Genomic DNA, 66,983 nt, shown 5'->3' with positions numbered 1-66,983 from the left:
CCCACGCCGGGCACGGCAGGGATGCGTGGAGCCGTTAGGAGAGGACCAGGAAGCCTGTGGTGCCTGAGCCCGGAGTCACGCCGCATCCCCAGCAGTGCGCTGCAGACGGAGGAACCCGGCTTCCCGGGGCAGGTGCCTGGAGAGGATGGGGTTTAGCTGAGGGACGTCCCAGAGAAAGGGGTGCAGGTGGCTGAGATACCCTTAAAGAGCTCTCAGGAAGAAATGACATCGATCTCTGGGATATCTTGCCAGGCCCATCCCCTCTCCTCCGTTCGGGTCTTATAGCACTGACGGAGAGCCCCTGCCGTCCTCCGCCCCCTCGCCGGACAGGGTGGGGATGCCGGGCGATGGCTGACGCTTGCTCCGCTCCCCTCCTGCCGAGCCCGAGGAGGAGCACAGGGTTTGGGCCATGCTCGGAGAGCAGAGGATGTTTGTTTGGTTTCCCTGGTTACCGCACTGCCGGCTTCAGTAATCACATTTTCCTTGTGCTGGCTGGGCCAAGAGCAGCCGAGAGGAAATCTGGAACAACCGAGGTCAAACACCGGCCTGGGAACAGCCAGGGCCACTGCTGAGACCGGCCACAGCCCCTCTGTGGCATTTAGGTCCTTGCTGTTGCAGTGCCCAACCCAAAAGGGACGTACCAGACGCGAGGATGCAGGCTCGGAGCTCACTTCGGCCACTGCCCGAGGGCTCCTGTCACACCTGCGTGGGTCGGGGATGCAGGGAGCAGTGTTCAACTGCAGGAGGAATTAAAGGAATGAAAATGTTTGTGCAGGCAGCAGCCAGGCTGGCTGCGGGAGCAGGGGATGCGAGCGGGGGAGCCTGCAAGCGTGGGTGCGGCTGTATTTATAGACGGGCTACAGCGGCGGCAGGGGGTGGCAGGGTTGCTAATGCCTCTTATTCCTCGAGCAGTTCTCAGCCCCAGTAACCGTAGAGCACTAATGCCAGTTCTGGTCCTTCTCCCTGGGAGAGTTTCTCCTGCATGTCAGTGCTCACAGACAGTCCTCTGTTTTGTAGCAACAGAATTCAAGTTCAACATGTGCAAACCATATCAAACTTGAATATCAAACTCATATCCCCTCTGACAATTCACTTCATGTAAAGTGAACGTAGCATTTAGCGCTTCCAGTTCCTGGCTGCCCTGCATCTTGAAAGAGAGATCTGAAGCTCCAACACGGCAAGCGCTGGTGGCACTGCTGCTTTAGCACGTAGTATCTATTCACGGCAACCAAATCAACGTGCACCAGTAAAGCAGAGCAGAAGAGAATCACCTACCCTCCAGCACAGCGGCACCACATGAGCTGGGATATGGAGAAGGGCTCGGAGAGCCCTGCCTGTCCTGACCCTCCTCTCCTTCCTCCCCAGCTGACATGGAGCAGGGGCAGCGCAGCCTGGATGCGGAGCAGATGCAGCAGCAGCTCAAACTGCGCGACCGGCAGAAGTTCTTTGAGGAGGTTTTCCAGCATGACGTGGATTTCTTCTTTCCAATGTCTCACCTGCAGATAGAGCATCGGAGACGTAAGTGCTGGGGGCACCAGCGTGGGAACTGGGGGCGTTTCAGGGAACAGTGACACAGGCCTTAGAGACTGGTGGGTTGCGGGTGTTGCCAGTCTAAAGGTGGCTGGGGACGCGTGTCTTGCACTGAGACAGCATCGCACAAACAGCATGTGGGTGTGCGCATGGATTACTCACGCCACTTAACTGCAGGCACTGAACCTGGGTTCCAAGGCTGGCTCCCTGCATAGTCACTGGATTGAGGCAGGCTTCTCCAGACAGCAGTTTGGAGCAGGAACAGGGATGACAGTGAGACAGCAGAGTCTTCCAAAAGGATGTTTTAAGGAAACACGATCCTCCTGGGGACCTCTTAACAGCAAGTGGAATTCAGCTCCCCGCAGCAAGGCTGGTCTCCCTCTTCCAGGTCCTGCCTGGAGTCCATGGACTGGACTGGCCTTGCCAGCACAGGGCTAATGGTGCCCTTTGCTTGGCAGGAGCACTCACCTTTTTGCTGGCCCCTGTTCTCTGCAGCCCCCTTAGGCAGCATTTCCTCCATGGAGGTGAACGTGGACATGCTGGAGCAGATGGACATGATGGACCTGTCAGACCAGGACACTGTGGATGTGTTTCTTGGCTGTGGGACAGAGGAGAGCAGCATTGCTGGGCCCCTGCCAGGTATGTGCAGTCTGAGCCCTTTGCAGGCTATGCTGGGAGCTCTTCCTGCCCCCACTGCACCCACCAGCTCGCTTGTTCTTCAGCCCGGGCCACCCTGCCTCATCCATCCCCAGTCCCAGGCTCAGCACGTGTGCATAAACACACACCCCCAGGCACAGGCAGCTGAGGACTGCAGGGCTGGGAAGACTTCACTCTGGGCTGGTCCATGGCAGCATCCACCTTCACTTGCAGAGCATCTAATCCCAGAGGGCAGCCCTGAGATACAGACGCCTGTAACTAGCTTCTGCTGCAGAAGACATTAGAGCAGAGGCCCTTTCCGAAGCCTGTGGGGCTGAATTCACATGTCCTAAAGCTTCTCTGGAGCAGCCAGTGTCTTGTCCTGATTTCCCAAGTCCCCACAACCCTGCAGAGCCCACTGTGCTGAGCAGGAAGGCTCCAGGACCCCTCCACCTCACAGTCCAGTCCCCGTGAGTCAGCAGCAGGCAGCTGGGCTTAGGTCCCCGCAGGGAAAGCCTGGGGTGCCAGGACCTTCCTCCCCATGCACACGCGCTGCAGTGATTCACTCCAAGGCCAAGCCAAACACCTCCCTCGCAGATCTCACGGGTTGCAGCCGATGGCCACACGCAGTTCTAAGCTGTGTTTCAGAGAAGACGGAAAAGGCTCCATTGCCAAAAATGGGGAAGGAATGTGAAACTGCCCAGAGCCAAGCCTGGGGTGAGATAGGGAACAGGCTAAGGCAGCCACATGCCTCCCGGTGGGCAGCGAAGTGGGGCGAAGGGGGCGGCAGTTGGGAGTGCCTGGGAAAGTGTATCCTGCAGAGGAGTAAGGTGGAAGGGGCTATGCATGAAGCTCAGGGAGCAAGAGACCTCCAAAAGCCTTTTACTTCCTCCTCTTACCTCTCTCTCCTCAGGGGCAGATGCCAGCCAGTGCCCAGAGGAAATCACCCTGCAAGTGCCCAGTGAAGCCGAGGCCAAGTCACGCATTTCCTCCACGTCCTCTGTCTCCACGGACCCGAACAGCTTGGACACCAGCGAGGACGGGGCTGAGACCCCCGTGGTGCAGTCAGATGAGGAGGACCTGCAGGAGGACAGTCCTAAAGAGCAGGTGGCAAGGAGCTAGCGGCCAGCTCTGCCCTGCTCCCGGCCTCCTCTGTACAGACCTGCCAGCGTGGAGAAAGGAAAGCTGCTGGCTCTGACTCCCACTCAGTACGCCCCATCCTGGACTGCTGCCCTGCAGGAGGGGAGAGATGGTTTTCCCCTCCTCTCCCGCTGTGCGTTCTCCAGGCAGCCAGGGGAGAAGGAAAGGGGTATCGTAGGCTCCCCAAATTAACTCTTCAGGCTTTGCTGCTAACACTCCCCGCTTCACTCACCCAAAGTGCTCAGCACCCCGCAGCCGTACTGTTCCCAGAAAGACCTCCCTCGGGATCCCAGCTCCCCCGTCCCATTGACAAGGATCCTGTCCGACAAGCATTTAACGGCAGCGCACAGAGAAATAACACTCCTCTCTAAACAAGCGGTGGCTGTGTGCGTTATTGGGAGAGAGCAGAGCGCCAGGGTCGGGGGCTAGGTGGGGGCTGCAGGAGGGAGAGGGGGGAGAGGTGCAAAGCCAGGGTGCTGAGGGTGCGACGCAGGAGCAGGTGAGCCCTCACGCTGCACGTCCCAGCCGCAGCACCGGGGCGGGCGCAGCCAGCGGGACCTCGGCTCGCTCCGCAGGGAAGGTCCGGCGCCCAGGGAGCAGCTCAGCGTGCTGCCCAGCGGCAGCGCTCCCCCGGGCGGGAGGCAGCCAGAGGCTGCGGCATGAGCCCAGCTCGTCGCGGGTGACCCAGGCAGGGCTGCTAGCGGCCCGCACCGACCCCGGCTGAGCACACCGGGGCGACTCCCCGCGCGAGTCAGCTGAGCGGAGCACGCGAACGCGCGCAGCGCCAGCAGCCTCGGCTGCCCCGCGCTCGGCCGCCCGCACAGCGTGACTGCCGCAGCCCCGGCCGGAGGCTGCTCGGGAGGAGCGGAGAAAGCCACGGAAGCGAAGCCACTCGCAGCCTGCCGCGCCAGCTGCCTGCATCCAGGCTGTTCCCCTGGGAGCGCCTGCCACGCTTCCCGGTGCCGCGGCCAACCCTGCTTGCTGGAGCGCCCGTGGCCCGGGAAGGGAGCAGGAACAGATCCCGCTCCCGCCCCTCAAGCAGTCGCGGCGAGGCTCCGGTTTCCCCCGGTTTCACCCCCGTGGAGGGCCAACAGCCGGCAGAAGCAGCTTCCAGCTGGATCCGGGGCCGCAGACAGACCTCGTGCTCCGAAAGGACACGTCAAACGGAGAGGGAGACCAGAAAAGAGAACGGAAGCCTGAGGAGAGGAAGCTCCTCTGGGGACCGGGAACCCCGCGGGGCTCGAGCAGCCCCCGCGGCGCCTCAGCGCGTGGCGGAGCCGCAGGCAAAACCTCTCGCGGGGGAAACCAGGCTCCGCTGCCCGCGAGCCTCCCCCGCGACCCCGCTTTTAGCGGCCGAGGGAGGGAGGGAGCCTGGAGGAACCGCGGGGTCGAGCTCGGGAGCCCGGGCACGGCGGCCGCGGGACGCTTCCGCCAGGAGCCAGGCGCCGGCCGCCCCCGCTGCGCCCCGCGGGCCGGAGAACACGGAGCGGCGGCTCCCCCACCCCAGGGCCCCCCCGGCCGGGAGGCGCCGCCGCCGGGAGAGCGGGCCCCGCCCCGCGCGCCCCGCCCCGCGCCGCCATTGGGCGAGCGACCGGAAGCGGAAGTGGCGGCGGGATGCTGGCGGCGGCGGCGCTGCTGCTGCAGCTGCTGCTGCTGGGGGCGGCGGGCGCGGGGCGGCCCCCGGCGGGCCGCGACGCGCTGCGGGAGGAGCTGCTGCTGAGCCCGCTGCCCGCGGGCGGCCTCGCCGCCACCTTCCAGTTCCGCACGCGCTGGGACTCGGCGCCGCAGCGGGGCGCAGGTAGGGGCGGGGCCGCGCGCCTACGGGCTTCGGGGGTGACGTCGGGGCGGGGCCTGGGCATTACGTAGGGGGAGGGACGAGTGACGACATGAGCGGGGGCTGAAGGCTGTAATGGCTCGGGTGGGGCGGGGCTTAGGGCGATGGCGCAGGGGGCGGGGCCTGTGATGGCATGGGGGCTGAGTGACGACATAAGTGGGGGGCTGAAGGCTGCGATGACATGAGCGAGGCGGGGCTTGGGGTGATGACGTGAGCAGGGCAGGCCCAGCCGATGAGGCTATTGGATTGGGTGCAATGACGCGAGCAGAGGGCGGGGCCAGCTGATGATGTCAGTAGGGGACGGAGGGGGCGATGGCTTCAGCAGGGGCAGGGCCGCGTGGCGACGAGGGTCGTGATGCCGTAAGCCAGGCAGGGCTCGTGCGCGATGATGCAAGCAGGGTGCGCGATGACCCGCGCGGGGTAAAGCGACGAGGCGGCCGGGCTGGGCCGGGCCGGGCGCGACGACGCGAGGGGGCAGCCGGCCCCGGCTGACGCCGCCCCAGTCTCTCACTACAGGCTCTTCCCCAAGGCGCTGGGGCAGCTGGTGTCGGCACAGGGCGTGCGGGAGCTGCACCTCGCCCTCACCCAGGGCTTCTGGCGGACGCGGGCCTGGGGGCAGCCGCCGCTGCAGGCGCCCGCCGGCGCCGAGCTCTGGGTCTGGTTCCAGGACACCGTCGCCGAGTAGGTACCCGACGGGCTGGGCGCTGCCGCGGGGGCCCCCAGCAGCTCCGCCACGGGGCTGCTGCGGGCACGACCCGACGTGGCGCCTGTGACGGCGCCCGGGAGCTGCTCCGCTATCGGAGCACTTAGTTTGAAAATGTAAAAGTCCCCAACACCAAGAACAGCTCTCAGGAGAAGCAGAACGTGCTGCTGCTCAACGGGAAGGGCAGGATGCGGTGCTGCGAGATAAAGCCTCATTCACTGAAGGAACACAGTAATTCCCTTATGGGCTCTGCGATGACAAAGCTCTTGCTGTGGCTGTAGTATGAGGTTATAAATTAAACTCTCAACCCTGACTCACTTCCTTAGGCTCCCTTCCAAGATCTGTCACCATCTGCCCTAGCACATTTCCTCTGGTTCAGCTGCAGTAGCTCTGTCTGTATTTGCAGAGCTCCCTCCGTCCCGCAAACGGCCCGTCTCGGGGGGTTGCCAGTTTGGTTAGCGTCAGGAGCTGCGCTCAAGCGTTGCCATTGCTTTGTCTCCACAGACCCCATCCCCACATGCTTCACATCACCTCCTGCCCACTCCCTGCTTCCCAAGCCTGTCTCCTCACATACCAGTTGCATCCACCTCCAAACCCCGTCTGTAGGAAGCCCTGCTAGTCCAGTGACTGCCCCGGCAATAAGCGCAGCAAGACCAAAGCTTGAGGCCAAGACTGCCACAGCAGAGAAAGGCACACCTCGCGTACCTGCTGGGCCACGTCCTTCCACCTGCTCAGTGACCGAGGGTGCCACATGCAGCTGGTTGCTGCGATTTGTCTCCTGCTGCCACCAGGCCAGCACATGCAGAGGCTCGTGCTTGAAGCCGTTTCATGGGAAGGTGCTTGCCCTGGCTTGCAGCCCTGTCCCGTGATCCTGCCTGCCACGTGAGAGGTGATGGCATCTCCCAGTCCCCCAGATCTCACGCATTAGAATAAAATACCAAGAGAGCTGGAAAGCAAATAACCAACTCTGTAGCTCTGCCTACAGCAGCTGTAACCTCCTTGCAGCACCTGAAGCCCAGTGTGGTCACCCCAGTATTTATTGATTGTTACTGACTTGAGACTTGTTACTCTGAGGGTCAGGACTGCTGAGTAATCTGCAGTGTCTTTTGTTACACAGTGTAGACAAAGCCTGGAAAGAACTGAGTAACATCCTCTCAGGGATATTCTGTGCTTCTCTGAACTTCATCGACTCCACCAACACCGTCACGCCAACAGCGTCCTTCAAACCCCTGGGCTTGGCCAACGGTGAGACAGACCGGTGCTTGTCTGGAGGGCTGGCTTTGTGCTCTGACTCGTCTCTAGCTTTAGCTCTGCTTCATGCCACCGCAGAGAGCTTGGGTACAGGTCTGGCAAGGACTCTTGGTCTTTCTGCGTTTTCTCCTGAGTTCACCTGTCACTGTGATGAGATGTCCCCAGAAGGGGAAAACCTGTCCCCAGAACAACTACTACTGGGGCTGCTGTGCTAGCTGGCTCCCATGGAGGGGCAGGAGAGCGAGCGTGCGCATTCTGTCTCCTCTGTCAGCTAATTCCGCTGTCAGGAGGGTCAGTTAATGCCAGCTGCAGTATTAGGTATCAGGCCATGGGCATACGTACAACAGGAACTGACTGAACTCCCATGTTAACTTCTTTTTGGAAGCGTTTCCTCTCTCTACTAATGAGGCTTAGATTTGAACAGAGGAAACCCACAAGCAGTATGTGGCAGATACTCCCTGGCCCTCAACTCTCTCTGAAAAGCTTTTTACAAAATAGCTGGTGAAGACTGGAGGATTTAAAGCTCTCAAAAAAAAAAAAAAAAAAACCCTGCTAGGAGATGCCATTACCTGTTCACTCCAAATCTCTCTGAACAGAGTGAGGATCTGTTCTTCACAGAGCTCATGGCATTTCAGGTGTATTCAGAGGGTGGGGTGCTCTGGGGTACACTGGAGGATGGGGCAGGTCTGCTTCAGCTCTCATGCCCGTAGCAGTACCAGCCCATTAACCCTCCACCTCCCTGCCCAGGGACAGATCACCACCTCCTGCGATATGCTGTCCTGCCCCGGGAGATCGTCTGTACAGAAAACCTTACACCTTGGAAGAAGCTGCTACCATGTGGCTCAAAGGTAAGGGCAAGTCCTGCTGCCACTGTACGGAGCTGGGTTCCCGACAGCAAGCCACTAACATTTGCTAGGAGGCCGCAGTAGGGTCTTGCTCTCTCCCAGCAGGGACAGAGAACAGACTGTGGACTGAAATTTTTCCTTTTCCTTCTGCAGGCTGGTCTTGCTGTGCTGCTCAAGGCTGAGCGTTTATTCCACAGCAGCTACCACTCGCAGGCCGTGCACATCCGCCCCATCTGCAGGGTAAGCGTGAGGCTCAGTGGCTCCCTCCTGTGCCTGTCCCTCGCTCCAGGAGCTGGGAAGAGAGGTGGTGTCAGTCCACCTGGCGGAGTTCCTCATGCTTTAGGAATGGAATAAAGGCTGAATATTAGGAAGCTTTTCCCGGTGCTGAGTCACTGGCAGATTTAACACACCCCAAGAGAAAACCAGAAGCATTGTTGCTGTGACACTGCAAGGTGACAGCAAGGTGACATGCTGTGTCACCCAGCTCCCCTGCAGTAGGTTCAGTTTGTCTAATAGAGGTGCTGTCCTGCTTCTCCAGTCTTACCTGGGCCCTGGCGGGATTTGTGCAATCCTGCTGTAGCTCTAGCTCCCTCCTGGTTCCTTGCCCCTCTAGTAGCGATCAGAACAGCCCCTTGTTCTCTTCTCCAGGATGCTTCCTGTCTGGCCATTTCCTGGGAGCTCAGGCAGACTCTCACTGTGGTCTTTGAGACCTTTTCCAGCGGCCAAGGAAAGAAAGGTAAGCTCACTGCTAGTGCGCTGTGCTCCCTGCGTGCCCGTAGCCTGCTTTTCTCCGTCTGACACTGACTTTGCCTCCTGCAGACTGGTCCCTCTTTAAGATGTTCTCTCGCACACTCACTGAGGCATGTCCTCTGGCATCGCAGAGCAAGATCTACGTTGACATCTCCGCTAAGGACAAGGTAACACTCGTGAATGAGAGAATATGCTCTGCTCTCTCTGTTCAGCCGCTTCTGCGTAACTCTGGAGCAGTCCTACCTCTGCCCAGACTGGTCCTTCTGGGAGACCTCCCTGGGCTAATGAAGGGATGTGGCTGCAGTTACTTTCTTCCTCCAAGCAGGGCTGTCAGAAGTGGTCAGGATTAGTGCAGTGATGTTAGCAAGAGTGCAGAGCAGGCCGTTGGGTGGTAAAGCTCGGGGCTAGCCACTTCCAAGACAGGCACTGCCCAGCTCTTACTACTGGGAGGATTTTTCCTTTTATGGTCCACTTGCTTTCTCAGGAAAAGGAGTTGCTGGAGGTGACCCCTTCTCCAGCATCTGTACATGAAGCGATTGTCCAGGGAGAAAAGAGAACCTATGCAGTCTATGACCTGCTGAGTCCCTCACTCTTCAATACATCTCGCAGCCTCAATGTGCAGCTGAAGTGGAAACGGCCCCAAGACAGCTGTGAGTCACCAGAACTTTATTCCACCTGCACCTTCGCTGAGGGCTCCAGGCACCAGCCTGTGCAGGGGATAGTTGGATTACTTGGGCCTTGGGAAAGAAGACAGTTCTTGCTGGGGAGGAGGACTGTAACAACAGGCAACAGACTGTCCTGCCTTTTCCTCTTCCACCTCAGCTGGCGTGGTAGGGTCTCTGCCCAGGGGAAGTGCTGCTCTTTTAGCGCCAGACCGATGCCTGGCAGAGCTACAGGCTGGCATCGGCTCCTGACTCCTGTTTGCTTTTCCCTTTTGCAGCGGAACTGTCAACACCCGTACTCCATGCTCAGCGCTATGTGAGTGGATACGGGCTGCAGACCGGCGAAATCAGCACTCTCATCTACAACACTCACCCGTACCGGGCTTTCCCCGTGATCCTGCTGGAAACTGTGCCGTGGTATCTGCGGCTCTATGTGCACACTCTGACCATCATCACTAAGGGGAAGGAGAACAAGCCAAGTGAGTAGACCCTCCCAGGAACACATGCCATCCGATTCCCTTGGCACAAGCAGCTCATTCCAGAGATGATTAAGTTCCTCCCTTGGGCCCCAGTGATGAGTGGGAAACTGGACATGGGAGTAGAGCTAGTATAAAGAAAACAACCTTCAGTTCAGCACTCACAACTGCTGAGACTTAAGAGAGTCTATTTTAAAAGGGCCAAATAGACAGTGTTTCATAATCCAATAAGGCTCTAAAACAAAGTCAGTTGACTTCTTTAGTAAAGGAACCTTGATTTGACACTGATGACTTAATCTGGTTTTGCATTTGTACCTCCTGTCATGAACACTTGACTTTCATGGATCATCAGCTGTTAAGACCTAGCTATTAAGCTATTAAGGCCAGATTTAACTTTTACTCATGCTTTTTGCTACCTGCGCATCTTTGCTCACCTAGAAAACTTCTCCCAGGACAGTGAAAGCAAGATTATTCACCTAGTGGGAGACCTCTAGGCAATCTGAGACTGGGCAAGGTCCCCTCACTGTCACTGACATGTGTCTTTGGGGTTAGGTTATATCCACTACCAGCCAGCTCAGGACCGGAGACGGCCTCACCTATTGGAAATGCTGATCCAGCTTCCGGCCAACTCTGTCACCAAGATCACAATCCAGTTTGAGCGGGCCTTACTGAAGTGGACAGAGTACACGCCTGACCCTAATCACGGCTTTTACGTGAGGTAAAGACACACCTCAGCATGAGCCAGGATTCTTGTCTCCTTCTGGGCCTTGTGCAGGACTTGCTGCCCAGGACTCTGGGGATGGGAACATTTTCCGCTGTTTCTTTGCTGGCAGGACTGACACTAATAACAACCTTTGCCTCCTTAGCCCATCTGTACTGAGTGCCCTGGTGCCCAGTGTCGTCGCAATGAAGGAGGTGGATATGGAGCAGAGTCCTCTCTTCACCTCGCTGTGAGTGTGCCTTTCTCCCGGGGAGAGCGGTTGTACTGCAGTGCACACGAGTGGGCTGCAGCTACCATCCTATCTGGGCTTTGCCAGCCTGGAGAGACACTTGAGTCCCTGGGGAGTTGCTGGAGGATGTTCTCAGCGTGCCAGGAAAGAGCAGCACTCACAAGGGGCCCTCGCAAGGGGAGCTGCCAAGAGGGAGCTGCTAGTTTAACTCCCTGCACCCTCCGCCCTTGGGCTGGGATAGCCGTGTGCCTGAACCGCGTTCCTCCTGCAGGTGCTCTTCTTTCCCAGCACTGGCAGCCTCTCCTGTGGATCTCCTGAGAGATTCAGAGGTCCTGGACTGAGCCTGACCTCTAAGGGGCTATAAGCACCTCCAGAGGTTCGTGTAGCTCCAGGGTGGTTAGCACTGAGCAGTGGTCTTGTGTGGGCTCACGCTCCCCCTCCTGCCTCCAGGTTTCCTTCCTCTGACGGCTCCAGCTATTTTGTGCGCCTCTACACAGAGCCACTGCTGGTGAACTTGCCGACGCCAGACTTCAGCATGCCCTATAACGTCATCTGCCTGACCTGCACCGTGGTGGCAGTGTGCTATGGCTCCTTCTACAACCTGCTGACCAGGACATTTCACGTGGAAGAACCAAGCAGGGGAGGGCTGGCCAAGCGGCTGGCCAACATCATCCGCAAATTCAGGGGTGTGCCGCCCCTCTGAGAGAAACCAGGGCGGCCAGCACTGAGCGCAGGGCTCAGCGAGAGCCTGAGAGCTTGGAGAGGAGGCCAAGGGAGCAGAACACTGCTACCTCTCATCTTTGCTGGAAGCAGGCTGCTCCATTTTGCTGCCTGGATCTCTTTTTTGGTCTCTGCAAGCTGAGAGATCACTTCCAGTTAAGAGGCTGCTGGGGAAACTGCTCCAAGCCCATTGATTACTGAACTGCATGTCTATGGGATTAAGAAAGGTGCAAGTCTTCTGTTCTGGAGAGGGGTAACTTATGTGATGGGAATAACATTAAAAATAAACTTGAGCTGTTTTGTACATCTGTGCTGCTCCATGTTGGTTTTCCTTTCTTGACTCTGCAGACCCAGCTTCTGTCATTGCAGCCACTTTCCACACACCAGCTGAGGACTGACGGTCAGAGCTAAATTGTCATTTGAATGCTGGAGGCATTTGCCTTCTTGGCGTGTCTGTTAACCAGCCACTAGGCACAAGCGCTTAGTTTCTGAGATCATCCAGGCAGAGCTGGCCCTGTAAGACCCAGTAAGTCTATAGAAAACTACCTAAGTCAGCTGCAGAGGAAATGTAGAGGAGTGTGAAGGGGGAAGGAATACGATTTGCAGGGCAGAGAGATGGTTTCATCTGCTCTACTGTCTTACCCTCCACAAGTGCCACGATTCACAGTGGCCTCAGCCAAGCAGCACCACTTCCAGGGACAGGGTCTCCCCTCTTCCAGTCTTTACTCACGCTTGATCCAGTTGGCAAATTAATTGTCGTTCTCAGTCTGCAAACTACCTGCCTGCTGCCTAATCCATACCAAGGGCTTATTTCCTTTCTTGACAAAGCTCTGCTTGCTCCCAGCTTGTATTCGCGGCACACTGAAAGCTCTCCACCTGCTCACCCCTATGCTGCAGCACAGGATCCTCCTCTGTTTCCCCAGGGGCAGCAGTTGCACTGCCTCACCTGTAGCATTTCTGCACGGCTGCTGCTGGCTCCCCTGTGCCGCAAGGCATCCCCAAAGCTTAGAGGAGCGCCTGGGCTCAGCCACCACGCCAAGCACCGAGCTGCCCGGTCTCAGCCAGGCTCTGCTGGGTGGCTGCAGCCTGAGCCCTCCCCAAGACCTGGGCTCTGAATGCAGCAGCACTGCAACAACTGCTCTTTTTAGTTCTTTTCATACAATATAAAGTAGCACTTTGCTGTTATTTGCACACTGCAATAAGAAGACTTTGACAGTACTGCTCAGCCTAAGAACACCTCCTGCTACCTGGGGACCAGCTGTGCTGCAGGTGCAGGGCACAGGCCTGAGGCGGGTGCCGCAGGTGCAGCCTGCTTCACACAGGGCCACCAAAGCACCCGCGTCCTGCCTCTGCCGCGCAGCACCAGGCAGCTGAGTGAGCAATGGGTGGTGCACAGGGCTCCTGCAGTGTGGAAAACTGGGGCCCCTTGCATCACAAGCAGAGTGCAAGAAAGCGTATGCTGCAGCATGCAAAACACCCGCCACGCAGTACAAAGAAGCGTACAAACGGAATGCAAAAGCAGCGCGCAGTGTGCAACCACGCGTGCCGCCCAGTGCAAGCAAGCGTGCAAAGCACATGCAAGAAAGCGCGCGCACCGCGTGCCACAGCAGCCGGCGCGCAAAGGCGCACCAAGGCGCAAGGCAGCGTGCGGAGCGCGCGCCAGCACCGCGCAAAGCGCGCCGGGAGCCCGCCCGCGCGTGCCCCGCCCCGCCCCGCGCGTGGCACCCGCGAAACGAGCGCGAACGGGAACAAAGCGCCCCCGCCCCGTCCCGCCGCTCTGCATAGGCGCGGCCCCGCGCATGCGCCCCGTGCCGCCGCCGCGCGCACGCGCACCGCTCCGCACACGCGCACTGCCCCGCACGCCCCCCTCCCCCCCCCCCCCGCGCGGGCTGCCCGCGGCGCGCCTGACGCGAGCGGCGCCACCCGCCGGCCCCGAGCCGCCGCCTCAGCGCGAGTCTGCGGCGGAGCCGGTGCGCGGCGGGGCCGGGCCGGGCCGGGCCGGGCGGGCGGGCGGCAGCGGGGCAGCCGCGCGGGGTCCTGGGCGGCGGCGGCGCCATGGCGGGGGCCGCGGGTGGCAGGCGGGGCGCCCTCGGCGGCGGCGGGGCGCGGCGGCGCGGCCGCGTCTGAGCGCGGCCTCCCCTTTCCCCCCTCAGGGCGCGGCGGAGGCGGCCCCGGCCCCGACCCCGGGATGGCGGCGTGAGGCGGCAGCTCCGCGGCGTGAGTACGGGCCGCGCCGCGGGGGGGGGGGCAGCGCCGGGCCGGGCCGGGCCGCGGAAGGGGGGGTGGGGGGGTGTCGGCAGCGCCGGGCCGGGCCGGGCCGAGGGCTGCCCCGGGCCCGCGGGAGACGCTCCAGCCTAACACGAAAACACCAGAATTACCCGCTTTTCTTCCCAGCCCATTTCCTCCTCTCCGTAGCCCTCTTTTCAGAGCCAGGCACGCATCACAGCTGGCAGCAAAACCTTTCAAAAGCCAGCTCAGGCCCGTGACTGCCCCGAGGAGGACAGCTTTTGGACAGCCTTTGCCCAGCCGCGCGTCCCCGCGGGACCCTGCCGCCTGGGCGGCTTGGGCCAGGTACCGGGAAGGCTGCGAGCAGTCCTGCTGTGTGCACGGGCTCACACCACCCTGAACACGCAAGCACAACAAAATGTTTAACGTGGAGCTCTACGTGCGGGCCCTAACAAACGGACTTCTGTATTTCTTTACCCCATACTGAAACATTATAGTCAGTCTTGCAAATACTGTCATGGTGAAAAAACTTTCGCATGTTCAGTCTCATATAGACACACACATTTATCTATATACATACAGAGAGAGAGCGAGAGAGATATGAAAACTTGCCAGAACTGTTTTCTGAAATTGCATTCTTTGCCTCTCTTTACTTGAAATGCAGAAAACTGGCCTTTGTCAGGCAGTATTTGCACCTCCTGAAGCGTGATATTGAAGGCAGAAAGGGTTGTAAAGAGATCCAAAATAGAAACTAAAAATAATGAAATGTATTTCAGGACACTTGAAATGGGCCTGGAATTTCTGATCTTTGGCAATTAAAAAAAAAGGGGGTGGGGTGGGGATCACTGAGGATAGATTGGCAAATAAATACAAATGAAAATAGTGTTACTCCAGATGACAGGTGTCCCTGTTTACATCTCTTCCCACCATAGAGCTGACAGACTTAAGATTCTGCTCCTGTGACTTACTGTTCTGAGAAACAGCGATAGTGCTGTAGTCTTACTGCTCATAGCTGGAGGTTTGTCGGCTCTGACTTTGATGGGTGCACTGCAGTCCAAAAGGACCTGGACCCAGGGCTAAGGGGAAAGGTGTGGCTAATCAATTCACTGATCAAAAAAACAAAATTCAGAGAGCAGCTATGAAAATGATGAAAAGAATGATTCACCAGAAAGCCTCCACTAGAAATTTTCATAAAATAAGACTTTAATGCTTAAGATGTCTCTAGCTTGAGAAGACAGAACACTTCATAACCCTGAGCCTCAGTTAGTCAAGGATTTGCTGCTCTTTTTGGAAGAAGTTTGCAATTATATCACACCATTTCTGAATCTACATCCAGTGTTCCAAGGTATGGACTGGACTTTTCAAAGGATGGGATAAAGCCTTTGCCAGAAATTGAAGACTCACTTTTTCCAGCTGAGTCATAGTGACAGATAAACCCCCAAAAAAATGACAGAAAAGATAGTGGCAAGGATGATATGGAAAAAAAACCAAGCTGAAGAACTTAAATCCCAGATACTGCACACATGCCTTTCAAAGTTTGAGCAGTTATAGTTCTTATATTTTTCAAGAAATAGTGTTGAATGCTAGAAAACTGGTCTATTGTTGTCTTAGTTGAACTCCTTAAACTTGTCATTTGATAGCTCTTTCATTTTTTTTTTAAACAATGCTTTTGATATTGTGCTTTTTTTTAGCAGCTGTTTTAGATGCTATGTGGTATTTCAGAGTTGGTTTTAAAGACATTCTGACAGGCCAGGGTGATATAAAGCACTGCCCACACACATAACTTAGTTATGTGGCTGTGACAAGGCTTTTGACTTAAACAAAATTTTAAGCAAACTATACTGTAGGTGAACCTTACAGAAAAGAAACTCAGTGCAAGACCCTGAGGCTTACTCTATGTACACTGTGAAACTTGGGAGAGTTCTGTCTAGAAGTGTGGCTCTTAATTCCCCAAGTAGAAACTCAGGCTTCTGGGAAAGGGGAAGATTGGCATCAGACACCCACCCACCCCCCAAAAAACCCAGTCAGTTATTCAGTCTTCTGTTGCAAGCCTTTCAACTGCTTGACACTGTTTGTGTACCACATGCTGAGCAAGTTCTGTCTTCCTTTTGGAAGGTACCTGCTTATCAGCTAGCTCAGTAAGGTCTGAACAAACTTATCTCTAAATAGCTCTTTGAGTGCTTAGTGAAAGCCAGCGGATGATTCTCTCCTGTCAAGATAAATGGACTGTTAAAGAATTGAGAAAGGTACAGGCTTGGTGTTGGCATACTAATGTATAAAACATGGCATATGAACATCTGCCAGTCTTTTAGTTGCTGAGTTAACTTGTGAAATACCAGGGAAGAGCTTGCTAGTTCCTCACATGGGTTTATTCTAAAATCTGAATAGTCCGTTACAAAACACTGCACACTTGAGCTGTGCTGTTCACTTTTGACCTGTCTTAAATGACAAGGTTTTGCTTCTGTTCCTGAGTGGGAAAGGTGTGCCAGTACACATGCACTGGAATTTGAAAATCCTTCCCATATGCCAATAAGACATGCTGATTTTGAGGCTCTTGAAAGGGAGGAGAGATGATGACAAAAGGAAAGACTGAACATGATGGAAGCTGATTAATAAGGATGTGGAAAAGTATCAGTGTTTGCTTAGTAATGAGGCATGTGGGTAACCTCCCCCAGGTGTTCCTCTGCCTGCAGGAATTCACAGGGAGGAGACTCCAGCACGGTCTTTGGAGATCAGAAGGGAACCACAGCATGCTGACTGCAGGGAGAACAGCGGGAGCATCACGGGCTCTCTGCAGCTGAGGGGTTTGAAGTAAGTTCAAGTGGCTCTAATAGCTGCAGAGGAGCGAGAGGAGGCAGTGCTGGTGCGATGAATAGGAACGGTCTGGTAAACATGAGTGGCTGCCAAGTCAGATGACTGAGCAGAAGGACTAGAGCACTCTGAGGAGAACAGGACACCACGTTAGCTAGAGAGGTGAGTCATCTTTGAGGAGAACAAGAGCAACAGGTTGAGGAAAAGCAGGATGCGACTGTGCAACAAGAAGCCAGTAGCAATACCGTTGGGTGACAACTAATTATTCTGGGACATGGTAATCTCTTGCTTTGGATCATGAGGAGGGAATAGAGAAAACAAGGTAGGAATTTCTTACTTGCAAGTTTCTCCTTCACACTCTTGCTTTAGAATCTAGGCAGATTTGAATATTATTACAGCCTCAAGAAGAGCCTTCCGATCCTGGACACTAAGGAAAGCAGTATTTTTCTGTTTAGTAAAGAACTGATAGCAGGAAACCCTATTATCCCTGTAGAAAACCTAAGTCATGTTAGGATTGACAGCTTGGAAAGAGAACTCAGTCTTGTTGCTCACTGTATAGAGGAACCAGTGATGAGCTAGGAAGACTACATATATTAATAGTGGAAAGTCCCTTAAGGAAGATAGAGCAGTGAAAGTCTTGAATACTAGGTACATTATCTAATATCTGTTATCAGGTATAGTAGACAGTAGTTTCACAACCTCTAACTGTTGGATAGTTAAGGGGCATATGAAAATAAAAAGGGCAAACTGACTACAAATAGAGACATTGTTCAAACAATTGCATTTGTCAGAAGTTTAAGAGATTTACAGATTGAAAGGCATTGACATAGAAGAAATTTCATAGTTAAAATGATCAGTATTAAATGTTTCTTTATTCTACAGAGTGGTTGTATTGTATTGATTGCTCCAAGCAACTGGCTCTTCCAGGAAATATCAATATTTACAAATGGATAACTTGTTCTGAGATCAATTTATATTTGTAGGAAGTGTTTAGGTAATGCTTGCATACTTAGAATCAATTCAGTGTTTATAGCCTTATCTCTAAGTCTTTGCTGTGATGAGGAGGCCCGAGTGTCCTGTTAAATGCAGCTATGTCATGAGTTATAATTACACTCTTCAACTGTAGTCCATTGCAAAGTTCAGAGGCTGCAGACTCGGTGGCTAAACATGGCATGTTACAGCTGAGAGTGTTATGACATAGTCCTAAAGCAGTCTAGAGCTTTCTTCCAGCCTTGTGATCCTTTGACAGGTAGAAAAACAACTTGAGAAGACCTGTCTGTTTCTTTACCCAAGAGACAGAAACCTCAATGCAATTGTCTCTAGGCACTTAAAATTATAGCGTAAAGAATTAGTGACCCAAAGACTGCAGTGTGTCCTGCAACATAAGTCAAGCTGACATGGTCTCAGGAGTGGCTCTAGCAAAAATATTACATGATATTTATGCAATGATTTGTACTGCACAGTGTTTGAGGCAGTTGGGACAGAAAGACTGTATGAAACTTGGAGGAGGGAACACTTTAGGAGGGTTAAGGAAAAGGCTGCAGAACACTTAGGATGGTTTTGTTGTATTTAAAACCTGCTTTGCCTAAGCAGGATAGGCAGTAAAGTGTTGGATGGCAGGGGTTTAGTTACTTAGCTTGTTAAATCATTTCTCTGAGTACTTCCCCTTGGAAAAAAAAAATTACCTAATACTTAACTTCTAGGTTACTTTTACTCCAGAAAACTCAAAGTGATTTACAGAGGCTAGCAGACAACATCTACTGCTATGAAATAAGTATCATTATTCCCAGTTTACAAATGGGGAAACTGGCATGGGACTAGACTTGACCTTAAAGAAATGAGTGAGCTGCATAAAACAGGACTAACTTTGAGAGTTTTATTCCTTTGACTTGACTCTAGGCATATTGCAGCATAAAATAGCTTCCTTCCTATTCTTTGGCTGCCTAACTGCAGCTTAGTTTTACTAATTGAACCCCAGCTGTCCTCTCTGCTGGAGAATATTCTCTTGCAGGAGAGCTTTCTCCAAATACTCTTAATCTGTTTGCCCCGATGGAGATTTTGGCCTCCATTCTTTTTCACTAATATTAAAATAGATCCTGCTGCTAAGAACACAGAGGATGGCAACATGCTTCCTGCTTCTGACAACAGATTTGGTACCTAGGAGCTTACAAAGCTGTAAGACACATGTCTGACCTCAGTGCTTTTTGGAAGAGAACCATGTGTGGTCTTGGCTTCTCCATGCAATCCCTCATTCCCCCTCCCTTAGCCAGGAAATCCCATCCCCTGCCAGGAGGAGTCAAAGGAATGTGCTGTTTGTTTACCTTCTCACTTCATCCTACTAACCTTCCCACCCCCGACTTCTAATCCTAACAGTCCCAGCTCAGCCCTTCATCCTTCTGACAGAGTACTACTCAGTTGAGTATTTTCAGATAAAAGGATTGCTGGAAAAAGCTGTTCTGACCAGGGTCTGCCTGCTCTAGGTGAGGCCATGGCATTTGGTAAGACTGTTTGGGTCTGTCCTCATGCCTGTCCTTCTGTGCCTTGGCTGGCTGCTGCTTCATTCGGTGTTGGTGCATGTCACCACAGCATGCTACAGGATCCCAGGGAAGAACACTCTTCCCAAGCTGTTCCCTTTCCCAGCATTGCCCTGTGTGATTTTGCCTTTTTGGGGTAGTAAGCTCGGAGCCTGGATGTACCCTATTCTCACTGTTTCCTTGCTGCACACACTCAACGAAGTATTGCCAGTTATTCCCCTCATCACATTGATGCCTTCTGGCCTGACCTGCTATCCCAGACTGTTAAACTCCATTCTTCTGCCCCCTTTCAACAGTTCTGGCTCTATAAAAGCAAGTGTAAGGTTTTTTTTTTTTGATGGTGGTGGTGGTTGTTTTTAAGCCCTCTGAAATTCTTGGATGAAAGTGTTTCAGCTGCTTTGAACCCCCCACACATTTAACATGGTTGATATGGTTGCTAAAGGTAGACATGTATTTTCTGGACCTGTAGTCAGCTGCTTTGTCTGATGAGAGAAGCCCTTAAAGGGCACTGTTTCCAGAGTTTTATAATAATCCATATGAGGAAATCCTGTGTTTACAGTGCTTACCAAAGTTGCTATTTTGAGACAGTCCCCTCTTTGATGCATTCACATACTTTGTCTTATCTGACTTTAGCCAATTGGCAAGGATTATAGATTCCTTAAGTAGGGACTGTCCTTCCCTTTGTTTTGTAGTACGGATACTATCAGTGCTTTCCTGGTTAGCTACATGTAGCTTGAATTTTGTGTGGTCCCAGTGGAATTCCATTCCATTTTTTTCAGATGGCAAGCTGGAAGACTTTATAATGGGTCTGTGTCTGGGGAGGAAGCAATCTGTAGGCTTAAGACTTCCTAGAAGTGTGGCTAAATATCAAACCTAAGTGCTTCCAACCCTTCTTGTCTTGCACTTCTTCCTTTGTAGCACTGATGAGTTCACCTCTATCAGTTCTGTTGTCATTCAAGTCTGTTGAAAGCTTGCTTTCCTTTCTGTTGTTTCCCCCTCTGCCTTTCTGTTCTGCACTATGCTAAAGGATCTGACAGCTTTTAGCCTGAGTAGAAAGCTGAGAAAGAACACATAAAGGATGCTCCTCCACATTAGCAGTAGATAATCATATCTCTAGTTGAAGTGCTTCAGAAAGCAGGAAAGCTTCCACCAGCTCTGAGACAGAAACTTTAGTATTAGGAGTTTAAGCATCAGCACACCATGCTTGGGAATAAATGAAGCTGCTCAAGAACTGCTGTGAATCTTTTTGCTGTGTTTCTCCAACAGTCTGACATGTTACCCCTCTCCACAGAACAGCCTGAAAGCCTGCCGACTGGAGGAGTTGCTGGAGACTGTTCCGAGAGCACCTCTGACCACTGCTGCCCCAGGGCCCCTGCCAGCCAGACACAATGTACTGCCTTCAGTGGTTGCTACCTGTCCTCCTCATACCCAAGCCCCTCAACCCAGCCTTGTGGTTCAGTCACTCAATGTTTATGGGCTTCTACCTGCTCAGTTTCCTCCTGGAACGGAAGCCTTGCACAATTTGTGCCTTGGTCTTCCTGGCAGCCTTATTCCTCATCTGCTACAGCTGCTGGGGGAACTGCTTCTTGTATCACTGCACAGGATCCCAGTTGCCGGAATCAGCTCATGATCCCAGCATAGTAGGCACCTAAAAAACAATCTTCCGGTCTGCTGACAGCTCTGGTTTTTGCTTTTAAAAAGGGGGGGGGGGGCTAGGGAGGAGGGAGGGGGTGTTAGGCATGTGACTGGAGTACAAACAGCCTGTTTCCTGTAATGTAGGTGTGGACTAGAGTGGTAAATTCCTGACCAGCCCTCCCACTCTGCCTGTGAAATTGGACTTGTTTACTGTGTGAACTCTGGCAGTGCCACCTGCTTTTTTTTAGAAGCAGAAATCTTTTTTTCCTTCCCATATCATTGGGAATGGACACCAGCCCTCCTAACTGAGAACTGGTGGAGGAAAGAGCTGTTGCCTGTCCAACTGTTGCATGGTGGAGTTCTGTGTCACTCACTTGTCTGCATTAGGCCATGGTGGTCTAACTTAGGGCTCTCAGCCCACTGATTCTGCTCAAGTATAAAAGATTCTCTCCATCTTTCTGTTTGCGGGGAGCCAGCCTTCCCACCTTGCTGATCAAGGGAAAGCTCAACAGCTAACAGGTGCACTTGGCCAAAAGCTGCTGGAGCCAGAGGCAGTTGAGTCATCTCCTCCTGCTCATCCTGCCAAAGAGAGATGTATGCACTGCCCAAGTGCTTTCTGAACTACTTATGCTCCAAGATCATAGCCTGAAAGCCTCAGTTATGTTGCTGCTTTTACAAAGACTCACATGCAGTGGAGACTGCTTCTTCCCCTCCTAGATTTCTAGGCTTTACTGAGGTATTGACTGTTGGGATAAAGAACGGTTATGGTGCAAGATGTGGGGTTTTCAAAGCCACTCTATAAATCTCACCCTGAAAAATTCATGCTAGCTCAAAAGGCCAGGTGAGGATCCTGAGGTGGAGCATGGTTTGAAGTAATAAGTAACTTCAGCCATTTTCAGTGACAAGTGTTTGCAGGCCACAGGTGGCAGAAGTTGCTGGTACTACAGAATGGAGAAGGGAAGAGACTGGAGAAGTGTCCAGTGTCTCCTTTTTCCCTGGCAGAAGGACATCAGGAAGCCTGGGTGGTGGAGAGTAAGATCTTATGTGGCCACTGCTGTGCAGACCTCCTCACAGCACATGTCACTTCAGTCTCATAGTGGAGAGCGGCAGAAATGGCTGTCGTTGTCCTGCGGAAGTTCAAGCTATGAGATTGTGAAACTTCCAGAGTATTGTTTGTTCATTGCACAGCTGTTCAAAATGTTTAATAAAGCTTTATAAACTTTGGTCTATGGACTCCTGCCCAGTGTGATACATTTGCTGCTCAGCCCAGATGCCTTAGCCCAGCAATCATGCGTTCTCTGTGTTCTTATGTTCCCAGCACAGTAACCCCAGAGTCTCTAGCAAAAGGCAGAGCCTGTTTGCTCTGTAGCTGCCATACTGACTTCTCATTAACTGTTTAACCTAGTCCTGGGCAGGCTGTGAAGTGTGCTAGTGACTCCTAAAACAAACAGGAGGTAGCTTCCAGTTGTACCACTTGTCTGACAGATTCCTCTTTTCCATACTGCTTAAGAACTTAAACCACAGAGCCAGGTCCGGAAAGCCTGCTAATCCCTAACACCAGCAGTAAAAGCGCTATCTGCCAAGTGTACAGACTGTGTAAACCCATCGCGTGGTGCTCTGTCTTCCAGACCTGTCACCCTGCTGTAGGCAGGAACCAGGCTGTAACTCAACTACTGGGAGTCATTCAGAGGATCAGGGTCGATCAGTTGTGTCAGCCCTCACCCAGCTATAGGATATGACCATTTGGGGTGGAGAGAGAGGGGAAAAAAGGCACGATGCGGCCAGAAGCTAGGCTATATCTACCTGCATCCGGGAGCAGCTTACAGAATTAAATGTACATAGGGGAGGAGGCTGCTTCTGAGACAGGAGTTGTTTCAAAGAGGTCACAACATGGAGCTCTCGTTTCTAATTAGATAGCTTTACTGATTTACCAGAGTAGTCTCTAAGGCAAGTTTGGATATTTCATAAATCTTTATGGACATGCTTTTTTTTGTGGTACTTTTACCAGTCTGAAACAACTCGAGGAGACTTGAATATTGTCCCTTTAAAGGTAACTTCCTCTACTTTGAGGTAAAAGCACAACTGGCATAAAGGAGTTTGTAACACTTGCAGGAAAGCTGCAGACAAGTCAGGGGCCTCTTTCCTCAAGGTGGTAGAGTCCAAATACACTGATACCACATTCCTCTGCATTAACACAGGATGTCACAGCATGAGCTTTCTGTACCAGCGCCTGGGCACTCTGCTCGACTGATACGAAGGCTCCAGGAGCACTGCCTGCTCAGGCAGGAGCACTGCCGCCCTTCCCCATACTGCAGGCTGGGTCAACTTCATGCTCAACAGAGCACTGCAAGTAGCATTTCATGCTCCGCCCCTGTGAACTGCTGGAACTGAAACTGGCTTCTTTTACCCCTCTTGCTAAGCCCTGGCAACTAAGTCTAAGCTGTCAAGAGTTTAAGGCAGATCAGTGTTGGTGTGTTTTTTAAAAAATAAATAAATAATACGTCATCTAGAACAGATACGACAGACAGCTCTATCACCTGTCAAGCTGAAGCAAGTCCCACGAGTTGTCATGATATTGGCTACAGCATAAGGAAAAAATATAAAGGAAACAGGTTTACTGGTACCAGAGGAAGGCCTCTCATTTGCAAGTTATGGCAACATTGTCTGCCCTGTGAGCAACTTAAGTAATTTAAGCTAATGCAGTCAATTCTTAAGAGTACATTTTTATTGCTAACTAGCCAAGTTCCAGTCTACTGTAATTTAAATAAAACTTAGTCACAAAGCCAGACAATCCTTTTGGATGAGAGCAAGCCCTTGCTCTGTACATCCAGTTCAACACATCCATTCTGCAAGACACACAACTGTAGCCTTTCCCTCCTAAGAGATCTGACTTGGAGGAAAACACTTCAAAGAGGGAAGCTGCCAGTGTAGCGACAGAAGAGATCTCAGCAAGCTGATGCCTAAGAAAAAAAAATTTTTTTTTTTTTACAGCATTCACATCTCAAGCATAGGAAAAGAGCACTCTTTGATATGCACATAGCATTACCAGAATACCATCTTAAAGTCTTCAGCACACTGAGATACTATCTCCATTTTAAGATGGAAAATTAAAGCAACTTCATTATGGTCAGACAGAAAGCCTCAGGCACAGTGGGGAATCCAGCCAGGTCTGACATCCCATGCTAACACCTTGCTCAGCAGACCATCCACCAGCAAAGAGACCATGAAGAACCAGCGTACAACTGCCAAACAGGTCAAACTCGATAGCTTTTGAAAAGCATCAGAGCTTCACTGCTTGTGCACAGCAAACTGGGTTGAGCCCATACAGCCCTAGTCTCTGTGCTCTCAGGTAAGCATTTGCTAGCTACACAGAAGTTAACCGAGCAGCGATATTTTGCCACATTCCCAAAGATTTGTCCTGCCAGAATGACAGTTGAGCAGTTCTGTCATTTGACACAAGATTATTACAGAAAAGGTAAGCCAGATAACTCAGGTGGACTGCAGTGATCCTGCATATCGTTCCAGAGGCACCAAGGGATCTCTTTTCTGGGAGAGGCTGGTCTTGTACTGCAGGGACCACAGATTTGCAGGCATTCCAGGTAGGTAGTTACAATAGTGACTATTAAAGCACTGGGATTTAAAACACAACTGCTTGTATCATGCCAGATCCTGTCTGACTTGGACATTGCCCAGAAGGGATTTGGCACAGAATAGGTCTCATAACCTTGTGTTATTACAAAGCATCCATCTGCCTTGTTGTTCCCTACATGCAGGGAGCAGGAGCTTTAAGCTGTTTCTTTGCCTTTCCATTTGTAGGGGAGATCATTTTCTTTTCTAGGTCACATAACAGAGCAGGAACAGGAAAGGAGAAAAACCGAGCTCAGATCCCTAGAAACAGAGATGCAGCACAGCTCAAGCAGGCCTTGGGCTTCTTGCTGCAGCCTCAGGGTCCTGGGGGCTTCTCCCACTCCCGCCTCCTCACCACCTCTCCTCTGGAAGAGAGGATACTTTTGCACTGCTTGCGAGTAGAGTGACAGGCACTGCAAGGTTTCCTGGAGAGAAGGGTTGGCCGTTACTGTCAGACTACCATGACTTTCTGAATGCTAGGTCTGCCAGGGATTCAGTCTCACATCCCCTCATCTGGGGGATGCTTTAGTCAAGTCCTCAGCTCTGACTCGCTCTTTCCCTCTTGCTTGGGCAGTAACCCCAGCTCAGCCGGCATCCAGCTCTGGGATGGGCTGGACCTATCACCCACCTGCTCACTCATCCGTCCCAGCTGACACATCTTGGCTAACACTGATTTGCTTTTTGGGCTTTGAAAACTAGGGGGATGGAAGAGAGAACAGAGCTGTCTTAGAGCCTGTAGAGGCTGGAGCAGGGGAAGCTCGAGATCTATGCTACTTTTACTTCCTCTCGACCTTCCCCCAGATGCAGAAAGGTGGTGCTGCCTACCCTTAGGAGAGGCTGGCTCTGCTTCTCCCTGCCGGGTGCTCCTCTCCCGGTTGGATATTGCTGAGCGATTAGTTCCTCCTGCCTGGATGCTCTCCCTGCTGATACAAGCCTGCAATGTGGCTGGCTGCCTTATTAACACAGGAGCAGCCAAAGGAGAGAGACATCCCAGCCAGGAATAATTTGAGCTGGAAGCAGCCAGCTCAGAGGGAGGCAGCCAAGTCCAGAGGTGCCCCAAGGCCTTCAAACTCATCCCATTACACTCAGGCTGGTCCAACCAAACCCCACTGCTCCAGGGAAGCAGTGAACAACGCTTTGGGCCACAGACAGCCCTGCCCTTGCCTGCTGGAGCACACTGATCTTGTGGTCTCTTGCTCCTTGCACAGAAAAAGCATTTTCCTTGCCATTAATGACTGTCAGGAACTAAGCAGCGCAGCAGGTAAGGACTTTAGCTCTTCCCCTGGAGCCCAGGGACTCACCCTTGGTGAGAAGCTTTGCTACAACTCTGAGCAAATGCAAATCCTCTAGGAGTATGACAAGGAAGGACAAACCATCCAGGTGCCACCCAGACCTCACAGAGCAGCACTGAGCACCGTGAAGTTCCACCTGTCCCTGCTGCTGGAGGGGCTGCTGCTTTATACAGACAGCAAAGACCCAGAGGGCAGAGTCCAACAGAGCCAGAGGCAGGCTTCACCCTCCGAGTCAGGGCACGCCAGGAGAATCCCATTTACTCATTGCCTCCAACAAACGAACAGACACAGCGGGTGCTGCATCACCACTGCCGGAGAGCCCCGGGAGCCCGGTGCTACGGCACAAAGCGGAGCCCAGAACAGGGCACAGCCTTTCTATGAACCAGCCCGTTAACAAACACCTCTCTGCTCCCGCATCAAACCCCTTTTTTAGTAGGTCTGGGCTATGGGAGAGACCGCAGACCCCCAGCGCAAGCCAGGGGCCAGGATTTACTCTGGGACACCCTCGGTACGTGGAGCAGCCAAGGCTGCCTCCCCACCACGAGCAGGTATTTTCCACCTTCAGCATCTCGGAGCCTAGATCCAGAGCCAGGACTCAATGCACTTCGGGGGCTTTGCACTGAGCTTTGGCAAAAATGAAGTGGACATTCAGGCCAAACAACAGCTCATCCTTGCCATTTAGAGGCTCCCTGCCCACGGCCACCCTGAAGGGCCCAGCACGTGTATGTGCTCAGCCGGCTTCCTCCAGCACCTACCGCATCCCCACTCCAACCCTGCCCACGGGGCAGCCGGCAGCCCCGACCTGCAGCCCTGGCCCCCCTCCGCCATTCGTGTAACACCCAGATCCTCTCCCTAGCTTACAGGGTGAAACAGGAGCAGAAAACAAACAGCCAGATTAAGTCCGTTAAGGAGGTAAGCGGTGTAATCCCCAGTCGCATCTGCCGGGCTGGGGCCGGACAGCCTGGGGGCCGACTGCTGGCATCCACCATGCCAGGATGGAAACAGCCCCGCTCCTCATCTCCTGCCTGGAGCAGGGCTCCCGGAGGCAGCCGTCACGGGGCTGCTACAGGCTGCCTTTCGTGAAGCCCCGGGAACTGAGAGGAGCTGCCTGGCAAAACAGCCTCCGAGCACAGCCAAGGGGGGGGCTGCCAATTACTGCATAAGGTCATTAGCCCACAGGCTGCCGAGTGCATGCTCCCTGTCACGCTTACGGGTGTTTGGGCTTATCCGTACATCTTCCCTACCAACGGGGCTGCAGAGCAGTTGTCTCATCTGATCTCTGTAGCTGCACACAAGAAGAAACCCCAGTTGTCATCTTAAGAGCAGCTGCCACTGAGGACAAGGCTGGGCACGGTGCAAAGAAGCTGCTCCAGGCAGCGAAGGGGCCAGAACAGGAATAAATGAGCCATGCTGCAGGCAGGGCTGGGGAGTACCAAATCCTCACCCACATCCCCAGAGAGCCTTGCTGCTGCTGGGCCAGGTCACCATATCTGCATCTCCCTCTCTGCAGGCTCATCCCGTGGTTGCTCTGACCCAAGCAGCAGCTCTGCAGGGGAAAAGCAAAGGGCCCCTAAAGCCTTGTTCCCAGCTCCCCTCCGCAGGAACGGCCACGCTGACTGATGCATCAGCCCACATGTCAGACATGGACCAAGGGACTCACTGACCAGAGATATTCCCTCCATCACTTAATTGCTTTAAGGAAAAGATAAAGCATGAAACATTTAAGATGATGAGACTGACTCACCCGCCTTTGGAGATCAGAGCAGCAGCATGCAAGAGCCGAGCACAGGAAATTCACGGTGTTAAACCACCCCACGCCAAGTCCTGCGCAGCCACAGCCCTGAGGCTCAAAGGCAGCAGCGGCAGCAGCCCTGCTTCTAAAGGGCCTGCTCCAGGCAAGCTGTGCCACATATCACTTCCCCAGCCAGGGAGTGCGGGATCCACATCAGCTCTCTGCCAATTACCCTAACGAACCAGGCCTGCTGCTCATCAGGTCGCTGCTCACACAGATGCAGCCAAGCAAGTGGCCCAGGGGCTGCAATATGGTTTTCTGCCCGCCCCGCTGCCCCAATCTCGCCAGCCCTGGGGCAGGCAGGCACCGCGAGCCCAGGGGATGCGCCGGGGTGCTGGCACCGCAGCAGCCAGCCCCAGCCCCTGCCCCAGCCCCGCGCGTGGGGACGGCCCAGCTGCAGGCCCTGGCGAAGGCACGCTGCCGCCTGCTATTTGCAAGCTATAAATCAGGGCAGCAACGTGCAACGGAGCAGACGCGAGCAGCAACCCCCCTCGCTCCAAGCTTAGGTGGGGGGTGCAACACGTGCCGCAGCGGCGACGTCCCCCCAACAAGGGACGCAAGGCCTTGCCGGGCCGTTGGCCGGCACGCGCCGCATTGGTGTGACGCACGCGGGAGACCTTCCGCACAGGGGAACGGCCCAGCTCCAGCCAAAGCAGCAGCCTCCTTTTATAGAGATCTGGCCAGTCTCATAGGGGAGGATTTAGAGTCGCCCGTTGCCTGCTGAAACGCCCGGTCCCGGCCGGCGCGGAGGACGCGACCCAAAGAGCTCCTCTTGCAGGAGCCGGCGCGCCGGAGCTCGTGCTCACCAGGGACCCCGACATCGGGTCCCACGGGGCCGGGACGCTGCTGCCCACATGCACGCCGGCGGAGACGGGACTAGCTCCAGAGAAGCCGTAGCAAAGCCGAGACGCAGCGGACGGAAAAAGCACAACTGCTCCGAGGTGCGAGCGGCACCACGGCGTGCCTGCGCGGAGCCTGCCGCCAGCAGCCTCGACCCGCCGGGCGCCTTACGCGGTTGCTGCGTGCGCGGCGGGAGCCAGCGACTCCTGTAACGGGGACGCAGATAAGCCTGTTCAGACACGAGCTACGCTTCCTTTTTTGTGAGGTCTGTTTGTATTTAATTATCAAATTGCAAAGTATTTACACCAACGTTAGAGTTTCAAAGCATCTCCACCCCCACCACCCCCACCGCCGGACATCTTCAGGTTTTTCACAAAGTTTTATTATTATCCAAAAAAAAAAAAAAAGGCTAAATATTTTACTTAGACACTTGGAAAGGCAGGTGGGGACAGAGGGTTGCTGGGGAGAGAGAAACAGATCCGCGGGTTCGCTGCATAGTCATTTGGCGATTTTACAAAACACTGTTTAAAAAAATTCCGACAGCAGAAGAGAAAACCTTGTACGGCGTTACTCGTCCCCCTGCCTCAACGCTGGAGGGCATCATTAGGTAGGAGAGCTTCCCCTCGCGGGCTTATTGGCTTAAAAAACAAATTGGCAAACAACGAGGGTGACGGAGGAGAGTCTCTTAATCCATGGGACCTCCAGGTGATGCCAGCTGCAAGGGGCAGCGCAGAGACGCGCCGGGTGCCACTGAAAGCAGGCGCCGGAGCGAGCACACACACACGCGCCGATGGGGACTCGCGCACATCCCAGGCCCTTCACGCCTGCCCCACGCCGCCGGGGTCTCCTCCTGGGTTATGTTACTGTCTTCTGCCTTGAAAAGTCGCCCCACTTTCCCTTCGTCAAAGCTTGCCAAGAGCCAGGAGAAAACCAAGAAAATCCCAGGTGTTCCTTAGGTTACTGGTGAGTTATTGCTCTGCCACTTGTCATAAATAGCCTGATGGAGCCAGGAACTGAAGCAAGTGTTTTAACATCATTCCAGTCCCATTTTGCTCTTAAAAGATGCTGTACATGCTAAAGGAAGTGAATGGTTATATATCAATATGTGCATCTGCCCTTGCTCTCTCCCAGCTTTCAGACCAAATCTGGCTTCTGCACGTTCTGACTTACAACTTTAAGGGATTTCTCCTGGGATGGGGATTGTGTGTAACTCGTGCGGAGTTATGGCACAGGACACCCCTCGCTGCTTCCTCCTTTTTGGCAGAGGAAGGGATTTCTCTGCGTGGTGGTGGCGGTAAAGGAGGCTGGGAAAAGGGCTTCTCAGCCAAACGTCCAGGAGGTGCTAAAACTAAAAGACCCTGAACATTACAAGGTTTGAAGAGTCCCTGCACAAACACAGAAATCCAGCCACAGCAGACGTGCTGGGGAGGAAGGAAAGGGCTTTGAGTCCCCAAATCATTTAAAAATTCATTACAACAGTTGCTGGTCTCCAAGCCAACAACGGCAGGATCGTGCAGTACTGACCAAGAAGAGCCCGTTCGAGCTGCTTTTGAAGGTGTTGCTAATTAAAAAGGATCTGCAAACCAACCGACTGATCGAGGACTCGTTTAATAAATAAGACACGGGGCTGCAGCGGTGGCTTCGGGCACAACGGGAGGGAGTCGAGCCGCCGTCCGCCGCCTCCCGGGGCCGCGGAGGAGTTTGCCATTTTGCAGAGCGGGGCCAGCAGCAAGCACTCAAGGCTGTCGCCCGCAGCGCGCTCCTCCTCGGGGCGGCAGCGGTTCCTCCCTGGCACCGCAGCACCCCTCGCCTGGCTTTAAATAGGTGCCAAGATGCTCAAGCCGCGCCAGGGAGCGGCTGAGAGGCAGGTTGGCTCCGCGGGCTGCAGAGATGCAGCAGGGGGTGAAGCCCCCATCTCACAAATGATGGGGGCAAGGAAAAAATGACGGAGGAACGAGAGGTGCACGAAGCTATGGGGCCTGGGAGCACACCCGAAAGCCCCAAGGACCTTCTGCCAGGCTGCTGCGATACCCAAGAGAGAGATGTCTAGTCCTGATGGATGCCATGAAATGCTGCTGAGCTCTTGGAAGAAACACCTGGGCTAAGAGCAACACACACACGCGCACGCCTTGGACAACGGTCCTGTCCCGCGAGGGCTTTTGGCACAGAGGATATCGGGAATATGGGCAGGGACACGGGAACGGTGACTGTAACCAAAGCCCAGCAAGCCAGCACGGCAAAGGACTCCGGTTAGGTACAACCGTGAACAGACACGTTAGCGTTACTGTAGGAAGGGGGGAAAAAAATCACATGCAACTAAGTCAACTTCTGGGAGAGCGCTCAGGCCACTCGAGGGCTATGTACAAATCCCCGCCGCAGCTCGGGAGCACTCTTCCCATGGAGAGGAAAGGGCTGCTCTGCCGCTCCGGCCAGCCACGACCGCCCCGCTGGCTGCCGGGACCACAGGCCCTACGGCTTCGCTGCCGGGGGGGGGGGGTTAGCCTCTAGGGGATGGACCTTTGGGAGCAAGCGGGAAGAGGATGAGCCTGTGAATGTCTCCTACGCAGGCTACTAAAAACATACTGGGTGGCCAGAAGCATCAGCGAAAGCCCAACGCTCCCCCAAAAACATTCCCACGCCCCCAGGGACCTGGTCACCGCATCCACGTGCAGGACGAGGGAAGAGCGAGGTGGGATGGGGAAACCACACCGTTTAGGACTTAAATCTGAACCCCGCAGAAGAGCAGTGCTCTCGCGGGAGGAGCACCGCGGCAGGCGTGGATGACTGCGCGCACATGGCTTGCGACCTGGCATGGGTGCTCCACCAGAAGAGGTCCGTCCCCCAAGGATGCTCCGTCCCCAGCCTCGTGGTGGGCCGGGGACCTGCACGGGGACAGACCAGAGCGACTCTACAGCCCCATTTCTCTAGCAGTGAAAAACTTTGCAGCAAAGCGAGAGGGATGGAGAGCGCGGCTTGGTGGTGTTCTTGCGTGTTTTGCGGGGTACCGGCTGGAAGACCAGGAGTGTTTTGTGGAAGAAAACCCACCGGAAGCAGTGGGGTCAGGCAGCGAGGCGAGGGAAGGGACTCCCGTGGCATGTCCTGTGGTGGTGTTCCCAGAAGTAGCTCCCCAGGTGACACAGGTCCCCTTTGCTGGGGGACAGACACAGCTGGAAGACTCAAACCTGCCCCCAGCAGCCCCAAGACACAGCTGAAGTCCCCGGAGCCGCAAGCAGTGACATTTAAGCAGTGACACAGTGATTTAAAACTCCCAACACAGGCGCTAACGCAGCTCGGCCGCAGGGTCCTGCCTGAGTACAGACAGAGAGCTCGAAGCCGGAGCAACGCAGAACAGCCAGCGTCCCGGCTCCCACCCCACATCTGCAGCAACGCCCCGGCGAGGATGGAAGAGGTGGCCATCACTGGGCCCAGGTGCACCGAAATGTAACGTCTGCCCTCCGGAAGGGTATCCGAGTCGGAAACAGCAACGGCTGGTGCCTTTCCCAAAGTGAAATGTCTCTGCGAGCCCCTCAGGGAGGACTGGCATGGGGCACGGAGAGGGACCGAGGGGCAAGTGAAGGGGGGCAGGGAGACTTGAGCTGATGCAGAAGGGGGTGCAGGAGGCAAGGACCGCGTGTCCGAGGTGGGAGGTGGTGTCCTGCAGCGCTGACGTCCGACCCAGAGAGCCGGCTGCCTGCAGGTGCCACGGAGCCACCAGGGGGAAAATGTCTCGCAAAGGCCAAAGTCTCTCCGAGGATGATGCCCCGTGAGCCCGCTTCTCCGCTCACTGTCTGGAGCGATGTCCCCAGCCTGGCCGGTGCACAGCGCCTTCAGGCTCCCCTCGCCAGAACAGCAACACTTCGTTAAACAGGGACCAGAAGTCTTAATTAGCCACAGGAGAATCCAGCACCTCCACTGTCCACGCCTGGAGGCAATGCCCTGTCCTGCCCCCGGGGCTACTCCTCAAAACCGGCCTCGTGCACGAGGAGGGTAGACCTCCGCGAGCCGGGTGCCCCACGCGCGCACGGCGAGGCCTGGGGGGTCTCTGGCGCCAGGAGGAGCTCCACGTCTATAGGTTTTCGCCGGGCTGGTACTGGGGCTCTGTCGACGTGAAGTAGTCCTCGAGGAAGGCCTGCAGGTACTCGAAGGTGGGCCGCTCCTCCGGGTCCTTCCTCCAGCACTGGCACATGAGGTCGTGCAGCGACTCGGGGCACTCGGGCGGGCAAGGCATCCGGTAGCCCCGCTCCACCTGGTCGAGCACCTCCCGGTTGACCATCCCTGCCAGCCGAGGAGACACAGCACCAAGTGAGAGCGGGCCGCGTCCCTCAGCAGCACCTCTACCAGAGGGGACGAACGAGGGCATGTTGCTGGGGCAGCAAGCTGCAAGCCATATGGACAACCCCCATGGCTCACTTTGCAGGGAGAGAAAGGGGACCCATCTCCCCAACACCACTCATCCTTGCTAGCAGACACCCCGTCACCTCACTGGGGATCTGGAGCAGGAGAGGGAGGGTGGCTGTGACGTGCACAACTGCTCCTGGCCCACAGTCATCTTCCCACTCGGAAGATGACTTGCCCATCAACTTCTTTACTGTGAGGGTAACAGAGCACTGGAACAGGTTGCCCAGAGAGGTTGTGGAGTTTCCATCCTTGGGGATATTCAAAAGCCATCTGGACAGGGTCCTGGGCAAAGTGCTCTAGAGGACCCTGCCTGAACGGGGGGGGAGGGCTGGATTAGACGATCTCCAGAGGTCCCTTCCAACTTCAGCCATTCTGTGATTGGCACGGAGCCGAAACCTGACTTTCCCACACCATGTGCTGCTTGACACCCGCCATCCCGAGGCTCACCTACCCCCTCTCAGCGTGGTCTGACCTGGGGATGGGGCAGCACAGGCAGTTCGCCCTCCGAGACTGCCCTCTCTGCCCATACAGCAGGAGACACATCCCATCAATTTGTTCCTTTGCTAAGATGGTTACGGGAGGCAACGTAACACCGGGAGGGAGAGCTGCTCAGAGGGCAGCTGGGGTGAGGACACCGCTAAGGCGACAGCATTTCTGCTGGCAAGTGCCCGCTCTCACCTGGGTATGGCACTCTGCCCTTGGTGGTCAGCTCGGTCAAGAGGATGCCAAAGGACCAGACATCCGACTTGATGGTGAACCTGCCGTACAAAGCCGCTTCGGGGGCCGTCCACTTGATGGGGAACTTTGCACCTGAACGGAGAGATGCCGTGAGGGACGGCTCCTGGCAAGCAGCAGGGTGTGAGCCCGTTGCAAGCAGCTCTGGGTGCACGCGGCGGCCTCGCTTCGGCAGCGAGCCAACACGTACCTTGCCGGGCGGTGTACTCGTTGTCCTCGATGAGGCGCGCCAAGCCGAAGTCGGCCACTTTGCACACCAGGTTCTCCCCCACGAGGATGTTGGCCGCGCGGAGATCACGGTGCACGTAGTTCATCCTCTCCACGTAGGCCATGCCGGATGCAATCTGCGGCCACGCGGAGCAGAGCATGAGAAGCAGCTACGGGACCTGGCACAGCCAAGCACCCTGATGCTCGCTGGGTGACACCAGGGCCCCAGGGAGCTGCCAGCACCCCGGAGGAAGGTCCTGCAGGGGAACAGCTCTGCAGCTGGACCAGACTCGGCTGACAAGACATGGGAGCAGCCGTTTGCTCAAGAAGAGCCATGCATACGCAGGCTCACGATGACAGCTATGCCAGCTGGCTGGGGACACCTGGTGGTGATGGGAACCTTCCTTCCCCCAAGGACTGTGCAAAATGCTGGTCCCAGACCGGGTCTAGCTGGAGCCGCCAGTGTAGAGCTGGACCAGCAGGATCTGCCCATGCGCCGACCACAGCCAAAGCTGCTGGAGGAGAGGGTTTAGCACAGGGTCCTCGCACGGCTTTTCCAAGGGGGATTTCATTTCCCTTCTGCCAAGCTGCGCCAGGCTTCCGAGCACCCTGTGACCCGACAGCGGCTGGACCCATGTGAGGGGCACAACAGCCTGGCGAACGCTGCCAGAGCAGGACGCCGAAGGACCAGGAGACCCAGGGAAGCCCAAACCCACCTGAGCCGCCATGTCCACGAGCTGGGGCAGCCGCAGGTACTTGCCCATCTCTCCCTTCAGGAAGTCCAGGAGGCTCCCTGCAAGGAAGACAACAGTGAGTGCCCTTTGGAGGAGTACAGCCGACTCGGCTGCGCAGATGCTCCTGGCTTGGGAGCTCAGCGGACCAGTTCTGCCCAGGCAGCTCCTGCTGCCTGGAGGTGCTCACCTTTGCTCATGTACTCAGTGACGATGTAAATGGGCTCCTCTGAAACCACCGCGTAGAGCTGAACCAGCTTCTCGTGGCGGAGCTTCTTCATGACCTGGGCTTCCTGCAGGAACGCCTCCGGAGACATGGTGCCGGGTTTCAGTGTCTTTATGGCCACTCTGGTGGTGCCGTTCCAGGTCCCTAAAGCACAAGGCCGAGGCCACTCAGGAAACGCCTCCATTTGTGGGTGTGGGGCTGTGTCCCTGCTCCCCCCAGCACCGTGGGTTTAAGCCATCTGGGATGGCCAGGGAGAGAGGATGCTGTGCTAATCCCAGGCCACTCTGCATCCTTGCAAACCCCCCCAACCGAGGAAGCTCCCACCAGAGGGAACAGCCCTTGCAACCACCTCCTTCCTTCACCCCAAGTCCCTGAGCCAATGGGCAAAGACACCACCCAGACTTGCTGCTGGCCAAGCTTCATAGGATCTCACTGAAAAGACCCTGTTTGGGCTGGGGACATCGCAGCCCATTCTGCAGAGGACGGCAAAAGCAGCCGCTCTGCTCATCGTCCATCCCCCCTCGGCACCACGCGGCTTCCCCGGGGCGAGGGCCGATGCCCACGGGCCTGGGTACGGGGCTGCAGCAGTCCTTACCCATCCACACTTCTCCAAAGCAGCCTTGGCCCAGCTTCACCTCGAGCCGCAGAGACTCCCGGGGGATCTCCCACGCGTCCTTGGCCAGGCCTTGGGTCTGGGGCTTGGAGGTGGGGCAGACGTTGGTGAGGCGGTGACACAAGCCGTCGGCGTGCTCTAGGGCACGGGGGGAGAATTCCAGCGTGACACTTGGGCACTTAGACACGCGACAGCTTTACCCCACGTCTTCCCAGCCAAACACCTTGGGGACTTGTATCCGGACCCTTTCCTTCTTCCCTAAAATCCAGGCAGCTTTTCGCCTGGGTCTCCTCCTCTGCTGGTTGGGGGCCCCCCAGCTCAGCGTTCACTTCCCGACGGCCGCTTTCCTTGCGCTGACGGCAGCCCCTGCCTGCTCCGCGCCCCGCACGCCTGCTCAGGGCAGCCGGCGACTTCTCTGACTGTTTCCCCCAACACTGAGTACTCATCTCCCTGCGGGGGATCTTGTTCTCCTTGAGGGATGAGGACAAGAACGAAGGGATCGTGCAGAGTTATTCCTCTGGCCCAAGGACACCCTGTCTCCTGGTGCTGGAAACCAGCTTCTCTGCTGGCTGCAGTAGCACAGCTGAGGCCAACGCCGCCTCCTCACCGTGCACCCAGCCCTGACGCGTCCCACGGCTCCTGCCCCTGGGCCGGCATCTCATCCCGGTTCCCGACCAAACCATGGCAGCGAGCCAGCGATGCTGCAACCGCACTCACGAGGGAAAGGCTGGGTAGGGATGGGGGCTATCCCAAACTGGCTCCGCACCAAAAATGATAGTGCTGGACCCCCAAGAGGGGTCTACCTACAGCCCCGCCACTGCAGCAGGTGGGAGAGCTGCGACGGGGCCAGAGCAGGGGCTTCCTCCCGGCAGACAAGCTCAATCACCCCCTTCATCGCCCAACAGCCCTGCTCCCTTCCTGCCTCCGCCTCGCCCCCTCTCGCGCCTCCCTCTCCGCTGGCCTTTCCCCGCTTGCCGCAGCCACTTCCAGGCCGCCGCAGCTCCTGCTCGGCTTCGCCCAGCCCCAAGGGCTGCCGGCGCAGGGCGGTCGCTGCGCGCAGGACGGGCCGTGCCGTGCCGTGCCGCACTGCATCGCGCCGTGCCGTGCCGCGCCACGGGTACCCACTGGAGTAATAGGCCACCAGCTGCTGCAGGCTGTTGAACTGGGTGCGCGAGGTGATGTAGAAGCCGCCACTGTCCAGCTTGCGGATCTTGTAGTGCTTCACGTTGAGCCCCTTGGCGTTGTCGAAGTCGGAGACGGAGAGGCAGTAGGCACCTGCGGGCAGAAGCGAGCGGCTCAGGGCTGCGGCGGCGGTGGCGGCACCTCGGGGTGCAGGGGAGCGCTCTGCCAACCCGCGGGGCTCCGCGGCACCGCACCTGGCCGGCGCCTCGTCCCTCGCTCACGGCTGATCCGGCAGCCAGGCCGGCAGCAGGGCAAGGACGCCGTCTGCCAGCCGCGGCCAAGTGGCCCCATCCCACCGGCCGGGCGGGAACCCGAGTTAACCCCCAGCTGCTCCCTTCGGACGCAGGCAGCCGGCACTGCCGAGCCGCTTCATTACAGCCTCCAGCCAGCGCTGCCGGCGCTGCCAAGCCTCGCAGACAGCCAGGGCTGGCCAGCTCGGCGCGGGGCCGGCGGCTCTCCGGGGAGACCCCAGCGACGGCGGAGAGCGACCGCAGCTCAGCCCTCGGGCAGGGGCGATTGCCACGGGGCTGCTCTTGCAGCCCTGGGAGGCAAGAGCTGGGCTCAGCATCCTCGAGCGGTTAGGCAAACGTCAGCAAGGCCTTTCGCCTCCTCTGAACCCCCAGGTTTTAAGGCGCTGTGCGTACCGCTGGCACGCTGCACGCCAGCCACGATCGCCGTCTCCCCCCGACGTGAGCCAGAGTGCGTGCGCACACAGCACGGCGTGGCTCCTGCCTGCTCCAAAGCCTGGGCACGGGCTTTTGTTCAGCCTCGGCCCGATGGGCCCAGAAACGGCGTGGAAAGGAAAAAACGCTCCTCTCCCACCTCACCGGGCGCACAGAGAACGAAACCAAGCCGTAAGACAGGAAGCCCCGCTGCCGCTCCCGCCGGCACAGATGCTGCTCTGGGCCAGGACGTGCAGGGAGGGAGAGGACGGACGGGAGGCAGCCCCGGGCTGCAACCCCTTTGCAAAGCCGCAGGAAGAGCACGAAGCACTATGTGGCATCTCACGCAGGGGTAAAGGGACCGGTGGCCCCGACTGCCCCCTCCCCGAATGCCACCACAGACATCGCTTTGCGCCTTTGTCTCTGCTTTGCCCACACTCCTGCCGTACTGCAACACCAGGGCCACAAATAGCGAAAGGAAGCATTTATGCCTGTGCTTAAATGAACTGTTTCCACTGGAATAAAGTAAATAGTGCCAGATTCAAAGCCCCAAAATAGAATAGCACGTCAAGGAGCTTTTCCCAAAGGTGCACTTGGAGTCAAAACTAAACCGTGTTTCCAGGTAAGAAAAAGCATCTTCAGGCAGCCAACTTTTAAAAATCACAACTCGCACTTTCAAGAGACACAAAATTAATACAAAGAATCATTAGACATGAAGTAGGACCTAAAAATTCATCATTTGCCCTGGTGAGTTGCCCAGGAAGCACATTTTCAAGACCTTGCACTTATAAAGGAGCCAGGAAAAAACAAAAAAAAACCCATACGCTTGGGGAAGTGGAGGGGAAGGAAGAGCATCCTCCGTCCCAGCCCTCCTGGAGCCGGGAGCTCGCAAGCCAAAGCAAAAAGCCCCGTGCAGAGAGCGCCCGACTCGACAGCGAAGGCGGCCGCGGCACAGCCCCTGGGGCGGAGGTGGGCACGGGGACCCCACACCGTGGCGCCGGCCGGGCTCCGTTCCCGCGCTCGTGTCCCGCAGCGCCCGCGCGGAGCGTGTCGCCCTCCCGTGCCCGGCCGGGCGAGGGGAGGGTGCAGAGCGATGCTCTTAGCTCGCCTCTTCTCCCGTCCTGCAGCGGCTGGAAACGGAGCCGTCACTCTGCAGCCTGGGAGAGGGGACGCTGCTATCTGCATTTCCAAGTGCTCCGGAGGCACTGAAACGAGCCAAAACGCAGCCGGCAGCGCTGCGCAGGGAGCAAACCTCGGATGCGCAAGCCCAAAGAGCAGAGACAGGGCGAGCGCCGAAACCGGAGAGGGGAAGGCACCAGGCTCCCACTTCGCAACGAGCCGAAACATCTCTTCCGAGGACCAAAGCCGGCCGGGCGGGGCCGGAGCAGAAGCGGCCACGTCCCGCGGCGGAGAGCGCCCGCGGGGAGCCGGCGGTTGCGGCGCTGCGCTGCACCACGCGGCGGCTGGCGCAAAGACAAAGCCGCCGGCTCGGCGCTGCCGCCCTCCCGCGCGTCCCCGTGGCTAACGGCTACGCGGCCATCCCCAGCGCCGTGACCCGCTTCCCAAGGCGGGCGGAGGGGGAGGCCGCCGAGGCCTGGGTCCGCGCCAGCCGCCTCCCTCCGGCCCCCCGCCGCGGCGCCCGCCGGCACGGCGCCCACCGGCACGGCTCACCTTTCGTGGTCTCGCTCTCCCTCACCAGGAAGGTGCCGCGGGGGTTTTCCGGGTTGAGCAGCAGCCGCTCGGACTCCCGCCGAGTGATCTTCCCAAAATACCACCTGGAAGAGGGAGCGGGAGAGGCTCAGCGGGGCGCACCCACCCACCCCGTCCACTGCCTTTAGAAGCAGGTCCCCAAGAGCGGCCCCGGCCCCCCGCGCCCGCGTTTCGGAGCGCGCAGGCTGCCGGGACGCCAACCCCGCGAGCGCTGCCGTAGCTCCAGGCGCCTCCCGAACGGCACGGCTGCGGAGGCGCCGGCAGCCGCCGGGGGTCCTGCACGGAGCCCCGGGAGCGGCTGCGCGGGAGGGAAGCGCTGCTGCGGCCCGGCCGGCCGGTGGGGAAGGTCCTTGGAGACCCGACCGGCAGGGCGGAGGGGCTGGCACTGCCCGCTTCCCGCGTGTTACGGCCACCCCCCGCGCCCGCTGGCCCCCGAATCCGCAAACGCAACGTTTGCGCTTCCCTTAGGCGCAGCTGAGCGGCTTTTTGCGATGATAAAAACTGGGCCGAACGCTTCAGCTCCGCCGGGGCCCCCTGCACGCTAGCGCTCGTCCCTCCGCCCCGCAAACACGCCTCGTCTCGGCCTCTCCCGTGGGCCTTAAAGAAAGGCAGGAAAAGGTGTAAACCGGCGAAAAGAGGGCAATTATTACTCTTCAGCCTGGATGGAGTCCGAGGGCGCAACGTAGTTACTGGGGATGTAGCCCGTCTGTCCGGTGGTGAGGGAGTGAGCCAGCCACCAGTCGCCTTCCCTGGAAGAGAGCCGAGAGACAGCGTCAACCCGAGGCGTCCCCGAGCTGTCCCCGGCCGCCCCGCGCTGGGGGGCTCCGTGCTGGGGCGGCAGCCGGCGAGACGCCCGCCGACGCGAGCCGGGGCTGCCCGAAGGGGAGATGCGCCGGGAACGCGAGCCCGCGGACGAGCGGGGGCCGAAAGGCAGAGCGGGGAAGCGGGGGAACAGGGGGAAAAAGAAAAAAAAAAATTAAAATTAAAAAAAGGCAACGAAACGATGGAAGCGGTTTCAAAAAGCACCAGGAAAAACAGAACGGCAAAATTTGTTAAACGCAGGCTACGTGAAAGCAACAAAAGGGGGAAAATTAATAAGCAAAGGCGAGAGGTGGAAAACGGTTAAGTGGCCTTTGCCCGGCAGCGGGGCCCTAGAGCCGGAGCCGGCGGCACAGGACAGCCAGGCGGGATCCGCAGGGGAATTCCCACGGCAGCCCCGGGCGGGATGAGCTCCGCGCCCGCAAAACCCCTCGCAGCGGCACAGCTCCGCAGGGCTCTGGGTGGCTTCTCCCGCAGCTCCCCAGCCTGTCCCGATGCCGCCTGCAAAGACGCGGGGCGGATACGGAGCGGCGCCAGGCCCTTTGGCCACCACTGCCCAGGGCCCGGCGGGGGGAGCGGGACCCTCGGCCCCCCGGACCTGCTCGCACCGGGCTCCGCCGTCCTCCCCGCGACGGCCCCAGGGAGGCTCCGAAGAGGGTCAGGAGCAGGAAAGGCTGAGAAGCAAAATCAAAGGGCCCTGGAAGGAAGTTTCCCCTTCCCAGTGGACAGCGGGAGGTTCCTCACACAACATGGACGTTCTTGTCCATCAAAGACAGAACCAATTAAAAAAAAAAAAAGAGCGCTTTTTTTTTTTTTTTTTTTTTTAAAAGCATGCGTCTAATTTATTCTGACCACAAGGGAGACAAGGCTACAGGAAAACTGCAGATTCCCGAAACAAGCACTGCAAGGATTTGCCAGATGGTTCAACGTTTCGGGGCAACCTTCTCAAACACTTAAAAAAAAGGCAATAATCTCAGTCTCCAGCGACAGACTGGCTCCCCGCGCAGCCCCTGACGACGGCTGAACCCCGGGGGGAAGCCGGATCTGTCCCTGCTCCCTGCGCAAGCGCGGACCCCGACCTTGCTGCCGGCACGGCCGCACACAGCGCTGGGTCCCTGCTCCCTGCAGGCTCGCTCAGCGCCGCCCGCCCCGCTGGCAACGGCGGCTTCGAACGCGGCTCGTGACGTTCACTTGACCCAGCTACAGGCAGCCGGGCTGCAAAGCGGCCGCGAGAAGGCGGCCGCCGGGTCCGCGCGCTGGTGCACCACAAGCACCAGCAGGTGCTTCAGCTATTCAGGTACTGGAGCAACAAAAGCTGCATCCACGAGGAGCCGCGGGGAGCTCGGCGACGGACGGACCGGAGCCCCGGCAGAGCCGCGCGCTGTCCCAGCTCCTGCCGAGCAGCCTGCGGCCGCGGGCTCAGCCTTTCCCGCGCCGGCGCGCTGCTGCCGAGCGGGCAGACGTGTTGGCAGGGCGCTGATATAAAGAGCAGCGCAGTGTTTGTCCTCCTCTTGGCCCCTGTCGCCTGTCGCAGGAGGTGGCTGCAGGGATTTCCACGGCTCCCCGGATGGAGCTGTGCCCCAGCCACCTTCACTGGGACAGTTGCGAAGGGGGCAGGAGGCTGCTTCAGCCTCCTTTCCCACCGGACTGGAGAAAACATCTGCTTGAGAAATGCCCAGATTTCAACTTGCGGCTTTATTCCAGCTCGGGCTGAAAGGCTGCAATCTGGGAATTCTGCAAAAACAAACTATTCCAAAAATGTCTCAGTGGGACAGGAAAAAGAAAAAAACAAACAAATCAAAGCATTTCAACAATTCCCTGCACGATGTTACCCAAAACACCCCATTACATCCCTGCTGACTGCCAGATGGCTGGGAGGAAACCTTCCCCTGCTGGAAACAGTACCACGAGAGCCTTTCCCTCACTGCCATGAATGGATCCGACCATTCGGGGAAGCACAGCATCTCCAAAGACGGCACGGGACATTGGAGCAGGGGGTGAGTGACGTGGTGACCACATGCTGGGACCACTCAAGCTTGGGGCTGGCTCTTCCTCTGCTTGTCCCAAGCCAAGCCCTGGGTCCGCTGCAGCCAAGATTGGCCTGAGTAAATTTCCCAAGCCCTGTCTCCTCTCGCCCTCCAAAAACGCAGCCCCCTTGCAGCAGACAAAACCACTAGTCACCTTGGAAAAACGTTGGCCTGCAGCTGAGCCAGCCAACGGCAGCGCCCCATGGCTTCAACGTTATGGTGCAGGGACAGGCTTTCCGGCCACAGAGGCTGCAGGTGAGCCTCGTGCCCTCAAGCCTCAAAAGGGGATGGTGGCCGGTCTCCAGCCGAGCTCGGTTCATGATGAAGCACAGAGCTGCTCTCAGTGCAGACAACCACTTTGGTTGGGGCCCATTCCTGCACGTCAGCCCCATCGAAAGGCGGTCCCAAGCAGCCTCTGTTTTTGGGCTCCCACTCTGCGAAGGACCTGGTAGCCCTTTTCAGATTAAATGCAGCGTTGTCCAAAACAGCTTCTTGATAGCCCTGCCAGCCTCCTGGGCTCCAGCCATGACTCTTCTCTCAAAGCCCAGAGGCAGAAGACATTGCATGCCTGCCTTTGCCGCCTCCAAAACCTTGCAACTCCTTCCTGTGAAGGCTGGGGAGTGGAGTGCCAGGTGTTTGACTTTCCCGGAGGTCTGCAGTTATCTCATTTCAGTCCATATGACTCCTTCCCCTCCAATTTCATTTGGACTGGAGCAAGTCCAACATTTCAAGAACAGTGCTAAAAGGTCTGAACTCTGCAATTCCAGAGATCAATCTAGATTCACTCAAAACTAGGCTTAGATTAGAGCATGCAACACACTCAGCCAGACAAGTTTCACAAGAGCATTACACGACTCCCAGCCCACCACCAAAGGGCATGCAGATACCATCAAGCAACACCCTCTGGCCGCCACATTTTTCTAATGAGCCTTTTCAGAGGGAAAACAGTATCTCCAGCGTTCCAGCTCACCGCGCTTGGAGCACATGGCTCAAGCACAAGCTATAAGGCAAGTCAGCACAAATGCTGGACAAGGTGGGCAGCTCTTCCAAGGCTGTCTGGAGCACCTGGGCACCAGAGCAGGAGGCTGAGGGGCTGAAAGCATTCATCACAAAGAGACGTTTACTCCTCCGCTAGCACCGTGCAAAGGAGTTTTCCAAAGTCTGTCTGCCTCTGGAAGTCTCATCAACGTAGTTGCCCCAGGTACCAGAAGGGTCAGTAGCTAAACACTGCACCTTCGATTTCTTATGTTCTGCATCTCCAGCCCAGTCCTTTTGTTCGCCAGGAGGCTGCAGAGCGTGTACCACGCAGACCCTCCTCTCTGACCAAGCCTTTGAAAAACCACAGCGGGAGAGCGAAAAAGAAGAAGAAAAAGAATGGAAACCCTGTAGGTGCTTTAACGGATAAAGAAAAAACCCTGAGCTATCGGCACAATCCAGAATCCCTGACAGGCAGAGCTCACTTTGTAGAAGCACAAATCAGAAAAAAAGCTTGGGGCTAGTACATCAATGGGGGTGTGAAATCAAGAGTCACCGAACACCCCAAATTAAGGCTTTTCTCGCGCCACTGAAGTCCTTCACTCTGCACATCCCAGGCTTCATGGATTAAATGCATCACTGTTAATACAGTGTTGGAACAAGGGAAAAAAGATCAAATAGAAAAAGCATGCGCGCAACACTGCTCGATCTCTGCAGGAGGAATATTACCTCTGGGACATTCCCTGATGTTTCCACTTTTTGACTTTGCAATGCTATTTTTGGTTCCTAGGTTTTAAGGAAGCAGCAGAGGGGAGAGCGAAAGCTGCTAAACCAGAAAGCTGCCCCCGCGGCACGCCGTGGCAGGCGCTCCTCGCCGCGCGCAGCCAGGCTGCGCCTCTGCAGACCACACGCATGCACATTCCTACTGCAGAGCACGCGTGGTTTCAATAGGGAGCATGTTTAGGATCATGTGCTTTTCCAGCTCGTCACACTGCCCTGCTCCACACATCAGGCAATGGATGCGCTGTTATGACTGCGATGGAGAGAAAACAACCAGGAGCCACAACCCTGAGGACGTGCCTGAGTCCCCCTGAGCGACTCACACACTTCATTGCTTGGATGAGAAAAGAGAATAGGCAAAAAAGACCAGGAGGGAGCAGCGGGCTAAGTGAAACGGGACTGCTGAGCGGTGCCAGACACAGACAAAGCGAGCAGGCCAAGTTCAGACCTCCTCAGTGCAAACAGCTCTGGATAGAGCTGTTTCCCGGTGCAGGAAGGGGCTCCAAGCTCTGTCCTGCTCACCCAGCGAGGAGAAACCCAGGAGACCACAAAATGATCAGGCAACCTCTCCTCCCAGCCCTGCTCCACCCAACCTTGCCCCAACACAGGCAGCAGACAAGCTTTTACCATTTAAGATCCATTAATAATAATAATAATAGTAATTGGCAATACACACCTGACGTCCACTTTTCTCCTAAATGAAAGCATGGTGCACAGGAGAGAAAACAGTCAAGAGAGAAGCTCAAATCAGAGACACTGTGTAAGCGCAGAGGCTGCAGAGAAGCAAAGTTGAAGAGGCATCTCCAGGCAAACGAGAGGGAGCTGAGCACTGACGGGGACCGGCGGGATCGGGACCCCACACAGGTGGACACAGACAAGTGCCAGGGAAGCTGCTGCCACCAGGACGAGAAAGCGCCTTGAGAGTCACGGGGCGGCTGGGTGGCAAAGCAGCGGTGCCTGCTGGCAGGGGCCAGGAGGACTCAGGAAAATGAGCAGCCCGAGCACCTGAACAACCTGGACAAGTCACAGCTTCCGGGGCGCCCCAGCTCAGTGCATCAGCATGAACCCTAACAGGAGGTGCTGTTTGCGTTTGAGGCTCTTTGAAGCTTTCCTCCCCATTTCGCTTCTGGGCTTTCCCCCCCCGCTACTTTGTGCCCCATCCCAGAGCTAGGGACACACTCGCTGCTGGTTCACAGCCCTCGTCATCTGAGCACCACCCTGGCCTCAAGCCTGGGCATGAGGGAGAGAGCAGCTCTGATACCGGAGAAGGCTCTTCACATGCAGGGACGGCATGGGGTATCCATCACGAAAGCTCTGGGGCTCATTGACTCCTTTGATCCCCTCTAAACTCTGCAGGGGTAGGAGAGCCAGCAAGGTTCCCCGAGATGGGGACCCTGAGTGGCATCAGTCCCCGAGAGAGGGGAAGGCACCAGCTCACCCACACCAGCGTGGGACACTTAGGAGGGGCACTTACGTGTTGTTGACAATTTGGAGACGTTCTCCTTTCTTGAAGGACAAGTCCGTTTCCGTCCGGGACTCGTAATCGTAGAGGGCCACGAAGGTGGTGACTCCACCTGCGACAGACACAAGCTCAAGAGGACCACACTCCCCATGGCATGGTGCTTGCTGCAGCCATGCCAAGAGGGCGGACGAGGGTCAGGGGCAGCCCTCGCTTTGGGTCCTCCTCTCCCACTATCCTCAACCAGCAGATAGGAACCAGATCTGCTCTTTTATCAAGCACCCTCTCTAGTTCAAAGGCAGTGTCCTTCAAAAGGAGGAGGTCACACCATCACAAACCAAATCCATGCAAACCCAACCACTAATCCCCAAAGCACCCCTCTGCTCTTGGAGCGCCCCAACAGCACACTGACCTGCCAGAGCCCCGGAGCGCTGCGGCGACGTGACGGTGTCGGAGGTGTTGAAGCCCCCAAAGAGCTTGGACTCCGCAGCCATGGTCCCGAAGGTGCGGCTGGGCGTGCGATGGGTGTCGGGAGCGGCAGTCTTGCTGGGCGTCTGGGAGGCCGGGTAGCCTCCGTGGTGGGCGTTCTCCGTGGGCTCCAGGCTGCGCCGCCGCTGGCTGGCGTCTTTGGGCTTGCTCTTGCTGCTGCCCATGGTGCCGGGCTAAAAGAGACCAGTGCGCACATGCAAAAGCGTCTTTTTTTTTTTTTTTTTTTTTTTTTTTAAAAAGGCTGTTTCCTAAGGCTTGTGCAACAGACGCCTGCCCACTAGGAAACGAAACAAAATCGCCGCAGTCTTTTCAAGCATCAGCTGCCGGAAAGTCTGGATGTCCTGCCCTTGCCCTGGGATAACATCGCCACTTGGTTAAATTCAAGCCACCTCCCGCATCTCCGTATTAGCTAGCGCAAGGCTCGCTAGAAGTGGAACGGACGCAACGCGCTCAGCGAGCGATAAGGCAAGTACCGGCGGGAAGCACACGGGAAGCAATATAATGGAGCGAATAATGTCGAGCCCGTGCCCTTCCCAGGCAGCAAACCGGGCAACAAGAGCGGAGCCCAGCGCAGCCGCAGAGCTGGGATCTGCGTCCGGCACTCTGGAGCGGGTCTCAGGCCTCAAGGGAGTGGAGTAGGGAGATGAAATACAGTGACCAGGATGACAGCACAGATGCCCCCTCCCGAAGCCCTAGGGCCCTTCAGCAGGCCAACTCCAAAGCCGAAGGGTCCTGGGCATCAGTGCGCGCAGCAGCCAAGCCCCGGGGCTCCCTTGTCCCTCCAGCACGCGAGGAATTCGCAGGGCCGGGTTTTCTCTTCCCGGTGCACCCTCGCGGCTCCTCCAGCGCCTCCCGCCCCCGTGCAAGGGGTCCGTGCGCGGCGCGCGTGCCGGTCCGACACGCGGGGCCCCACGGGGCGACAGCAGCGCTGCGGGGCGGCTCGACCGCTCCATGATGGCAGCGGCACCGCTGCCTGGGGGCACAGCCCAGCCCAGCGCCCGCCGCCGGCTCGGGGCTCGCGAGACGGAGACGCGGCTGGATGGCAGAGCCGCGGGGCCGCCGCTGGTGCCAGTCCGGAGCCTTTCCCGCGTGCCTCCCTCGCACCCCCGGCACTGAACCAGCACATTTTGCAGCGGGGTCGCAGCTGCGGCGAAGCAGCCCGCGTGCTGCAAGTGCTGCGCGCTGCAGCCCAGCAGCCGGGCGCCCACGTGGGACCACGGCGCCGGTCCCACCGGAGCTGCCTGCCGTCACGGTCCTTACACCCAACGGCTCCTACCGGGGCACTTAGGCATGGGCAGGAGGAGGAAGACCCAGACCAACACTCATGAGTTTGGATTGCTCCGAGAGCAGAAACTGAGACTATCCAGAGCTGCCCCATCCTCTCCTTTCTCAGGGAGGGGATTTAGACGCTGAGGATGTTTCTGTGAAGTCCAAAACGTGCAGCAGATGAAGCTCTCAGAAACAGCGAGCATGAGAAAAGTTTCAGCCGTGAGCAGTTTAAGGCAGTCAGCAGCTAAAGACCAAGGGATCTCTGCTTTATATATAGTCATGCCTTCCTTTCCACTCAAGATCACGCTCTATAAATACCTTCAAGGTAATGATATAAATGAAGGAAGGGAATTATTCGCAGTCTCCAAAGATGGCAGGATACACAGCAGTGTCCTGAAGCTATGGAAGGAAATATTTAGGCTAGATCACGCACGGCAGGATGGAAAAGGGAGGGGGAGAAAAACAGGGAGAATGTCTTTAATACAAGAGGACAACGGGGCGAAGAGCAGAGGCGGCAGCAGACACCTCCAGGGCACGCTCGGAGGGCGAGCTGGATGCGAGGGTTTGCAAGGGATCAGCCTCCCCAAACAGATGCTTTTCCAACCCAGCTTGCGACGGGAGCTCAGGCCGACCCAAAGGCTTCGAGGGCCCCGGTGCAAGGCGGGACAGGAACGCGAAATAAAAGCCCTGGGCTCACAAATTGTCCCGAAGCAGCCCGGAGGCAGCCCCGAGGAGCAGGGGAGCGGGTCTGCCCCGCAAATAACCGTGCTCTCAAAACCCGGGCGCACAAGTCTCCAAAGCAGAATTTGGGGGAAAAGCAGGTACTTGGAAACAACAGGGAAGAGCCCCCCGCCCATAACACAAGATGGAAAAAGCCGGTCTCCCCTTCCTCGCGTCCTTCAGCCGAGCCTTTCGCTCACCTCGGCGCCGCTCCCTGCCAGCGGCTCCCGTCCCCGCGTCCCCCACCCCAGGCTGCGGCGCGGCGGAGGAGCAGGGAGCGCGCGGTGCCCCGGGAAGGCTGGCGGCCGCCGCGCGGCTCGTGACTGCCCACGCGACCGTGAACAACGCGCGCCAGCTGCGGCTCAGAGTTTCCCCTAGCAGTGGCACTTCCCCAAGCAGGAAAAGACCCAGGATCGGCCCCGGCAGCGCCCTGAGAGGGGAGACGCTGCCTCCCGCCGCCACCGCCGGCTCCTCCGCTTGGGGGAAGAGGGCAACTGTGATTTCCAGGACTTTGGGTTTAATCGGCTAAGCGAGGCCCTGCAGCGGTTTTGCCTCCCAGACGGTCTCTGGCCGGAGCGCGGCAGCAGAAGAGGGCAAACAGCCCCGGCTCCTGCCCCACGGGTTGCTGAAGTGAGCGAGTCCCACCAGCCCCAAACTCGGTCTCCGGAGGCACGAAAGCCTTGGAAGGGGAGCGCGTCCGGGCTCCCGGCACAAGAGGGACCAGAGGTTCCCCGCAAGACCACGTGCCCCATGAGACCACCCTTACGGCTCTGCCATGCACAAGGTGGAAGGATGGACTGGCGCAGTGCCTTGGGTGCCACCGGTCGGAAACCCCCTCGCGGGACGGCAGGACGAGCAGCGCCCAGCGAAAGCCGCCCACGTGGCTGCCGGCCCGGGCACCCGGGGACAGCTTGGCTGAACAACTGGTTTTTCAGTGTGCTGAGAAAAATCAAAGGACTCTAAAATAGCTAAAACGCCTAGACATTAAATAGAAGCAGAGCACAGAAAGGTCATCCACGCCAGCCACGACGACTGGGGACCGTGTCAACACAGGGCACCACCAGCCTGCAGTCCTCAAGGACACGGGTCAAAAGCCACGAGCATCACTCTGTGTTTTTGCATTGAAAAAGCCACAAGCATCACCACGCGTTTTTGCATTGCAAAAGCAGCCGGCATCACCGCGTGTTTTTACATTGCAAACTGGTTTGCACCTAAACGCCTACCCGTACTTGTTTCACTTTGGCTAGCGCAAAACCTAGGCTGGCAACCCCAAAACGCACCCAGAGGCCCCGACAGGCTTGTGTTGTCCACGCTGCCATGTCCTCGGAGCCCCTGGAGCAATTCAGCCGAGGTGAACACGTGGCTTCATCCCTGCCGGCGCGCACGTCCCTCCGGCGGTTGCCCCATGGCGCACCCCGGGACGCCCGCCACGGCCTCCGCTTGCCTGGGCGCTGCACGCCGGCGAGGTGCCACCCGGGAAAGCCGTGCCGCTCGCCCAGCCACGGGGCGTTTGCCGCCTGCGCACGGGGAGGGGGACACGAGATGTCCCCCGCAGCCCTGAGCTTCAAAGTGCGAAAGAGCCTTGCAAGGAGATCGCCTTCCCCTTCCCTCCCGAAAACAGCGCCCGCCGGGGTCGGTGCCTATTCGCTCCTCCCACGGAGGAACTGGCAGCGACGCAAGGGGAGGCGCCGGCAAAGGCGTTATTAATGACGGCGGCAGCAATGTGCCGCGCGCAGAGGTCTCCGGGGACCCAGCGCGGATCCGCGCCAAGGGCCCGCGGGAGCCGGGGGCCAGACGGCACAGCAGGCGACGGCGCTGCCCGCTCGCTCGCTCGCTCTCGGCGGCCGCCCCTGCTCTGCGGCCGCATCCCTGCTCATCTCGCTGAGCACGCTGCCGCGTTTCCAGCGGGAGCGACCAGGGGCAAAGCAAAGCAGCCCTGGAAGCGGCAGGGCAGGCGGCGATCGGCTCCCTGCGGAGCCCGCGGCCTTGCGGCAGCCGCCCGGCACAAACCCCAGGCGCCGCAGCAGCCACGGCGGATGTGTGCGCGGGGCCGTCGGGCCCACGAGCGGGTCGCAGGCAGCGGAGACCAGCCCGGCCCCGACGCCAGGGCGGCCCCTTCCCGCGCGGCGCATTTGCCGCTCCCTGGCTTTTCGCCAGCCCCCGGCCCACCTGCTCCGCCGGCGCCCAGGCGTGCCGGGAATTCCTGCGGCGCGGAGCGAGGCGAAGCGTGGCGGGCTGGAGCGCGGCCAGCATTCCTCGCGCTCGCCTCCGACCAGTGCGGCGCGGCGCGGCGCAATAAGGCCGGCTCTTCCGCGGGCGGGATTAGCACACCAGGCGCGTCGCAGCCTGCAGGAGCGCCTGTCGTTTCCGCTCGGGGGGTCAGGGCAAGGGACGGTTTGCCAACCACCTCGGTGATGAGTTGCGAGGCCTCAGCTCTGACCCCACCGGTCAGCCGTGCCATGAGGCGGGATCGCAGGCAGCTGCCAGCTCCTGGATGCACCAGGAGGTGGGAAAAGCAAAGCCGGAGCTCTGCCGTTTGCCCTTGCTGGTGACACAGGCTCCCGGCAGCACCGGTCGCTGGCCCTGTACTCTGCCCGCGGCTGCCCAGGTTTTGCCTTATGGACAGGCTCGTTCAACCAAGCGGTTTGATGCCCCTTCCCCGGGGGCTCGGAGATGCCTTACCTGCTCCCTGCGGCCGCGGGATGGGAAGGGGCTGCCAGCAACGTCTGCTCCGCTCCTGCAGCAGCCTGCGGGACAGAGGGGAAGGTCAGTCCCGGCCCACTGGACACTGGCCTCCACCGGCCCCGAGCCCCCGTGAGCAGCAGTTACAGCGCGGCTCCTGGGAGCACCGCCGGCCCCGCGGGCACCCCAGCCCGCCCAGGGATTTTTGCAGTTGCTTCCCAGAAGGCAGAAGCAAAGCCAGTTGCTCCAGACTCGCTGCTGCTCTGGCACGAGGTGTTCCCAGCCCCGCCGCTCCGCTTTGGGACGGTCGGGACCGGTCGTGGTGACGCACTGCCGCCAACGGGGACCTTGTCACTGGGGACATGAGTCGTCTTCCCCATCCCCAACGCCACAGATGTGCTACTGCGTAAGGGATACTTGGAGCAATTCACACTGCTCAAGCCCAGATTCAGCCAGAAAAGCAAGTTTTTACCAAAATTTTCAAAAGAGTTAAAAAGAAGTGCTATTTCTCTGAAATGGTAGTTCAGGGCAGAGCTTGGGGGGTCAAAACCGGCGCAGGGAAAGGCACGAGGTGGCCAGGGACCTCGCCAGGCTTGGCCACCACCTTCACAATCTCCGATTCCGCATTCTGCTGTGAAACACTAAAAAACTGCCCCTTTTCTCCCACTCTCCCGCTGAAAACGAAATCTCCTTCCAACCAGCCCCACTCGTGCAGATGGGAAGGTGGCTAGTGAGCGCTGAGGCTGCGCCAGGAGCACAAGCCCTCTCGGTGCGAGGCACAGCGGCCGCGGCACCGCCCGGCGCCGACGGCCCCCAGCGGCAGACAACGCTCCCCCCTTGCAAAACGGAGCGCGAGTCTGTCCCGGCCGAACGCGCAGCCTGGCCGGGACCCCCGCAGCATCCCCGCGGGACCGTGCCGTGCACAAAGGCCAGAGCCAAGGTTCCCCGTTTCACCCAGGCACAAAACGCACCCAAGACAGATGCCGACAGGGCAGGCAGCACCTTAGATGCTCCCAGAGGCAGGTGCCCTCGCAGACACCAGCCGCGGGTGTTTTTACTGTGCCGTATTTAACCCTGCACACAGCAAGCCTGGAAGAGAGACCGGCGACAGCCTCCCACCTTCGTGTACGAGCTCCCGCCGGCAAAGGTGCAGGGACGGGAGGGTTTGGAAAGAAACGGGAGCAAAAGAGCAGGAGCTGCTGCTCCCGAGCACCGCGGGCTGCCCCCGCCCCACCTGCTCGGCTCGGGAGCTAACAGCATCGCGGCCCAAAGCCGCGCAGCGGAGACTCCCGCCTTGCTACTTTATAAGTTCTGGGGCACAGGGCGGACACCAAAAAGCAAACGCTCCCGGGGTCTGCACGAGGCGGTCGAGCCGCCCCGCTTCGCTCTCGCCGGGTGGGCGCCGTGGGCGGCGCTGAACACGCAGGGGACGTGCCACGGCGCGGGTTCGGTTCGGCACCCTTCCCTTCCCCCCGCTAAGAAGTTTTGTCCCTATTTTTAGTGCGTTTGATTGGGATAACAAGCAGCAGCTGATTGACAGCTCTTGAAGACCTGAATGGTTTGTAATTTGTACTTGACTACCAGGCGCCGGCGCTAATTGCGCAGCGGGATGGAAGGTGGGGGAAGCTGCAGTCTCAACTCGAGCCCGCAGCACATACAAATAAGGCTGCGGCGCGCGGCGCGTGTGCGAGCGGCACCGCCGCGGCTCCTCTCCCGGGGGCGGCACGAGCGAGACTCCCGGCCGGGTTTGCTCTGCGCGTTACGCTGGACGGTTGATCAGTCCGAAGACAAAACCCTGCAGGGGAAAGCCCCGCCGGGTGGCCGGCCCAGCCGGGCGTCACACGCAGCGTCCCCCCCCCTCCCCGAGCTCCCTGCGGGGGCACCACCCTCGTCCTCTCCTCCGCCCGCCGCCGAGCTCACCGCGCTGCTGCCGAGGCCACATCCACATTTAGACAAAACAGGACCCAAAAAAACCCCCACCGAAACCCCCCAAAATACGCCTCTGCAGGAGGTCAGCCGCATGTCGGAAGTCTGCGAGCTGAAAGATGTGATGCTGACGGGGAAGGGGAAGTCCAACAAATCCTCCAGCAGCTTCCAGGCTTGGTTTGCAACGCCAACGTCCGTGCCGCGCTCTCAGCATTTTGCATTTGCTGGCAAAACAGCAGCAGCCCTGGCCAAGGCGGCACGTGCCCCAGCACCATCCTGCCCAGGGCACCCAGAGAAGCTGCGGCGTCCTCGGGCTTACTGGAGCCAGCGCAGCGGTCGGGGCTGTCACCGCTGCAGGGACAAAACCCCGCTTCCAAGAGCCCAACGCCATCTCCTCCTGCGTGAACAGGACGACGTGAGGCACCGCAGCGACCTGACCAAAACCGTGCAGCCCGGGCAGCAGCGGAGCTGCAACCTCAGCTTGTGCACTGCCGGAGACGGGCTCGCGCCGGGAAGGCACGCGGTGACGGCCGGCAGGGCCGAGCAGCACAGGCACGCTTTGCCAGCGCTCCCGTCCGAGCATCTCCCCACGCATCCGCTCCTCCAGCTCCCCTCGCTCCCAAATCCCAGCAGAGCAGGGCCGCTTCCCGCGCCGGCGGGCAGGACGGGAGCGGAGCATCCCTAGGGCCCGCAGGGCACGCTCAGCGCTGCCTTTTCTTCCCGGGCCCCACCTGCCCGCCCCGAGCGGCGGCAGCGCTCGGACGAGCGCCGAGGGCAGGGTGCCAGGGCTGAGCGGGGGCGCGCGGTCCCTGCCCCGGGGAGCGGGAGCGAGGGAGGCCTCAGCGAGAGGCCGCCCCCTCCCTCCGCTCTCAAGAAGCGATGGAAACCGAAGCACGCTCAGCTGGGGGATTCCGCTCGCGGCCCCCACGGCGGAGGTTTGCCCTTCCTCCCCCGCCGCGGCAGCCCGGGAGAGCTGTGGGGCCGGGCGTCCCAGCGGGCTTGGGGACGGTGGAGCGGAAGCAAAGCGCTGCCAGGCGGGAAAACACCGGCCGAGTCCGGGAAGGCCACGTGGCCCCATTCCTTGGACACCAGCGTCCCCAGGGCACCCCCGTTTCGTCCCCGCTCCAGCCCGCTCCCAGCACTTGTCCCGGCCCGCCGTACCCACTGCAGCACCCCGGTGAGCGCGGGCCCCCTCCCGCCGTCCCCAAAGCCTCCTCCTGCCCCGGGAAGGGAGCAGGGAACAACCGGGGCGGCCAAGCTGAGCCCTGTGCACGCTCACAGCCCTTTGCTCTCTGCACCGTGGAGGAGCTCAGGAGCCGAGAGCATCCCGCTGAGCCAGGCCTGGGCAGGCGGGAGCGAAGGGGATGCGATCAGGCATCCCGTAAAAAAGAAAAACTAACCGGCGAGCTGGGAAGTGGTGGAGGATCAGCCCTCTTCCCTGTCTCCCTGCCGGCAGAGATGCTCTCGGAAAGGCAAGGCGGCGGAGAGCAGCTGCTTTCAAGCAAATCCGTCTCCTCCAGACAGGCTGTTTTCCTCCGCACCGGATCGCTCAAGGATACAAAGGGAGTTGTAAAAGCCACGCACGATAGCGGGTCTGGCAGCCGCGAGGGAAGCGATCTTATCTTTTTTTCAAAGACACTAACAAAAGACGCTGATTGGGAGCAGACAAAACACAGAGACGCCACGTTTTGCTGGCTTCTGTAAGCCAGAAGCAGCAGCCTTGGGAAACGCTGCGGCGCTCCGGGGCCAGGAACCAGACAAATGAGCCCCGGGGAGGGAGGAATCTCCGGCAAAAGCCTCGGTCCTTGGGGCTGCTGCAGACCCTGACGGGTGCCCAGCTGCACCTCCGGCAGACGGGGCTGGGGGCTCTGCAAGACAGAGGGACAACCTGCGCCGTGAGGGCCACCGTGCCGGCCCGGAGAGGCCTCTCTGAGCAGCAAGGCCTGCTAGGAGCACCTCCACCTCCGCCTCATTTTAGTCCTCCCAAGCAAAAACCCCACGACCGCAGGGGCGGGCGAAGGGAGCCGGCTCTCCCCCTCTCCCCTGCCGGCTTCGGCGCTCCGCAGAGCCGCAGCGAGATTGATAGCGGCGCCTGTCTCACGCCAGACTGACAAACGAGGCTCGCGGGACGGCGGCAGGGGCGGCGCAGCCCGGGGACGCGGAGCCCAGCGCGAGGCAACGGGCGCCGGGACCGGCGAAACCCGGAGGGGGCGGCCGCCCTGACCCGGCCCGTCCGTCCCTCGCCCCAGACACACGGCGGGTGCCCTTCCAGCGGCCGGGACGCCGGGGGGGGGGGGGGGGGGGCACAGCCCGGCGGGGCTCGCGCACGACGCGCAGAGAACGCCTAACTGCGCGCGCGCTGCTAGAAGGCCGAGCGCTCGCGTGGGAGGCCGGCGGGCGCACGGTGCCAGCCGCCACGTCGCCCTCCGCAGAGGTGCGAGGGGCAGCCCGGCCCCTCCGTTTGGGAAAGCCTCTCTCCCACCAGGATAAGGCGGTGCCTGCCGTGGGAAAGGCCGGTCCCGGCAGAGGGAACGCGCGGAGGCGCCTTTCTGCCCCGGCCGTAGCGGCTCCCAGGCGCCGGCAGGAAGGAGGGAGATGCAAAAGCGGGGTCGGGCGTTTCAGAACACCGCCGGCAGATCCCTTCCCCGCGGGGCGCCGGCCGCCAAGGCCCCCTGCATCCGCCCTTCTCCTCCGCAGGGAAACCTGCTTCTCCCTGCAGCCTGGATTTTAAGACAAAAGCAGAGATGCTCCCTGAATCCCTCGGCTCCCTGAGCTGGAGCGAGAGGCAGACGGAGGCCTCCGGCTCCCAAAGCAGCTGGGGAGCGGCACGGTGCCTGTGCCCCACTTCGCTCCGTCCGCGGACGCCCAGCTTCCCTCCTCTGCCTCTCCCCAGCCGACGGAAAACTCTCCAAAGATGAAGGCAGCGCATGGCGGCGGGCGGCGGAGCAGGCTGTGCGCTGCCCTCCGCTCCGGCTACGGACCGGCCCCTCCTGCCTGCTCCCGTCAACTCCTGTTAAATTTAAAACCGTCTTAATTAAAGCTCCGTAGGCAAACCTGGCAGGGGCCAGCAGGTCACGGGAGGGGAAAGGATAACTCAATTAACAGCTGAAATTTGCTTCCCCCAAGCAGGGGCGAAGAGTCGCAGCCGGCAGCAGCCCCAAACGCCTCGGAAAGGAGGCGTCAAAACACGGAGCTGAAAGACCAAAACAAACGCGCAGGAAGCACAACAGCAGCTTTGGGCTGCTTCTCCGACCGGGCACCCAGCAAACACCAAAAGTGCCCACGGAAACCTGTGCCGATCCGTGCTCCCATCGCTGTGGGAGCACGTGCCGCCCTCGGCAGCCCCCACGGCCCTTCCCGGGCTCCTCGGGGCGGCCGGGAAGCGACTGCCCCGGCGGCCGGTTTCCCGCACCACTGCACGAGCAGCCGGTGGCGGCGGGTGCCCGGGCCCCCGCGCTCCCCCAGGCCGGCCGGGAGAGGGCACAGAGAACCCGGCGGCGGACGCTCCCCAGCACAGTCTTGCTTGAGGTTGGCAAGAAAAAGTGTCAAGCTTTATCTGGGAAAAATAACAGATCGGCTTCCCGGAGCAGGCGAGATCCGTGGCACCTCACGCGTTCCAGTTCTCAGCCATCGAGGGCGGAAAACTAGCTGTTGTTGGAAGAAACGCAGGCTCGGGCTGTAACCCCATCGCGCGGCCCCTTGGGCGACGTTACGGAGCCAGCAGGGACACGAGGGACGGGAGAGCCCTGGCCGCTGGCCACGGCCGCGCTCCCGCCATCCAGGCACAGCAGCCTCGGGACTGCGCGAGGCCGGATACCCCGGCGCAGGCTCCGGAGCCTGCGCTGAACCGTCGCAATTCCCAGAGCCAAAGCACACCCCATCCTTGGGAGCCGGTAAAGCACTGGACACCCAAAGCCCCCCGGAAACTGCCGAGAAGGAGCTGCCGAGGGGCGTGGGGGTCTCCGGAGGGAGCTCGCAGCCGCCCGCTCTGGGGAGCGTCCCAGCCGGCACCCGCCAAGCCCGGCTTGCAGCCCCCGTGATGGCACCGAAAGCCACCCTGGCTCCCGGCGTGTCACGCACCCGGACACGAGACTCACCGCCTTTCCGACCCGGCCTTGCCCGAATGGACTGAATGCACCGTGCAAAGACGAGGGCCGCTGCGAGACGTCCCCGCGGCACCGGCCCCGTGCCACCTCGGTTCGTCCCACGTTGGCCTTTACTCTCAGGGAGGAAACGCCTTCCACTTTGTTCTTTCGTGTTTTCCCTTTACCAACACGAGCAACCTGTTTTCAAACTCCTTCCGCAGCTGGGAGCCCGGGTACAACATCAAAGCGACCCGCAGGCATGACTAACATCGCTCTCCGGGAAGAGCGAGGGAGCGAAACGCCTGCCCCGACCCCGCGGCCCCCCGGGTACCCAGGCGGCGCAGGGCCGGGCAGACGGCGGGGCGGCCTGACCCCGCAGCCGGTGCAGGGAGCTGCTCCCGCGGCCCCGGCTCTGCGCCCCCGGTGATGCACGCTGCTCAGCAGCCGTGACAAAAAGCCGCGGAGCTGCCGCGGAGCCGGCGAGCCCTGCCGAGCCCCTGCGCCTCTGCCGCCCCGGCCGCGGGGGCCCCCGAAGCCCAGCGCCGCGGGGGAGCCCCGCTGGGAGCGATCTGGGGCGCCTCGGCGCGCCGAGGGCTGCACAACGCGGCCGCCTTTCCCCTTGTCTACTGCAGAAGATTACAAGGACGAGGACGGGGGCTCCCTCCTCCCTCCTGGCACGCTGAGCTTCGATCCGCCGGCGGGAACGCCGAGCCGAGCGCCAGGCCCACAGCTCCCGTGCACGGCGCGGTCAGCCCCGACCTTGGAGATGCACCAAATTTGATGGGACCTGAGCAACCTGCTTGGAGCTGGGGTCACCCCGGAGATGTCTAGAGGTCCTTCCCAGCCTAACTCAGCCTGGCGCTCCAGATCCCTAGGAGGGCAAAGCCAGGTCAAATAGATGCTTCCCAACTGCACGCAAAGCTGCTGGCGCGCGTTAACCCGCAGGGAGTTTCTCCCAGACAAGCGAGGAGGGCACCGTTCTCCTCCTGCCAAGTCCGGCACAGTCAGAGAGAGGTAAAGGGAAAATAAAAACTTCCAAGCGTGCGGAGCGCCTGCCAGCCCGGGACAGCCACACTAGGAGCAGATCTCCCTGCCACCAGGGCTGCCTCAAACCACCGCACGATGCTTCCCCCCAAATTCCTCCCGCCCAGGCCCTGGCGAGGGGTTTGGTCCCCCCCAATGTACATTTTTAATATTAGACCCAGGGCATGTTCATTGCCACCCAATTCTCCAGTTTCTTTCAGCCCCATCGACTTAACACCGTTCCTGTGCCCTCAGAAAGCTCCAGGAGAAGTACCGGGAAGCGGGTCCGAGCCACGCTGCAGGTAGTGACACATGTGGAAACACCATGACACAGCTTGGCCTCTTCCCCATGCCGGGGCGGCGCGGATTTCTGTTCCCTATTTCTGCAACGCCTCTTCCAGCGCCGGCCTGTTTTCGGCTCCAGCAGGGCAGCAGAAAGCTGAGCTTGCTTCTGCTTTCGGGAAGCGGAGACCAGCCCCGGGTCCGGCTGAGCACAGCCCCGGAGCCACGCTCCGGCAGGCGGGCGCGCTGGGAGCGAAACGCGGATGTGACTCACGGCCGGCTGCACCCGCGCCGGCAGAGTGGGGCCGTCTACCTGCTCCCGCCGCGGCCCCGGGGATGACACGCCAGGCGGTGATTTCACACCGTCGGACCTGGGAGCCCCGGGCGAGGATCCCGGCTCAGCCACGCGTTAAATCCCTCGGGGCAGGGGGAGGAAGGGGCGAGGGCACGTAAGAAACAGCAAATCTCCAGATACGAGCAAGTTGCAACCATCCCTGGCCGCGCTGGCGTCACTGCGGAAACATTTCCACCTTCGGAAAAACCAGCCCATCCAGTCCAGCGGGAGAGCAGCTCCCCCGGGCTCCACGATGCCCCCCCGGATGGCGGCACGGGGGGATGCAGCCCCCCGAAGGGTGCCACAGACCCCGGGGTGACTCCTCCCCGGGCACAGGTATCGCCTCCCAAGACCCTCCAACGTGCAGCAAGACGCGGGAAAGCTGCTCTTAGCAAAGAACGTGCAGGGGAGGTATTTGCCCCCTCATCCCGAGCGGGCTCTCGCCCGGTTTCGGCACGCTGCTCCCACGCCATGAGCCTCGCCAGCCCCCGCTGGCCATGCGTGTGCCGTGGGCAGCAAGGGCAGGTCGGGGCCGGCCCCTGCCGCCAGCACGGGCAGCCGCCAGCGCCGGCCTCCGGCTCTCCACCGCCGGCACCTGGAGGCGGGCAAGGCGCCCGGGTGAGCAGCGGGATCCTGGCGGATCGCCGTCTCCCTGCCCGCTCCCATCCCTCTGGCGATCTCCTTGCCACCACAAGCGGCTCAGGACCCGCCAGGGAAGCCCAGCACGGCGGCCGGGGGGCACACCGAGAAGACGGGACGGGCCGAGACGGCGCCGCACCCCAAACGAGCTGCACTCGACTGCCCCGAGCCAGCCCGGCCGTTCCCGGGGCGGCCAGGGCGCTCGGCAGCTCCGCTCGGAGACGCCTGGGAGATGAGACGGGCACAAGGTGCAGCTACCGACAGCGCTAGCTATCAGCGGCCCGAGCAGACGAAAAACAAAGAAAAACGCTGAGTTAGTGTCTCTCGTTCCTGCCGCTCCGGGAGGGGAGACCTCGGCTCCGCGCAGCTCCCGGCCGCAGCGGCTCACCGAGCCCGGAGCCGGGCCGCGAGCAGTGCAGGAGGGACGGAGGTGGCTGTGGGGCACGGCGGCCGCGACCGGCACCCCCAGGAAACAGAGCCGAGCCATCCCGTCCCTTTCCGGCGCTCCCCAGGCCTTGTCCACCCCTACCTCGCGGGAGCGGGGACGACCGCTCCGGGCCGCAGCGCGCCGGGGGCAGAGGCAGGGACCGGCCCTCCCTCCGGTCAGACCCCCAGCCGCGGGGCCGCAGCCTCTGCTCCCTCCCCGGCGGCCAAGCGCAGCGCCGTGCGCAGAGCTGCGGGGCGCCCGCCCGTCGCGCCGCGTCTCACGCTGGCCGCAGCCCGCGCGCCCAAAGGGCCCGCAGCGCCCAAAGCTCTTTTAGCAGAAGTTCCCGAGAGCGCGTTTCCGCCCCGGGATGTTCGCTGTGAGCATCCCGGCCCCACGGCCGCCTGCGGGGCCCAGCTGCTGCCGCCCCGTCTCGCCCGCTCAGCGGGGCCCCGTGGCCCAGCGGCAGCGCGAAACCGCGGCGCGGTGCGGCGGCGAGGGCTGGTTTCATCCGGGGCCGGGCAGAGACTTATCTCACGCGCGCTGAGCCTCCGCTCGGAGACGGGCCGTCGCCTCCGCGCAGGGGTGACGGGCCGCTTCCTCCCCCGCGCGCGCCAGGCGGCGGCGGCCCGGGGAGGGAGAAGCCAAGCACCAAAACACCGGGGCCGGGGAGGAAGGCTGCACCGCTGCCCGGAGCGCGGCTTGTATTTGCCCTGCCCGGATCAGAGCTTGGTCCACGGGGAGCGCGCGGCGCTGGGCGGCCTCGGCCGGCAAACGGTGAAACGGTGCAACTGGGTCTGCCAAGGAGGGGTGCAAGAGGGGGAAACCGAGGCAGACGCCTCGCCAGGGAGCGGCAGCGCCGAGGAACCCGGCTGAGCGGCTTCCGTCTCCTCGGGAGCCTCCGAAGCACAGCTGCGCGCGTGAAGGTGCCTGGCGAGGAGCCGCCGGAGCCTCGCTCGGCCGTGGGCGCTGCTGCGGGCTCCTGCCCGGCTGGCAGCAATGCTCAGCTGAGCCTCGTGCCCAGCATGGACGCGACCCTTCCTGCGGCCCCGGCACGGCCTGAGGATTTCTAGTCGGATGTCAGCGCCCAACGCCCCTCGGCTCTGCTCCAGATCCAAGTTTCTCCGCGGGGCTCCAAATCCCCCATCACGAGACGAAGCCGTGTCGCCGGCCAGTGCTCCCCATGAGCTGCTGTCCCAGCGAGGAGGACTTGGCTTATCAGCGCAAACGCTCAGGGCTCTGAACGGTCCCTCCGTACTCCTGGGCCCTCCGAGGAGTTCACGGGCGCTCAGTTCTCCCACGCTCCCCCCAGGACATTTCGGCCCCCCAGTCACCCAGCGGACCTGACGCCTTCCACACCGCGCCGGCCGGACCCCAGCCCGTGATACGGCACAGCGTTCCCCCCGCGCGGCCCACGGGCACCCCACCACATCCGCTGACGGCACCCGCCGGCGACGACCAAACGGGCCGAGGGGAAACTGAGGCACGTCGAACCGTCTCATCAGAGGGGGAAGCAAGCACGTCGCGGAGCAGCAAAACCCGGACCCGAAGGGCTGCAGCTACAACCCTGCACTTCTGCTCGGACGGGCTCCAAGGGGGGGCGGTTTTACGATCTGATAAATCGGCCACACGAGCAGCTCCCAGGCACAGGGACCGACCCGGGCTGCTTTTATTCGGAGACCTTGGAGGCACACAGCGCCGTACCCAGCTGCCATTTCCCCGGCACAGCTTAGCACTAACAGAGTGGAAAGACCACCCAAATCACTGCCCACCCAAAGCAGCTGAAACGTCCTCTCCTACCTTTCATCCTTCTCGAGACCCTAAACCCAGCAGGAGGTTTAGCTTTTCCAATGAACAGCTTGCACCCTTGCTGGCACCCGCGATCAGCACCCACCTCCCCCTGCACCCCTCCCCAGACCTGGCCAGCGCCGCACTGGTGACCCTTCATGGGAAGGCGGCACGTGGCTCAGGAGAGGCTCAACTCGTGTCACTTTGGATCCTGTTTGAATCCAGGTCTCCAGTGCTGCAAGGGTTAACACGCTGGTGCGTTTTCACCCTCTTTTCCCGGGGTTTCACCCAGGGTTTTCGGTGGCTCAGCCCACAACTGCCGAGCGTCCAGAGGGCTCTGCCCTTCCCAACCTCCGAGACGGAGCCCTGGCCCTTGGCGCCGCGGACGCGAGCGCGGAGCCCTGCCGAAAGGATGGAAACAGCCACGCAGGGTGGGAGCTATTTTAGCAGCGCGCAGTCAGGTTTTCCTCTGGCCAGCCACGGATAACACGGCCGGCTCCCTGCCAGCGAAAAAAATAAATAAATAAATAAATTTTTCAATCGCACGAGCGAGACCATAACGGGTCAGGCAGGGGCCGGGAAGCTCGGAGCCGGCCTCGCCGGGCAGCGGGGCGCGGGGAAGGAAGCACGGCCCAGCACAAGTCACGAGCCCGCCTGAGTCACCCGCCGGCAGAGCGCCGGCACGGCACGGCACAGCACGGCACGGCACGGCACGGCACAGCCCGCCCCGCGCCGCGGCTGCTCCCCGCCACGAGCCCCCCGCTGCGAGCCCCTCGCCGCTGCCGCCGCCACGCGGGTCGAGCCCAGCCGAACGCCCCCCGCCTGCTCTCGGCCGCGAGCCGGCGGCTGGTGCCCAGGCAGGGCTCAGACCCCACCAGGGGGGCGTGGGGTGCTGAGCGGTGGCCGTGGGGACGGCTGCAGAGAGACTATGTGCACACGGGACAACACTAGGGCGGGGTGCAACTCGCGCTGTCGTGCCTCCTCATCTTCCTCCCCTCCATCCAAATCTCCCACCCTGGAGCAGCCCCGAGAAGCTCTCGGACCGCTCGTACGAGGCTGCGGGTATTTTGGCTGCTTGTCCCCGCTCCCCGTGAAAGCACGGCAGCCTGCGGCTGGGCAGCTCAGGCCCACAGGCAGATTTCTTTAAGGTCTCAAAAAATAATAATAATAATAATAATAATCGCGGACTGGGCATCCCTTTCCCAGGATTCGTCCTCCCCGTGCCCCCGGCAGCACTCCCGCTCCCGCTGCGCTGCTCTTCCCAGGGGCTGTCCCGCTCCTGAGCACAGCACTGCCTTTACCGGGGCCTTTTTTGGGGTCCTCACTGACGCCCCAAGCCCCGAGGAGCGGCGATGCACCCCGGGGCGACACAGCTGAGCCAGAGCCCCGGAGCCGACGCCGTCGCAGGCGCCGCAGCCCGGAGCGGCCGCTCGCAGCCCGGCCCCGGCGCTGCCCCTTGCCCTGCCCCCAGCGCAGCGTCCCCCGGGCCACAGCCCCGCGCCGAGACACGAACCGCCCGATCTCCCCCAGGATGTGAGACACGCTCCGGGAACGCGGCGCCGGCAGGCACAGCCAGCCCCCGGCACGGCCCGCACACGCTTCCCGGCTCCGCGCGGCCCTCCCTTCCCGGCGGGAAGCGGAGGACAGCGAGGATATACGTAGCCTCGAGGGGAATCAGTGCAAGGTGCAGATCTGCAGCTCCTGGGTCCCCGGCCCACGTTCGAATCGTGCTTGTGCCTGTTTCAGGGCTTTATTTTCAAGTCGCGCTTTGAACAGAGGCACGTGCAGGGCAGCACCGGTTCCCTTTGCACCCAGGCCCGTTGGGGGCCTTGCGCCCCCGGGCATCCGCGCCAGCGCGGCGCCAAGTCGAGGACCGGGCGGACTCGAACGCGGGCTCAAGCCAACTCCGATTTAGCCGCACTCACTCAATTACTTACTCTTCTCTCCTAAGCGGACTACACAGCCAACTATCTCATGGCTCGCTGCCAGCTTAAAATATCAAACACCAAAGTCATTACTTTTTTCCTGAAGTTTGCTTTAAAATAGCGCTACAACACATTCCACGTTTTTGCTCGTAGTCGGAGACTTCGGCAAAACGCGAGCCCAGAGGGAATCATTCCCCACGACCCGGAGTTACAAGCCTTAGAAAACAGGACTACGCTAGAACGGAAACACTGACAGTCCGAGCCCGAGTCACATGAAGAGCATTACAGGGATGGTTATTTCCACGCAAGGAGATTTAAGCTGGTTTTAGGGCATTGAATTAAAGGAACGGCTCCCGGGCAGAGCAGCGCAGCCCACGGCCGGGCACACGCGCTCCTCCTGCAAGCCAAGGGCGGAGGGGAGCGCGGGCGCTCTGCCCCGGCCGTTTCACACCGGCCAAAGCCGTTTGCACTGGACGAATTTCCAGCCGGGCTCCGCAACGAGACGCGAAGTGCTGAGGAAGTGAGGTCATATGGGAAATTGTTCCGAGAGATAAAGAAACAAGTTAGAAACCAAGCTGCAAAATAGACAGTACAGGAAACAATAGAGCTTTAGATAGTCTTTCAAGTTTCCCCTAGTGATGCCAAGAACACGGCACTTTATAGAAGTGATGCTCTTTTATTTTTTTTTGCCTTAAACATGCTGCAAGGAAACACCGACTAAAGGATTACGGAGCCGAAGTTGTTTGCTTCAGCCCAGGGCTTGCTCCAACCTTTTTTCTCGCTACACGCATCTGTTGGTCATTAAAATGAGACATTATGGGCCAAGTCCTTCAAGTGTCATTAGGTAAGAGTTGAGTGACTTCAAAGGCCAGACTTAATCCTGTTATCAGCGGTGTCTCCCACCGGACCGGGGCCCAGGGATGGGGCAGTGTCCCCAGCCCGCACCACCACCTGTCTCGGGAGCAGAAGTGGCTCGGGCCACCTCAGTGCCACACGGCAGCTTTCCTTCCCGGCACTGCGGCGCTGCCGAACCTGCAAAGCGACACTCAGAGGGACCAGCCAGGCTGGGTGAACCCCCTCACACCACCCATGAAGGCAACTGCCACAGGGAGCCAGGGCCGGCACAGGGAGAGTCGCAGGGAAAGGCAACATCTCAGCAGAGCAGCCAGCGCAGCAGGAAGGACCGACGTGGTTTCAGATGCGCAAGAGCACCGCGGCCCCGTCCAGCCCCTCCTCGCCCTGGTGCACCCAGCAAACAGACGCTGCTTCCCCCAAAGTGCACGCAGGGACGCACAGAGAACCCACTCTGTTTGAAAAGAAACCCTTGGGGGGTCCAGAGTGCATCGATACCCCCCGGCCCCGCCTCGGGGAGGCTGCGTGGCTGCTGATGTCCCCTCCACGGCACAGAGGCAGCAAAGGAGCTTCCCATCCTCCCAGCAGAGCCTCCCCGTACTTTGGTCGCTACAAACCACAGCTCTTGCCTTTCATCTTCCATCTCCTGGCTCTCTAGCTTGGCACTTGGATGCTCCTTTCTCCCTCCCCACAGTACCTAGATGATTTTCCATCACTCCGGGACAAAATCGTTACAGGGCAGAGATATCGTTAGAGCATCTCCATCACACAGGGAGCGCTGCAAGGCCACTAACGATCTAGACAGGGAACATTGGACTTCCCTGAGCTACTGTGTCAGCCCGTAAATAACCCAGGCTCCCAAATCATCAGGCTGCGTTTCAGCAAAGCTACTGACTGTGAGGTGCAAGGACCAGCTCTGCTCTCGTATTCCTGGTCAAAACCTGGGACTGGACACTGACCCCTGTATTTTAAGCAGAGGTGCCCTCCTCTGAAGAACGAGCGTTACCTAGCTCATGACGGCAGAGGCAGCTCCCTCGGGAGGAAGCACGCAAGCCTGACCTCGGAGATCCCAAACCGCTACGGGTATTTCACGGGCCAGATCCTGAGCCAGCATAAACTGACGTTGAACAAGTGGCTCCAGGACAGACCCGCCGAGCAGCCAAGGACCAGCCGCTCTGCCCGACGGCTCTGCCCCAACAGCGCCGCGGCAGCCCCAGCATAAACAACAAAACCCCGAGTGCTCTGAAGCGCAGGACTGCTGAAGTCCCCATGCTCTGCGCGTCCCCGCCACGTCTTTGGCAGGGGGACACGCACTGGCAAAGCCGTCTGCGGTCCTTACGCCTCCCGGGGAGAGCGCAGCCAGCCCAGGACTGAGCCCGTCACACGTCCTACATGGGGGCTTTGGCGCTCGTACAGTCGCATGGGGAACACCGAGCGTGGCAGAGACAAACGGCTTTCCCAAAATCAAACGCTGGACCCTGGGAGGGTTTGCCATGACCTGGTACGCACGCCCAGCGCCGGGCACTGCCGCCTCATCGGGCATCGGGCATCTCATCGGATTAGAGAAGAGCTGCACAGAACACTTCAGCTTCCTGCCTGTTCTGCACCTTCTCCTCTGGGGAGCACCAGGGTGGGAGGAGGGGAAAAAAAAAAGAAAGAAAGAAAATCCAGCCTTTCCCTGCCACGCTCGCGCAGCCCGGCTTGCACACAGCGCCGCTGAACGCGTGCTTTCCTGGCCCTTTCCCCGCCGCACAGGCGGCACCATCCCCAGGCAAGAGCCACAGCTCGCGTGGCGCACAGAGATGGGACCTCAGGGACGACCGCAAGAACGGGTAACGACACCCAGCAGGAGCGCCCTCGAACGCCCTAAAGCCCACAGACTTCTTGCAGCAATGGAGGGAGGGGGCCAGCGCTGGGACCCACGGTCACATCCCCTCCAACGCAGCAGGGCTGAGCCCTGGCGCACCAGGGCAGAGGGGACGAGGCAGGAGAAGGGCAGGGTGATGGGGGAAGAGCACAAGGCACAGGGCCGGCAAAATGCACGGAGCAACACAGCAGAAACGCATTCGTTTCCAGCAGGAGGCTGCACAAAACTTCTCCGAGACCCTGTTCGGTACCAGACACGAGCACGCCACGGTCAGCGCCCGGATGCGCCGCATCCTCCTTCAGCCCCATGGCAGCACCCGCACACCCCGCACGCCGCGGTCCCCCACTGCACAGGTCACCCTGCAGCCGGCCCGTGCGAGCGCCCCACATCCCACGGCGGCCCCGCAGCGCCGGCAGCACAGCCCACGGAGCTCCTGAGCATCTCTCCGCGACGGCGGCAGCAAGGCAAGGAGGAGAGCCCACCCCGAGCCCCGCTCGGCTCAGGCACCCGGGGACCACGGCGCTTCCCCGTGGCGCCAGGGGCTGTCACGGAGACGGCGGGGACGCAGCAGTGCAGCCGCTCGCAGACACGCGTGGGGCTGTTTTGCCCCGGCTGCAACGGGGGAGCTTCCAGGCTGCATAAAGCTTCAGCCGGGCAATCCAGGGCCCTGCAGCTTCCTACCAGGCTGATCGCCGGCAGCCCGGCGGAAAGGGGCACCGAAAGCAGCCCGGCCTAACAGGGCCCTCTGGGTCCATCGGGGCCGGACGTGACCCCCAGAATTACCGGGGAACAAACGCTACAAGGGAAGTGGATCAGGAGACATCGAAGCAGGGGGGCAATGAATATTTCATGTCCTGGCCTACATACAGCCCGGCTCTCCCCGCCCCGCGCTCCCGGGGGGCCCCGCAGCCCCCAAACACAACAAAGGGCAGCGCGGGCAGGCGGTGCCGCTCGCCTGGACCCCACGGCCGCCCCCTCGGAGCGGGCTAGCCCCAGCCGGACCCGCGGCCGCCCCGCCGGCCCTGCACAGACCCGCAGCCGCCCCGCCGGCCCCGGCCATGCCCAGCCGGCCCCAGCGCCGCCCGCCGGCCCGCGAGCATCCCGGCCAGCCCCACAGCCGCCCCGCTGGAGCGCGGGCACCTCCGGCCAGACCGCACATCCGCCCGCCGCCGCCCGCCGCCGCCCGCTCACCTCCGCGTGTGCGCGGCCCCGCTTTGTCTCCGCGCCGGGGGCGCGGCCGCCACCCGCCGCCGCCGCGCTGCTGCCCGGGCCGCCGCCGCCGCCGCCGCAGCCCCGCGCCGCGCCGAGCCGAGCCGAGCCGAGCCGAGCCGAGCCGAGCCGGGCGCTCAGGGCTGCGCCGCCGGCAGCATCGCGGAGCGCCGCGGATCCGGCGCGCTGCTCCCTCGCCCGCCCCCGCTCACCCCTTCTCGGGTGGGGGGGGAGAAACCCACAGGGGAAAAAAAAAAAAAAAAAAGAGGAATATGGCAGCAAACCGGAAACGGCTTATAGGGAAAAAAAAAAGCAGCAGCCCCTCCCCTCGGGTTTTTTTTTTTAAGGGCGAAGGCTCCGGGCAGCCGGGCTCCGCGGGCGCGGAGCGGGCGGGGGGGCGCCGCTGCCGGGCGCCCGCCCCGGGAAGCCGCCGGGCGCGCCAGGGACGGCGGCAGCGGTGTCCCCGGGGCCCCCGACGGGCCGTGCCCAGGCCGGGGGGGGGGGCAGCCCCGCCGGGGGGGGGGCGGCCCCGGGGCCGAGAGGCCGGGACGGAGGGCGAGGGGCGGCGGTGGGCTTCGCCTTGGCTCTCCCCATCGCCCTTCAGGCTGCCTCGGCCCGCGCAGCTGGCAGGGCTGTTGCATTACCTGGAAACCAAAACTGAGCAGAAGAGAGAAGTGATTTTCAGAATGGT

General features: G+C 59.4%; 3 protein-coding genes, 2 long non-coding RNA genes and 1 other non-coding gene across 11 annotated transcripts in view; 3 read left to right on the top strand and 3 right to left on the bottom strand.

Moving 5' to 3' along the window:
* Positions 1-1,368, bottom strand: part of LOC136993622 (uncharacterized) — a 3,765-nt gene extending 2,397 nt beyond the window's left edge. Inside the window, exon 1 of the long non-coding RNA XR_010886013.1 lies at positions 1,276-1,368. This is a non-coding gene — a long non-coding RNA (uncharacterized lncRNA). The remainder of the gene's footprint in view (positions 1-1,275) is intronic.
* Positions 1-3,681, top strand: part of DBNDD2 (dysbindin domain containing 2) — a 7,144-nt gene extending 3,463 nt beyond the window's left edge. The window contains exons 2-4 of the mRNA XM_067307772.1: positions 1,366-1,518; positions 2,026-2,169; positions 3,080-3,681. Of these exons, the coding sequence (XP_067163873.1) occupies positions 1,366-1,518; positions 2,026-2,169; positions 3,080-3,288 (506 nt within the window). The 3' untranslated portion in view covers positions 3,289-3,681. The remainder of the gene's footprint in view (positions 1-1,365; positions 1,519-2,025; positions 2,170-3,079) is intronic.
* LOC106493371 (uncharacterized) lies at positions 1,410-3,135 on the bottom strand. Its single transcript, XR_001294136.1, has 4 exons — positions 3,066-3,135; positions 1,999-2,128; positions 1,693-1,863; positions 1,410-1,496 (listed from the first exon to the last, which is right to left on the bottom strand). It is a non-coding gene; the product is annotated as an uncharacterized lncRNA (long non-coding RNA).
* Positions 3,682-4,919: 1,238 nt separating the features above from the next.
* On the top strand, positions 4,920-11,803 carry PIGT (phosphatidylinositol glycan anchor biosynthesis class T). The gene is made up of 12 exons (XM_067307669.1): positions 4,920-5,104; positions 5,644-5,821; positions 6,961-7,088; positions 7,842-7,942; positions 8,093-8,179; positions 8,588-8,675; positions 8,759-8,856; positions 9,174-9,339; positions 9,630-9,830; positions 10,380-10,545; positions 10,694-10,777; positions 11,228-11,803. Exons 1-12 carry the CDS (start codon positions 4,921-4,923, stop codon positions 11,478-11,480), a joined length of 1,734 nt encoding a protein of 577 aa, XP_067163770.1. The 5' UTR covers position 4,920; the 3' UTR covers positions 11,481-11,803.
* A 1,592-nt stretch (positions 11,804-13,395) lies between these two features.
* On the top strand, positions 13,396-20,453 carry LOC106493372 (BLCAP apoptosis inducing factor). 4 transcript variants are annotated; one of them, XR_010885991.1, is made up of 4 exons: positions 13,396-13,467; positions 13,651-13,714; positions 16,399-16,534; positions 20,360-20,453. It is a non-coding gene; the product is annotated as a BLCAP apoptosis inducing factor (transcript). The 4 variants fall into 4 exon arrangements; XR_010885993.1 differs by lacking the exon at positions 13,396-13,467 and having other exon boundaries at positions 13,564-13,714; positions 16,417-16,534; XR_010885990.1 differs by lacking the exon at positions 13,396-13,467 and having other exon boundaries at positions 13,564-13,714.
* A 3,011-nt stretch (positions 20,454-23,464) lies between these two features.
* On the bottom strand, positions 23,465-66,345 carry SRC (SRC proto-oncogene, non-receptor tyrosine kinase). 3 transcript variants are annotated; one of them, XM_067307881.1, is made up of 13 exons: positions 66,275-66,283; positions 49,939-50,003; positions 45,191-45,440; positions 44,794-44,893; positions 39,369-39,467; positions 38,680-38,783; positions 36,290-36,439; positions 35,147-35,302; positions 34,516-34,695; positions 34,311-34,387; positions 33,578-33,731; positions 33,331-33,462; positions 23,465-23,663 (listed from the first exon to the last, which is right to left on the bottom strand). In XM_067307881.1, exons 3-13 carry the CDS (start codon positions 45,429-45,431, stop codon positions 23,581-23,583), a joined length of 1,476 nt encoding a protein of 491 aa, XP_067163982.1. In that variant the 5' UTR covers positions 45,432-45,440; positions 49,939-50,003; positions 66,275-66,283; the 3' UTR covers positions 23,465-23,580. The 3 variants fall into 3 exon arrangements, with proteins under 3 accessions (XP_067163982.1, XP_067163980.1, XP_067163981.1); XM_067307879.1 differs by lacking the exon at positions 23,465-23,663 and adding an exon at positions 28,515-32,529; XM_067307880.1 differs by lacking the exons at positions 23,465-23,663; positions 49,939-50,003 and adding an exon at positions 28,515-32,529 and having other exon boundaries at positions 66,275-66,345.
* Positions 66,346-66,983: the final 638 nt, after the last annotated feature.

This window comes from Apteryx mantelli, chromosome 18 (assembly GCF_036417845.1).
Source record: "Apteryx mantelli isolate bAptMan1 chromosome 18, bAptMan1.hap1, whole genome shotgun sequence".
Taxonomy (NCBI): Eukaryota; Metazoa; Chordata; class Aves; order Apterygiformes; family Apterygidae; genus Apteryx; species Apteryx mantelli.
The sequence above is the reverse complement of the archived record's forward strand: the minus strand, read 5'-3'. Positions and strand labels throughout refer to the sequence as shown.

Bases quoted from the DNA above. Each gene is read 5' to 3' on its own strand.
- PIGT (XM_067307669.1), top strand. From the start codon at position 4,921: ATGCTGGCGGCGGCGGCGCTGCTGCTGCAGCTGCTGCTGCTGGGGGCG. The intron at 5,822-6,960 runs GTAGGTACCCGA...TTTGTTACACAG, and splicing joins TTCCAGGACACCGTCGCCGA to TGTAGACAAAGCCTGGAAAG. The intron at 8,676-8,758 runs GTAAGCTCACTG...TGCCTCCTGCAG, and splicing joins CAGCGGCCAAGGAAAGAAAG to ACTGGTCCCTCTTTAAGATG.
- SRC (XM_067307880.1), bottom strand. From the start codon at position 45,431: ATGGGCAGCAGCAAGAGCAAGCCCAAAGACGCCAGCCAGCGGCGGCGC. The intron at 35,303-36,289 runs GTGGGTACCCGT...CCCGTGCCCTAG, and splicing joins GCTGGTGGCCTATTACTCCA to AGCACGCCGACGGCTTGTGT. The intron at 32,530-33,330 runs GTGAGAGCGGGC...CTCGGCTGGCAG, and splicing joins GGGCAGAGTGCCATACCCAG to GGATGGTCAACCGGGAGGTG.